The 71,801-nt window shown below is 46.2% G+C and overlaps 2 protein-coding genes across 3 annotated transcripts in view; one reads left to right on the top strand and one right to left on the bottom strand.

Moving 5' to 3' along the window:
* LOC144145352 (uncharacterized) overlaps positions 1 to 18,112 on the top strand; it is a 64,040-nt gene extending 45,928 nt beyond the window's left edge. For both annotated transcript variants that reach the window (XM_077676922.1, XM_077676923.1), the window contains exons 4-8: positions 1,797 to 1,940; positions 5,221 to 5,669; positions 5,751 to 6,470; positions 7,909 to 8,101; positions 16,471 to 18,112. In XM_077676922.1, the coding sequence (XP_077533048.1) occupies positions 1,797 to 1,940; positions 5,221 to 5,669; positions 5,751 to 6,470; positions 7,909 to 8,101; positions 16,471 to 16,610 (1,646 nt within the window). In that variant the 3' untranslated portion in view covers positions 16,611 to 18,112. The remainder of the gene's footprint in view (positions 1 to 1,796; positions 1,941 to 5,220; positions 5,670 to 5,750; positions 6,471 to 7,908; positions 8,102 to 16,470) is intronic.
* A 16,405-nt stretch (positions 18,113 to 34,517) lies between these two features.
* LOC144145353 (Na(+)/dicarboxylate cotransporter 3-like) lies at positions 34,518 to 64,845 on the bottom strand. Its single transcript, XM_077676924.1, has 13 exons — positions 64,448 to 64,845; positions 56,839 to 56,988; positions 55,663 to 55,778; positions 53,877 to 54,043; positions 52,449 to 52,527; positions 52,091 to 52,276; positions 51,533 to 51,655; positions 46,456 to 46,533; positions 45,125 to 45,229; positions 44,655 to 44,835; positions 38,085 to 38,246; positions 37,578 to 37,715; positions 34,518 to 35,448 (listed from the first exon to the last, which is right to left on the bottom strand). The coding sequence occupies exons 1-13, from the start codon at positions 64,556 to 64,558 to the stop codon at positions 35,287 to 35,289; spliced, it is 1,758 nt and encodes a 585-aa protein (XP_077533050.1). The 5' UTR covers positions 64,559 to 64,845; the 3' UTR covers positions 34,518 to 35,286.
* Positions 64,846 to 71,801: the final 6,956 nt, after the last annotated feature.

The raw sequence follows: 71,801 nt of genomic DNA, 5'->3' as shown, positions 1-71,801 counted from the left end.
TTACGGGCCGCATGTTACGTGTATCAGAATGAGCGTTAGGAGATGCCGAGTCTTCATTTTTCGTGGCCATCAGCCCACAGCTAACTCCCACCGTATGATAACTAGACGCCCGCTTGTGCTTAACCCCGCACTTTAAATGAGCCGAACAAAAAGTGCGGCAAAATTTGACAAGGAATAGAAACTGAAGGTAAAATTAAAAAGGTAGCACTGGTAGTGTTAAGAAATTAATAAACATAAATTTGTGTGTTTGTACTTGGGCTTTTCGCTGCCAAAGTTGTTAGGGAAAACCGTAGAATACAGTTCTTTTTATTTGTGTAGACATTATTTTCGTGTGCGGTATTGACGAAGCAAGTTGATAACTGTATCCGGAAATGATATTTAAGTTCTTACACCTACAGTAAATGCACGTAACTCGAAAGCAGAAGGTATGCTTTGAAACACCGAAACCTTATCTTTGCCGTAAAACCCACGCACGTCGAAGCAACAGTACCGTGCTTGTAGATGGCCCACACAACGAGGAATGTTTTCTCTAGCACCAAGCTAGCTAGAAGCCCCCCAAAATAACGGTATGTCTGCTTAACCTTACCTCTGTGCTAAGTCTTTAAAGGGAGACGAAATTCGTAAACAAGTTTACTGTGTCGGCATATTGCAGCACCGAGAATACCAATTACGCCACCCGCGGGAGCAGCAGCAGTTATTTCATGACGCAGGAAATACCAAAACCATGAAAATAGATTTTGCCGCCCCATGCACTTTCCCACATTATGATTCGTGATGTCCCAAACCATGAACACTGAAATAAGAACGGCTAAGCTTGTTTTAGCGTTATTTTAAAAGTAACAACACAGACAAGCCGTCGTTGCAACACAAAATCAACTCGTTCGGAAATACCAAACGAGCCCAACATTTTTAAGAAGACGGAAACTTTAGCTTTTCAACATTGTTAAACGTGCACTCTCAGTGCCATGGGGAAAAAGATCGGTTTGTGTTACGATGTAGGTCGAATCAGCCAAAACGTTATTTTGGTAAACGTGAAAGCGATCATTCATTTCGAGCGATGCCATACAGTCACGAAGAAATGAAATGCGAACACGACAATATGGACCAGAACACACAAAATTGAAAAATACACCTCGTAGAAGTCCAATAATGGCGCGCCATTGGTATATTTGGAAAGGCACATTTCTCAACTGTGTTTTTCGTAACTAAGCCTCGCGTCATTTTGATTTACATGGAAACAAATCGCGCTATTTGTGTGTTCTGATTCATACTTTCGCATTCGTGTTTCATTTGTCCGTGACTGTACATATTCACTACGTCCGGCGGCAAAAGCCGCGAGATAAATGGAGAAACCAATAACGCGTAGGCGGCGGCGGTCAGCGATGCTGATCACCGTGCAGCGCAACATGATGTCTGTTGTTTTCAACACCTCCTCTTCAGTGGCTGCACCTCACAAGGCCTGGTCTGGCTGTTCGAGTCTGTCTGGCGTTGACCCGGCATTAGTCGGCGCACCGGCGCACTTAAGGACTGGTGCTTTTTACAAGTAAAAAAATGAGAGGGAAATGGGAGAGGAATGCTAGCTGTGACAAACAAAAACATCGTTTGTCATCGAACAAAATCCGAATAGAAAGAAAGTTGGGATCTTTCAGCAAAAATAGATAAAAGTATCTTCTTAACCAGTGTTCATTTTTATCCATGGAAGCCAAGGGACAGTGCTACTGAGGGATTTTTAATGTTCCTGCTTATAACCTGCTATTGTGGCGTTAACACTTCGAATGTGTTTCTGCTTTAAACAGGTCCCTTCGTAGCACTCCTGGTAAGAAGATTCGGCATCCGTCCTGTGGCCATCACCGGGACATTTATGAGTTCTGTGGCGATTATGCTGTGCTTCTTCGCGCCCAACATTGTGTACCTGACAATATTCCTGGGAGTGTTTCATGGTAAGATTATAAATGAACTGCGCTTTATCCTCACGAGACAGCAAAACTATCACAAAATAAGAAAAAAATGCTTTGGAGGAAGAAAATTGACTTTTGTAGATACGTTTGGTTCGGTCTCCATGGCATCAAGCATGTACACCATAACTGTTATTGCTTGAAACAAAGTATTTCATCGTGTTTCCGTCTTGTGACCTCTCAACGCAGATGACTTGAGAAAGAATTTACAAGAAATACAGGCTTCCCAATTTTTATTAAAAATAAAATTTCTAGAGATAGTTGTGTCAAACAGCTCCTGCTCCTTTTTCCGCCGTTTGATTCAACCTATATCTGCGGTTTTCGCGGAGCCTTGCAAGCTGTTCCTGCTGCTAATTGTCCCCATGACATTGTAGGCGGCCGATGGGATGGTGCGGTGGAGCCTACATTTATTTACAGTTTCGTTGTGGCGACAACATGGGCCCGAGAATCAGGAAGCGCCCGTGGAGTGTGGCCGAGCAGTGCGGAGGCCATCGTGTTCTGAACTGCATCATCATCTCCAATAATGATGATGATAGGGCGCGGCCGTTGGCGATGATGATGCCGCCGTGGGGTTCCCCCCCCCCCCCCCCATCTAGCGCGCAGTGGGTGATGAAATAGCGGGGTAATTAAATGCGCGCGAAAAATGGCTGTAAAGGCGGCAGGAGGAGCTATGTACATAAACCGAAAAATATCAACTTGGTGGCAAACAGCCATACGAGGTGGATAACTGTGTACATATGTGTGTCCGTGGTCACAAAATGTTTGGTGGGCAGTCCAAGGTCAAACCATGGGAATAGAAAGAGGGACAGTCCAGGTCGGCGTTGAGTGAGCGTCCGGGGGAGCTAGTAGCTTCGGGAGGCCTACACTGGGAGTTTCGTTGCGGTCGCAGGCGGAAACGAGCTGACTGCCGTGCAGGATGGCCAGCGAGGTAGGGCGCCCGCGAAACACGGCACACTCATCCGGGCGCGTAGCTTGCATAGGCGGCGGCGGTGCAGCCGGTCCAAAGTCAGTGATGGCAAAGCTAACGGGGTCATTGAGAGCACATCGTGCCGCACCCTGTGACAAGCGTCGCCAGAGCGCTGGGTGCGGTGGGCTGTCAACAGTCGAGGCGCTTTTCTTGGGTGATCGATCCTTGTACTTAGCAAAGCGCGTAAGACACGTTGATGTACGCATGCTGTGAAGTTGACCTGTCGCCTTTGCCGTGTGATGGGGTGAGCCATGATCAGCCCCCTCAATGCTCGCGACAGCCCAGCAGCGGCTTTGGGGGTTCGCTGATAATGGCGAGCAGAGGTTAGCGGGACTCGTGGCGCTTGTTTTCCAGGCTGAACACTCATCTCCGCTACCGCAGGGTGGGGAATGGTGGGTATCATAATGAGCGTCTCCCCGGCGCCGTTCTTCAATCCCTGTGGTGTGCTACACTTGTCCTCTAACTGAGAAGTGGCGAGACGATGGGATATCGAGGGACGACTTCAGTGAAGTGGTCCCTGCAGCTACCTCGCACGCAGGGGCAATGCGTGGGCCACCAGCGTCTTTGACAGGCACGTCTAGCCGTGTGTCCGAGCATGGTGTGCTGGGTGCCAAGGTCTCGCCCATGTCCAAAGAAGACGTTTGCCTGAAAGGAAGCAAATGCGGTTGCCTCAAAGCCCAGCCTGGTGGTTCAGTAAGGTTGGGAGGCAGCGCAGGTGCGGTGCTGGGTAAACTGCTGTAGGGGTGGGGGTACAGTCTCCTCTACACGCTACCGCATCATTGTGGCCCGTGAGGCTTGATGGGGCCAGCGTTGTCGTGGCATCGTTGCTGCGTTGCAACGCTCTCGCTGTAAACGGGCTGGTGCTAGGCAGGAGGACCGTGACATCCATGGGACAAGGCTCAAGGGCTGGCGCGGGTGGTTTGTGGAACCTACCGGAGCGCGCGAGGAGAAAGGCCATGAGCTCGTCGTAAAGCCGTGCTCCGGGTTCCGGCAAGCTGGAGGCCAGGCTGGAAGGCAGCAGCTCGCGGATCAGGAAGTAACGGTCCTGCTGCAACGTGACACCATAGAGGTCGAAGAAACACTCCATCTGGCAAAGCCACACCTTGGAGTTCATGGGGAAGAATGGCGGGCGAGGTGGCAAAGCCGCCGTACTAAGCGACAGTGTCAGCGTGCCGGTAGGGAAGTGGTTGGGTGCAGCGAGCGTGGAGGGGGTCAAGGTAGACGACCGACATTCACTGAAGCCGGGTGGTGATGTAACATAGCGCCGTGCTCCGGCCATAGGCTCGTCGCAAGGACACTGGGAAGATTGCGAGCCGTTTAACGCACTTCCCGTTCCAAAGCTTGGCGTGGCGTGCGAGGAAGCAGCGGGGTGGAGCGATGCCGAGTCATTAAGGCAAGCAGGGCTCGTGCCGACACGCGCCATGACAAGGAGCTCAAGGTCGTCGTAGGGTTTCTCACTGTAGTCGATGATGTCAATGCGCAGGTCTTTTGGAAGCAACGCTGTGGCAATGCGGTACCGCTCAGCCTCAGCCAAGCTGCGGGATGACGGTGCTCGAAGGCCGGGTAGGGGGGCAGATTGTAGACGAAGGAGGTCCATGCTGCCGACGTCCGGGTCACCAATTATGTAGGCGGCCGATGAGACGCAGCGGCGGGGCCTACATTTATTTACAGTGGCGTTTTGGCGACAACTTGGGCCCGAGAATTAGGGAGCGCCCGTGGAGTGAGGCCGAGCAGCGCGGAGGCCATCATGTTCAGAGCTGCGTCGTCATCTCCAATAATGATGATGATAGGGCGCGGCCGTTGGCGATTATGATGCCGCCACAACATAATTTTCGCTTGCACAAATGCTGTCAGCACGTCGTGATTCGTGCTGTCGTCGTGACTCTTCTTTTTTGGCACTTTTTCGTCCGATGTATATGGTAGCACCCCTGCCCAGGCCTCACTCCGTATCCTAGTATGCGAGGCTGTATACAGGACTGGCTTATCAGCTGATGCCGCTACTAATCTTTGCTCTTTTATTTGGGGAGGGGGGAGGGGGGCTTCTCATCGTTACCTCGCGCATTTTCAAAGGTTTCTCACTTTTTATTACTAAAAGGTTGCTAACATTTCTTAGCATAACGGAGGCATTATCGATATAAGATGAATTTGCCAAAATTTCTTAATCGCGAAATTTCATAAATCATTCTATTATTTTTTAGTTTCTAAAAATATATCAAGACATGTGAAAGTAGAGTATTATATCATCAACACTCAAACTGCTAAAGCTGCCTGCAGAGTGCTTCGTTTGTTTTTCCACAGGGATGGGCTACGGCATGACCCTGACGCCAAAAGTCGTATGCCTCAACGAATGGTTCGACGCGAAGAAAGTCCGTGCCGGTGGCATCATCTACGCTGGTGCCACTGTGGGGTCATTTATATACCCCGTCCTCTTCAAGCACTGCAGTGACGTGTACGGCACCAGGGGCTGCTTCCTCATTTTTGGTGCCTTGATGATGCATGGCATGGTGTCTTCGTTGTTCGTCCGCTCTCCACCGTGGGTGGAGAAGGCCAAGAGGCTCAAGGCTCAAGCAAAGCTGCTTAGCAAGCTGTCAGAAGTCAAGATAGACCAAAACACCGCTCCAATGTCTTTGAATGGAAAAGCAAGCCATCTCGGGAAGGATAACAAAGGGTTCGAGGTGGACACTGGAGGAGAGACAAGAGTGCAACAGGAAGTGACCAACAATGGGCAGAATTCAAATGTAGAAAAGGTGAGATACACTGGTTAGTCGCGCATTGCCGTGCAGTGATAAGCTCACCATGTCTACATGCACTGCTTCCTTTTCTTACAGCCCATTGTTCAGGAGCAACACATGGCTTCTTCACTGGCCGTTACCCAAGTACCTTCAGAGATGAACTCCGAAGTAAATGTAGAGGTGAACACCAGCCATTGTTGCCAATTACCGAAGCCTACACTAAAAAGGGGCACTAGTCATGAGGAAGACGATCCAGTCACTCAAATCGCCTGCGAAAGTAAAAACAGTTTCTCTCCTACGGTTATGGAAATTACGAAAATGCACGCACTTCAGCAAGAAACTTCGAATGCTTCCCACGTCTCCGGCACAGAAGGCTGCCGGGTGCGCCGGAAATCGTCAACAGCATCGTGCATTTCGAACTTTTATTCCATAGCGGAACCAGCGGGTCTCAGCAATGCCATTTCCAGCATTCCAGAGGCAGAAAGCTCGGGGGATCCGGAATCGGAGGCCAACGTGACATCGCAGGAATCGGCTCCAGAGCAAGAAGATAAGCAGCGACTGCTTTCGGTGGCATTTGTTATGATCGCTCTAACGTACATCTTTGTGACCAACTCCAATACACTCTTCATGACTGTCATTATGGACTTCGCTCATGACCGAGGCGTTGAGCTCGACAAGGCTGTGTACCTTCTTTCGGGATTCGCCACCGCCGACATCGCCGGCCGTCTCAGTTGCGGCTGGGTGGCCGATACGGGTCTCCTTGCCAAAAAGACGATTGTTGGACTTTGCTGCACTATTTTCGGGGTGGTCATGCAGGTAAGGGGTTCCTTGGGATACTTGTCGTCTTCCTAATACTGCTTGAAGTTATCGCCCATGGAGTTGGAGACTGAAAGCTGAAACGCATGCACCTAGGTTAACTTATTTTGTATCTTTATTTACCTGTGGATTAACAAGCGGTCATTAGTAAGTTTGTTCAACTACTCAATGGCCCTTATGCAATCCGCTTGTTTTTGTTAAGTGCTTTGTTATGCTTTATTGGCATTTATGACTGCCTTTGCCACGCGCAAATATTTTATAAACGTACTACTGCGGACACAGCTAACGTTGGAGCCAAAACTAATTTTTTCTGGAAGAAGCAACATCCCAGATATTTAAATGTACACATAAGTAAATGCTATAGCTCCATTGTCTGTTTTAGAAGTAGTACCGTCTCCACTTTTGCGTGGGGCATGATTAATTACTTTGACTTCTCGGCACATTCAACCAGACCGGTAATTGTTCTATTACTGCACATAATAAAACGGCTGGCTCACCATAAACCGAAGGAAAAACATCAATCGCAAGGGAGCTAACTGTTTTCATAGAGGCCACAAACAAAAGCGCCCGCGTGTCGAGATTTTGGCTTCTTCAAAGAACCGCATGTAATGTAAATTAATCAGTACCTTTCCACCACTCACCATAAACCGAAGGAAAAACATCAATCGCAAGGGAGCTAACTGTTTTCATAGAGGCCACAAACAAAAGCGCCCGCGTGTCGAGATTTTGGCTTCTTCAAAGAACCGCATGTAATGTAAATTAATCAGTACCTTTCCACCACGGGCCTGTTCAGAGTCCAGGTGCAGCTTCGGTGTGCAAAAACGAGATTGATTGATTGATTGATTGATTGATTGATTGATTGATTGATTGATTGATTGATTGATTGATTGATTGATTGATTGATTGATTGATTGATTGATTGATTGAGTGAGTGAGTGAGTGAGTGAGTGAGTGAGTGAGTGAGTGAGTGAGTGAGTGAGTGAGTGAGTGAGTGAGTGAGTGAGTGAGTGAGTGAGTGAGTGAGTGAGTGAGTGAACTTTATTATGTGAGCTCGTTTCTTGGAGCGGGCCTATACGGAAACGTTTTGTTGTAAGAAAATGAGATGTGTTCCTTCTTAGCACTTGTATTTAGCCTGTATGATCATGTGAGGACTGGTGGAATCTCTGAAAATTGAGGAATATTGGAGGCTGTAAGTGTAAATGATTGCTACTTGCCTAGTTAAAAAAGCATGGATTGTGTACATTTTCTTGTAGGCATGCAACTTCTCCGATATCTTAATATTTGGTTTTTACACGACTTGCAAAATTATCCAATCACACGTCCGTATAACGATTGCTCCTTATCAATATTTGAGAAATTTAATGCTTATTCTGTCTGTTCAGCGTTAGGAGCCCACCCAGCTATGGAAACTTTCGAAAGCGCCTATTTCATTTTTCAGGTCACGCCACTCTGCACTCACTACGTGGGCCTGATGTGTGCCTGTATTTCCATCGGGTACGCCTTCGGAAACAGCGTGGTCCTCTTCAGCGTCCTCGTTGCCGACGGCGTAGGCGTCAAACGCATCCCTGCAGCCATGGGACTGATGACCTTCTTCTGCGGCCTCACAGCCTTCGGCCGACCAGCGCTCATCGGTAAGACTGACGGCCATTTTGATATTCCCTGCAAGCGCACGGGATGGCAGCTCAATATTTGTGGCTCAGCCTTAGCGTTCTGGAAGCTCATACGCAAATGAACTTCTTTACCGTGTTTTTTTTTTCTGCTTCCTTTAAACATCATGAAAACAGTAGGGAAGAATCTACAATTGGGATTGTTTTTACAAAGTGCTACAAAACCCTGACACAAGAAAAAGGAGGCCACCATGAGGGTTACCACCATGGAGGACAGAACATTACATGTAATCTTCTGTCTGCAGTTTTCTGGTGCTTGTCGTGTTTTACTGTGCAGTAAGACATGAACTGCACGCGAAACTTGCAGACAATGCTTGGGGGGATCACGGCTAATTTGCGCCGTTACTGTGGCCTGGCAAATTCAACTGACTTAAAGGGACACTGAAGTGAATTTGTCAAGCTCCCGTTTTTGCTTGCACTGCGTAGACTGGCTCAAATTAGCACACTTTTCATCGTTTATCCGGTTGACAAATCGGTAATTATTTTACAAAGCGCGAAAGAAGAAAAACTACCATGCGCGGTTTGCGGCGGCCGCACCAACTAAGGCTGTGACGTTGAGAGGAGGGGCGCCGTGATTGGACGATGCCCAAGGTTAGCAATCACACAAGTTGCGGTTTCGGTTTCGGTTCTGTAAAACATAACCAATGGCTTTGTTGGATGGGCATTCTCAATATCTCAGTAATCATCGTACCGCGCTTCTGCCATGTTGTCGGCTGTAAAATGCACAATATAAGCCTCCCAGGACGGCTTGTAGTCGTAGCATTCACTAGCCGAGACCTACGCAGTGCATGAACGCCCTCCGCGTACCCGCAGACGCCCAAATGTCATGCGCTTTTCCCCCATATTTGGAGCTTGCCTCCCTCATGCCTGTATCGTAAAAAGCGTGCTCGCACCAGGCCAAGGGTCTGTTCATTCTGGCCTGTGCCCACTGCCTGCAAGCAGTCGGTGCTTATGGCAACAGCACGCCAACGAGAACTCGCTAGCGCGCCAGTGCCAGCCTGCGCGCGTTTTGTGAACTAGTTCGTGTAGCCATGAACGTTGCGGCCCCAAAAAAGGTGAACTCAATATAGAAAACATCGGCGGAAAACAAAAAAGTTAACTTACAAAAAAAAAAAGCACGTACCCGCGGGGATTCGAACTTGTGACTTGCAAAACATTTTCGGTGACACACCCAGCGCCCCAGACTGCTAGGCTACAAAGCGGGACGCGAGAGCCTGGCTAATATATGGTATATATTGTACAACCGGTTTACACTTTTATTTAGTTTTGGCATTTCAAGCCGCTTAGGTGACTATTTGTTGTACTGCGCTCGTGCAGTAAGCGTCGCCCGAGTTTCCACAGTAGCTCACGTCTAGCAATTGCATTTCGTAGACGGAAAAGCGTTCGCAGATGCGTAGTCGTGCTGCTGACCGCTGTGCTTGTTCGCCCAGCGCAAAAAAGTGCTTCCCGCGCCCTAGTTTTACGCTGTACGGTAAAAATATCAGCTGATTTTATTTGCTTAGTACCTATATTGACTTTGCTGACTCTTCTCCCGCCTTCAAGAGGCCTTATATTTTCCTACTGGCGTACCAGTCAGCGAAGCGTCGCATGTGCAGCGCTTGTGTGAAGCGACCTTGACTTGGAGCTAGATACAGTGTACAAACAAACCAAGTAAAGAAAGGCACATTCTTCCATTCACAAACGTGTCCTGGCTTCGTTTCAACTAAGCGAACGAATTGCGACCAAGCAATTTTTTTTAACCTCCTTGATTGCGACCACCCGCCGGCGGCCGGCGGACGAAACGCTGGGCCGACTGACTCTGTCGGCCGGGGAGCCGTGCAGTAGCGCAGCCGTGGCGCAGCCAATTGCCAGCTCATCCCCTCCTGACGTCACACGAAAACGCCACAGAAAATGGGCGAGCGTAAAGAGAGGAGGACAGCGTTTCCGAATTAGTTTTTCTACTAAATAAAATCGCGTAAACGCGCCTAGAGTGGTCGAAACATGGCCTGGGGACTCCGGACTACAATTTGCGCTAGTAATCCCGCAATGTTTACATATCACTTCAGTGTCCCTTGACGAAACGCTGGGCCGACTGACTCTGTCTGAAGGCCGGGGAGCCGTGCAGTAGCGCAGCCAATTGCCAGCTTATCCCCTCCTGACGTCACACGAAAACACCGCAGAAAATGGGCGAGCGTAAAGAGAGGAGGACAGCATTTTCTAATTAATTTTTCTACTAAATAAAATCGCGTAAACGCGCCCAGGGTGGTCGAAACATGGCCTGGGGACTCCGGACTACAATTTGCGCTAGTAATCCCGCAATGTTTCCGCCGACGGGTCGTCGCAATTCGTTCGCTCAGTTGAAACGAAGCCAGGACACGTTTGTGAATGGTAGAATTTGCCTTTCTTTAGTTGGTTAGTTTGTACACTGTATCTAGCTCCAAGTCAAGGTCGCTTCACAAAAGCGCTGCACAAGCGCACATGCGACGCTTCGCTGACTGGTACGCCAGTAGGAAAATATAAGGCCTCTTGAAGTAGGGAGAAGAGTCAGCGAAGTCAATATAGGTACTAAGGAAATAAAATCAACTGATATTTTTACCGTACAGCGTAAAACTAGGGGTCGGGAAGCACTTTTTTGCGCTGGGCGAACAAGCACAGCGGTCAGCAGCACGACTACGCATCTGCGCACGCTTTTCCGTCTACGAAATGCAATTGCTAGACGTGAGCTATTGTGGAAACTCGGGCGACGCTTACTGCACGAGCGCAATACAACAAATAGTCGCCTAAGCTGCTTGAAATGCCAAAACTAAATAAAAGTGTAAACTGATTGTACAATATATACCCTATATTACCAATGCCAGCGGAGCCCGCTCCGTGGCCAAGTGGTCTGGGTTGCTAGGTGTGCAACCGCAAGTATTTTGCAAGTCACGAGTTCGAGTCCCCGTGGGTACGTGCTTTTTTTTTTTTTTTTTGTAAGTTAACTTTTTCGTTTTCCGCCGATGTTTTCTATATTGAGTTAAAGGGAAGGTGAAGCGGTTTTAGAATTAAAAGAAATGTTGACCAGCAGCAAGTACACATTGAATAGTTCATGTGTACGAAATATTTTCGCAATACATGCAATAGAAGCGGCGCAATGAGCAAACAAAAGTGGCCCGATGCCCCGCCCCCATCTCGCCGCGCGATGCCGGAAGACCGAAGAGCGCGGGCGAAAACCGGCTGAAAAACGTCATACCTGGACTTCCGGCCGAATCGGCCGCCTCGGCCATGCTCTTTTAGCCGTGTTTACTTGTGAATGATACTTGTTGTTGTGGTTGATAGCACTCATTTGTACAATTTTCGTGTTCAAAAAGTATGCACGAACGCCAAACGAGGCATACGTTATCATGCCGTATTCCTAAGCAGAATAATGCCACGCCGGGATGCTTGATAACATACGGAAGCGACAGCCGAGGTGGCTGTGCTTGATGACAGAGAATATACTACACTACGTTAAATACTTTGTAAACCGCTCCAATGCGTTTTTTTTTTTTATGCGACGGACGTGAATGTTCACATTAGATTCTAGATTTATGACGAATGGGAAATACTGCTGTACTTTGGCCGGGGATGCTTCATTCCATTCCAGAAACCAAGTCACATTTGTTCAGGAAATACTTGTTTCGTTAAACGTGTCGGTTTTCTTTCCCTATGGGCTCAGGACAGTGTTCAAAAAAACAATTTTTTGGCGAAACTAAAACAAGGAGCCAATCCTGATAGAAGTTCTCTCCCGGCTAAGAGGTAAACAATATTCCTACAAAGTAAAAGAACCAAGACAACCAGATTACTTATTTTGCAAGTATACATGTCAGGATAAGGTGATGTTTGTCTGGAATAAAAAAAAACACCACTCCGAACCATCACCGTGCCATAATTTGTGTTGACTGCGTGGGCCAAATTTTTTGCCCAAAATTCCGTGTGGCTGCATATTATACCCTGGCAAGCACTTGTTGTCACTGAACCTCAAGTGTGCTCCAGTGATAGTCGGTGATATATATATATAATGATGATACTAAAAAAATTAGGAGCGAAGAGTAAATATACGGCCTCTGTCCGACTAGCGCGGTAAATGCTTAAATCTAGAAATGCTGAAACAGGCCAACGATTCATTATCACAAACGTTTGGTGATTGTTACCTAAAGTAACGTAACTACAACGTAACTGCCTTGTCCAACTGGTCTGTTAATTATAACGAGGTGGCCGTAATATTGTAGCAGAATGCGCAACGCACAAGCGAAAATCAAGCCCTACTACAGCCAATAATGCTGAGCAGGCACTAGTATGCTGCAGTGTTTTCAGAATAAATGTACGTGAAGCAGTAAGACGCCACTCATCGAAGTGCAGCTAGCAATCGCGGAGGCGCCGTAGCGCCGCTGCCGAAATTGCGCGCGCGTGTGGGTCTGTGTACGGGGATGAGTAACGGGGCTGGGGTGGGCGACAACGAACAAAGGAAATGCGGAAGCAGAGTCTGCTTGTTGGTTTATGCGTGTACCGGCAAGATGTGTCTCGCATATACGTTTACAGCGCATGAACGCTATTTTTTCGCGCAGTGCACGTACGTACTTTTCGCTGGTAGATTGTTTATAAAACGCCCATTAATCTTCGGCATAAATGGTTTTGTGTATACTAAGAAACAGTTAAGGTAGTACCTAATATTAACATAAGGTATAAAATCCCCCTATGCTGGTTGCCTAATTCAAAAATATTTTGATGAAACCCACTAGTCGACGTCACAGTCACTGCTTTGGAGTTCTCTGTCGTGTAAAGCAAATTTAAGCTCCAAGATAATTGAACCAACAGCACGGGAAATTATAAAACAAACTTCCAGTCATGTGCGAAAATTAAACTGCAAGCTAAATTGCCGCAAAGCAACCGTGCGATCGTTCGCAATGCTTCCGACAACCCGCGCGGCCGAAGGGTGTCCTCCTTTGACGTCATGACGGGCTCAACCAATCAGGGGCGTCAAAAGACGAAAAGCGCGCGTCTTTCAAACGGGGCCGCGCTTTTTGCAAGATAAATGCCACTTGGACTCATGTACGATAAATTTCAATGTGATATTCGGAATCAGCGCGCAAGAAACTATATAACTGTTAATCTAACTCAATTTTTTTGGAAAGCGCTTCAGCTTCCCTTTAACCTTTTTTTGGGCCGGAACGTTCATGGCTCCACGAACTAGTTCACAAAACGCGCGCAGGCTGGCACTGGCGCGCTAGCGAGTTCTCGTTGGCGTGCTGTTGCCATAAACACCGACTGCTTGCAGGCAGTGGGCACAGGCCAGAATGAACCGACCCTTGGCCTGGTGCGAACACGCTTTTACGACACAGGCATGAGGGAGGCAAGCTCCAAATATGGGGGAAAAGCGCATGACATTTGGGCGTCTGCGGGTACGCGGAGGGCGTTCATGCACTGCGTAGGTTTCGGCTAGTGAATGCTACGATTCCAATCCGTCCTAGGAGGCTTATCTTTATGCATTTTTACAGCTGACAACATGGCAGAAGCGCGGTACGATGATTACTGAGTTGTTGAGAATGCCCATCCAACAACGCCAACGGTTGTGTTTTACAGAACCGAAACCGAAACCGAAACTTGTTTGGTTGCTCACCTTGGGCATCGTCCAATCACGGTGCCCGCTCCTCCTAACGTCACAGCTTTAGTTGGTGCTGCCGCCGCAAACCGCGCATGGTAGTTTTTCTTCTTTCGCACTTTGTAAAATAATTACCGATTTGTCAACCGAATAAACGATGAAAAGTGTGCTAATTTGAGCCAGTCTACGCAGTGCAAGCAAAAACGGGAGCTTGACAAATTCACTTCAGTGTCCCTTTAAAACTTGGAACTGGAACACAGCTTTCACTCCTTCCGCACCCCGCATTCCAGACAGTCTCCATCTTGAGGGGTTTTCTTCCCTTTGCCAAAAACCATGCTAAATATTCCCACGTGTGCACAGTGCGGACCTTAATTTTCGGCGGCAGTTTATAAGACAGCTTTTCACAGGCAGGTTCCCCTTATTTTCCTGTGATTCAACAAGCGATAATCAAATGAATGTGTACGAGCTCGCGGACAGACGGACAAACAAGCGAAAAGGCGCTCAAAATGGTGTTTATTGTGGTTTAAGTACGACACATTTCTTCGAATCGTTCTTGCATCCTTAGCATTCAAAGAACAAATCCACCCAATAATCAGAGCTATGCAGCCAGCTTCACATGGTACGTAGTTCATTAATGTAAATATGCGTGCATCGACAGCCCTTGTTTGTGGTAATTGTGAAGGACGCAGTTACAGAAGAAAGGGCATCCAATAATTAAGCAAATTTTTCATTATTCTGTGAGAAGCCTCTCCCAGTAAAGCGTTTACGCAATGAATTGTTTCCATGTTCACATCTTCAATGCAGCCACCTTCGCAATACGATCGCCATGAATAATTTTTTTTTTGGACTGAGTTCGAGAACGAGTATATTCGCTGAAAAACGTGGCCTTCCACTTTTCAGGGGGATAGGTTGTATCACACACTGATCTTTAGTTGACGAAGTCAGGGAAAGACATCAGCAAGGTGAAAGAACACATGTTGCTTTGTTCCTAACAGATATGTACTCACCTAGAGAAGGTCGCGAAAAGATAGGCCATCCAGATAGTGTTTTCGCCGCAAAACAAACTCCGCCACCCTTGGTTAGTGAACAATAGGTTTCGTAATGCGAAATTCACGTCCTTCGCGTCTAACCTACGTGAAAAGTGTCAGTTCAGGGAAGGCAATAAACGAAAGGTTTCCGCTAGAGGGACGTAAAGCTAAAGTGTACTCTGTCCCATAAGCATTTGTTCACCCAAAAATTAGCTCTGGTCTCGCCTACAGCAATAAATCGGGCATGTATAGTATCCATAGCACAGCCGCAATTCAGCAATCTCCCCGTGCATCCCTGCTCTGTTCAGACAAATAAAAGGAAGCATCGGCACTCATTACAATGCAGGTTTCCCAATCGTTAAAGAATGCCGCTCTTGAAATGCCATCGCAGCCACTTTTAACCAAGAGAGCCTAATTCGTTTTTTTTTTTGCCCGCCTTCTCTTTTCAGCACCTCTTTTCGTAACCTACGAACGGAACATTTTCTTGCTCTTTCCGACTTTTTTTTTTATTTATGTTCAGTGTGTGCACTCTACAACTCATCATTCTGCCCCCTTATGCAATCTCTACGAGCTTTTAAGGAGACGATAAATGATATGAAATGAAATGAAATGAAATAGTCGATTTTGTACTTAGGAATTTCGGCCTCGTCAATACAAATTCTGGCACCCTTCTGCTGTTCGTCATCACTGAGTCTTGATTCTTCGGCGGCCCGGCAGGGAACAACTGAAGCGCGACATTCTTGAGTAAGCAACTGAAACTGTTTCTGCGTCTCTAGAGAGTCTGTGCTCGAGCATCTCTGGGCGAGACGGATCGTTTAGTAGCTGTGTTTTTATCACCAGTTGCATGAACTGAGGAGTGTGGGCTCGATTCTTCTAGCAAAAAAGCAATCGCAAGTCTGTTCTCAACGTAAGAGTTGCTGGAGAACAAGAGACAAGCGTTGCTTGGAAGTCTCAAAAGAGTACAGAGAACAGAAGCTACTGACAGCCCCACAAGGCCACTGTTTGAAATGATCAAGCAGCTGAATTTTCAAAGTCCCACGAAAAAGATAACGCAGTGACAACAAAGGACGAGGCACGGACGGGACATGCACTAACTTTCAAGAAATTGTTTATTGCACGACATGCGCATATAAACACATCTGGCACGCGAGAGAAAAGGGGGAAAGAAAAACACCAAAACAAACGGCGAAAGCCTTCACATACCGCCTTACCCAATAAATCAAGCTTCAGCTTTAATAACGCCACACACGGTCCACTGGCGTATTGATCACTGCAGCGTGCTATCTCAGCTGCCTCCACAATTTTTCTTCGCAGACCAGAGCAGTGGTATTGCAAAACGATGGTCTGATCGTGCAGACGTAACACGTCTCCCAATTCAAATATTTTACAATAGGCGGCCAGCTGGCCGTCAGTGCCAACGCTGCTGAATTTATTTATTATTGACATTGAATTGTTGGCATTCATTGCTGAAATTTGTTTGTTGTTGCGGCGCTGTGTTTTCTAGATGACTATAAAATAATACGCGTAAACATATTCCCTTTGTAATTTTCCAGCTAAATATGTCTTCGGAATAAGCAACGCCAAAAAATACAGGTAAAAAAACCAACGCCAAAAAAAGATGACAAAGAAAGCCGAGCAGGTTCGGCAGTTATCTTGTGCGAAACTGTACGTTTTCACCAGTGAACGTTTTCCATTTCTTGCCGTTCCAGGTTACTTCAGGGACAACATTGGGAGCTATGATAACATGCTGCGGGCAGTCGGCCTGGTACTTCTCGTCATCGGACTCACTTGGCTTCTGCTTCGCTTCCTCGAGAGGTCTCGAAACCGATCCTTCAACCTCAGGGCGTAGCTCCGCCCTACGTGTTCACCACCTCGACAAGGCGGGCCAAGACCCACTGATACAAAAATGACTTCAAGTCAAGTCAAGTTGAAGTTTATTCATCAAAAGTAAACGGCTACAAAGAAAGTTTACAGACGAGGGTCCCGAAGTCAGCTACTGCACTGGGACCCTCGATAACGAAGTACACAAAAATGGTTACAGAAGCAGCACTGGAGGCGAAAACAAGTACTATAAAACGTTATTGAAGGAAACAAATAAGCAAAAACATGTAGTGCATGGTTTCCATATAGAGTTTACTGAAATATCAAGCTATGCACATAAAAAAGGGCATTCAAGAAGCAAATTATCATTATACACAATTAAATACCAACGGTTTACAAAAGTACACATAAAACTACTGCGCAAGCAAATGACGACAGTCAAACCAGCAAAACCAAGAAATTAGGAAACATATCAGGTTAGAAGAAGATCTTTTTAGAGATTTTTTAAAAGTTGTGACAGAATGCGAAGACTTAATATTAAGTGGTAGACGGTACCACAGATTAATGGTGACAAAATGAAATGTTTGCTGGCCCTAATTAGTTTTTATCTTAGGTAACAACAAGTTGTTATTCAAGGTAAATCTAGTATTTTTATGATTCACTAAAGTACCCACGTCAAGAAATGCAAAACATAATTGGTTGTTGAGTAGTTCGAAAAAATATATACCTAAGTTATAATCGAACAATGCTGTGACAGATAAAACTGAATTTTCGCGAAGCAGAGGTGATGCACTTGAATGGCGAGGGCTACTAGTAATGATACGGATAGCTGGATTTTGAATGTGCTGAAGGGATGATAGGTGGGTGTGATATGTTACCCCAAGCAGTGATTCCATAGTTGAGATGACTGTGCATGAAAGCGAAGTAAAGTGATAACAAAGCCTTGGTTGAGAAGAACGGTCGTGCCTTGAGCAATGCCCGGATGCCAAATGCCATTTTTTTCTGATGTGATCGACGTGAGAAGTGAACTTAAGGTTAGTGTCAAGAATTATACCAAGAAATTGGACGCAGTCTCATGATACGATAAGATTAGAGCCAAGTTTTAATTCTGACAACATACCTAACACGTTCTGGCTGCTTCTAAAGATCATAAATTTAGTCTTACTAGGATTAATAATTAAATTTCTGCAGCACCACTCAGTCACATCGGTTACAGCAGCGTTTAATTTATCAGTTAGGTATACTATAGATGTGTATGATAATGTTATTGTGGTATCGTCAGCATATAAATAACAGTTGTAGGGGTGTAAAAAGTTGGGTGTCATTGATATAAATATTAAACAATAAGGGAGCGAGAATAGAACCCTGCGGGACACCTTGGTTAATAGTTTTACAGTCGGAGAACGAGCCAGCTGTAGCAACCACGTATTGCCTATCAACTAAGTAATTTTTAATAGAGTAAGTGCTGGACCGGTTATACCGTATGCTTCGAGTTTCATGAATAAAATTTTGTGATTGATGGTATCGAAAGCTTTTGTGAAATCTAGGAATAGTGAGCCAACATATTTACCACAGTCAATAGTTTCTTTAATGGTGGTGGTGGCAAAACATTTATTCAAGGGATTTGCGCTTGAAAGCGGGAAGAAGCCCTCAGTCCAGGGCCCTTGCGGCGGCTGCGGTCCGGCGTGCCCGGTCCACCAACTGTCGCTGGTCCTCAGGGTCCGAACTGCACAGCGCGGCCTCCCACTGCTCGAGGGTGGGGGTACGAATAATGAGGGCTGCTGGTCTGTTCTGGCAAGCCCACGTGGTGTGGTACAGTGTTGCATGTTCGCTGCAGTGTGGGCATGTTGGTGGATATATTGTGGGGTGTATGATGTGCAGGAAGCTAAGCTGGGGGTATGTGTTGGTCTGCAGTTGCCGCCAGGCTACAGCATCTTCTCGGGTAAGTTTCTGGTGCGGTGGTGGGTAGGCACATCTGACAACGCGGTGGGGTTGCACAAGTGCACGGTAGTGCTGCTGGTCAGGCTCTGGGTCCCGGAGCGACTGGTGCGGTGCCCGGAGGGTGCATGCTCGGGCTGTAGCGTGTGCTCGCTCGTTTCCGTCGAGCCCTGCATGACCTGGCGTCCATATCAGTATGGTAGGGTTCAGGGTATTCTTGTGCTTTTTTAGTAATCGGAGTGCGGATGTTTAGATGCGACCGTTTCCGTAGTTTCTGCATGCCTGTTGGCAGTCCGTAATTACGTGAAGTGGTTTATTCGAAGTTGTAGACGTCATTGCCAGTGCGATGGCCGTTTCTTCGCCTTCAACGATGTTTTTGGTTTCTACGGTCGCAGTGCAAACGACATCGCCTGAGCCGTCGATGACGCTTACTGCTGTGGCTGGATGGGATGCATAGTGGGCCGCGTCCGTGAATCGCACATGGGGGTGGTCAGAGCACTTCCTTTGTAGAAAGTGTAGTCGTGCTTGTCTGCGCTGTACGTAGTGCTCAGGGTGCATGTTTCGCCGCGGCGAAGCTGCCCTGATCAGCGTACGGATGTCCTGTGGCACAGTTTCCGGTCGAGGGTGGCTGGCGTCCGCTATCTGGTAGCCTAGTTTCCTCAGCACCGCGCGGCCGGTCGACGTTTGCCTTAGCCGCTCTAGTGGGCTGACAAGGTGGGCATCAATTATCTCCCACACCTTGTTGTGCACCCCGAGCGCTTCCAGCTTACTAGTGGCGGTGTGAGGAGGGAGGCCTAGCGCTTGCTTGTACGCCTTCCGCAGTAGTATGTCAAGTTGGTCCATTTCCCTCGGTTTCAGCGGAAGGTAAGGCGTAGAGTACACCACGCGGCTGACAACTAGTGCTTGCACCAACTTGATGACATCATCCTTCTTCATACCCTGGTGCCGGTTTGTTACTCGACTCACCATACGCATGAATTGCGAGGTAGTGTGATTGAGGCGCTGGATGGTTAGCGTTCTTCCTTCGTCTTGCTGGATGTAAAGTTCCAGTATGCGGATGGTTGGGACTATGGGGATGTCGCTACCTTGGAGCTTTATTTGTATTGTGGGGGGCTCCAGTGGCTTGCCACGTGGCTTGCGCCTCAGAATGATGAGCTCGGACTTCTCCGGGGAGCACTGAAGGCCGCGCACACTGGCGTACTGTCGGACTGCGTCAGCGGCTTTCTGGGGCGCATCCTGCATGTCGCCTTCTGACCCACCAGTAGTCAAAATCGTGATGTCATCTGCATAGAGCGCATGTTTAATACCCGGGATGGTGTTAAGATGTTGTGGGAGCTTCATCATAGCTATGCTAAATAATGTTGGAGAAAGCACCGCTCCTGGTGGCGTTCCTTTGTTGGGCATGGTTTGAAGGTCCGTTGGTAGTGGTCCGATGCTCACAGTCACCGTGCGATCGGTGAGGAATGCCTGGATATACTGGAACATTAATTTTCCACAGTTCGTGTCATTTAGGTTTTCGAGGATGGCGTCGTGGCTCACATTGTCGAATGCTCCTTTCAAATCAAGAGCGAAGATAGCCCTGCGGGAGTGAGAAGAAATGTGCGCCAAGACGTCTTCCTTTTGTTGAAGGAGGATGTCCTGAGTTGACAGGTGGGGCCGGAAGCCGAACATTGTGTGCGGATAAATGTCTTGGGCTTCTATGTATGATTGAAGGCGGGTGAGGATCACACGCTCGAAAAGCTCTACACACGACGTTAGCGATATGGGGCGCAATGTGTCCAACTTCGTAGGTTTGCCTGGCTTCGGAATAAGCCCCATTTCAGCGTGTTTCCATTCAGCCGGTATTGTGCGCCGTTCCCAGTGCTCATTGAAGTACCCCATTAAGGCTTGGATGCTTCTGTGGTCGAGGTTCCTGAGTAGCTTGTTAGTGATCTTGTCTTTACCCGGAGTGTTGTTGCGGGTCAGGGCTTGAAGTGCCTGCCAGACCTCCTGTGTCGTTATTGGTTTGTCGAGCTTCGGGTTGGGACGGCCAGCATACGTGCGAGGAGTCACGGGAGGTAAAGTTGTGCCAATGTACTGGTCTTTAAGCTTATCCAGTACCTCGTCGTCGCTTCCAGGATGAGAGTGTAGCAAGCGCTGGATTGCTTTCTGACTCTCCAGCTTACTCTGTGTGGGGTCCAGCAAATGGCGGAGCAGCTTCCATGTCTTTGCCGTTCCCAGCGTTCCCTGTAAGCCGTCGCAGAGCTGACGCCAGTTTTGTCGCGTGAGCTGGGCTGCGTACTCAGCTGCTTGCCTATGTATCTCTGATATCCTCCATTTTAGCTTTCTGTTATGTTTCTGCCTCTTCCATCTTCGTTGGAGGCCTTTGCGTGCTTCCCAGAGATGGAGGAGGAGGGAATCCACTGCAGGCGCTTCTGTGGTGAGGGCGATCACTTTCGACGGCTTGTTTACATCGAGGTGCAGGTCCACGATCCACTGCTGAAGTGAGTTTATGACGATTGTGTCGCTTTGGACTCTGTGCTTGCGAAAGGTGGTCCAGTCAGTTATTTTCGTTGACTTGAGTGTCCGAAGTAAAGGAGCGGTCGGGATGATAGTCTAGTGATCACTGCCCAGCGACTCTTCCAGATTTTGCCACTCTGCTTGTGGAACGTTTTTGATCAGTGTAAGGTCAGGGCTGGTATCCCTTGTGAGGCTGTTCCCGATACGAGTTGGATACGTAGGGTCAGTGAGGACTGTCAGACGGTGTTGCTGGATGGTAGTGTGGAGCTTGTTGCCCTTTGGCCTGACGTACTTGTAGCCCCACACCAGATGTGCTGCAATAAAGTCTCTTACTATTACCAGGCCCTTTCTGCCCGCCACGCTCTCTGCTTTCATTATTAAGTATTCGAAAGTATCGCGGCGATGGTTAGGCGGGCTGTAGATGTTTAGCAGTTATACACTCGGTTGGCCCCTGGTACGAGGTACTACTTCTATGAGTACATGCTCAATGCTGCAGCCATCAATTTGATGATGTACGACAGTGATGGTTCGTGACCACTTTGTAATCCTGCCGCGGAAGTGGAGGTGGTCTTCTTCGCTTTGAATGCAGTTTAGAGTAAATCAGTTAAGGTTATTAAAGCCAAGGTAGTGGAACTTCCCCCACGAAAACCGAACTGTGAATTATCTATTACGTTAAATTTTCTTAGATAGTTGGCTAAGCGTTTAGCAAGTAACTGTTCGACGATCTTGCTCAAACTGGAAAGGATTGAAATTGGTCTACAGTTGTTAATTAAATCCTTGTTAGCTTTCTTAAATACTGTAACAACCTTATCCCTGTTTACGTTGTTAGGAAAAATTCCAGAATTAAAAATAGTATTAGTTATTATACTTATTGTTTCCGAAACGATATGAGCAACAAGTTTCAACTGACGCATCGAAATGGTATCCAAACCGAGACTCGTATTTTTGAGGTTACAAATCGTTAAGTACACTTCATTGGCAGCAACGGGGAACAGATAAAACGACTGTGGTGAGCGTGGTATGGATTGCTCATCAGTAGTGTTAATGCTTGTGGTTGATATCGAGAAAAAGTTACTTATGGGCGTCTATGGAAAAATTGATGGTGAGCTATGGCCGCCTATGGGTCCCTATGGTCACCTATGAAAGGGCATAAATTGGGCTATAGCCAGCTATTCAAGTTTTTATACATTCGTCACTAAAGACTGCAAATCATACAATTCTCTTTAGACGATTATAGAACATCCTAGTATGTTTAGTCTGAGTCACAGCTACTTAGGTTACTTTAACCAGCTAAAGAAATATGTATGGCTTTAGTTCCGTAGACCAGCCGCGACAAAGCTCTTTTGGCTGGCTGTAGGCCATTGTTTAGCTTTAAGTCTACAGACTTGAAACCATTCAGTGGTCTTTTGCCAGCTATTGGAAAAAATTTGTCCCAAAGCTGAAGAGAGACAGCCACAAAAGCTCTTTTGGCTGTCTATGGGCCATTTTTTAGCTCTAACTCTGCAGACTCGAAACATTCCGCTGTCTTTTGCCAGCTATTGAAAAGAATTCGTCCTAAATCTACAAAGAGAAAGCCATAAAAGCTCCTTTGGCTGGCTATAGGCCGTTATTTAGCTCTACGTCTACAGAGTAAAAACCATTCATCTAACTTTTGCCGGCTATTGCAAAGAATTTGTCCTAAAGCCAAAGAAAGACAGCCATAAAAGCTCCTTTGGCTGGCTATCGGCCGTTGTCTAGCTCTAAGTCTACAGACTTGGAACCATTTAGCGGACTTTTAAATGCAGAGCATTTCAGTAACTCACGATGTCACCCGCGTTGACGTCCGTAGTCCGCACCGCACCCCTCCCTACTATATAAAAAAATACTATCCGGCGCCCGGTTTCGATCCCTCGACCCTGCGGGCGGAACGCAATGTATATGGTGCTCTACCCACTGCGCCACAAAGCCGACACAGAACGGGACGTTACGAACGCGCCTTATATCGTTGACTCATTGAAATTACTGCTGACGAGCGCTCTCTCGTCAGCAGTTGCCACAAGTGCAACAACATTAAAGTAACGCAACTACTTAACGTCGTGCGCCCCCGGAAATGCTCTGCATTTGATCGTGCCCCTCGCGAGGGGGATGTTTCACTGCGTCTTCTCTCGGTCGCGGCACCCGTAGCGCCATCTGGCGGAGGCGCGGCACAACTCGTAGCACGTTCTTTGAAAAAGCGCCTCGAAAGCGCGGCAAATATGAAATAGGGATGACGCGCTTTCGAGGCAATCCGCCGACGCGGCTGCTTTGTGTACAGACTCGGCGGCGAGCGTCCCAGGATTCTGGTGCCGACCGAACCCCATTGTCTGTCTGTCTGAGACTCGGCTCAGCCACCCGGCCAAAGTGAAACGAAGTCTGCGCAATAGTCTTATATACTCACAGCCAAATCTAAACGTCTGAGTCCGCTGTCAGTGTTTTTTGTTCAATTTTTCAATCACGTAATGTTGGTAATAACAACGGTAATTTTGTCAGCTATTGGAGCGAATTTGCCCTAAAGCTAAAGAGAGGCAGCCATAAAAGCTTCTGCAGCTGGCAACAGAGCAAAATATAACTGTAAACCTTTAGACGTGTGACAATTAGGCATTATTTAGCCGTCTTTGGGAAAGTGTTTGGCGCAGAGTCTACAGGCCTGCATCCATAAAAGCTTCCTTAGCTAACTACATAGTGACATAAGGCTCCAAGCCTCCATCCACTGATGTAAAAATGTTAGCCCATAAAGCTATAATTTTAGCAACCAGTAAATCCTATTCCGCTGGTTCAATATGACTTATGACGCGAAATTCATTTAGGGTGTATTTACAGGGCATTGGACCGCGCGGCGGCGCTACCTGCGCGGCGGCGGCGACGCCATATTTTAGGTTGCACCCCGCCGCGCGGGTAGCCCGTTTCCCGACGCGAAACGTTGTTTGCGGCGTGGTGCTGGCAAGAACGTTCGTGTGGACTGTGTTTTTCTCTGCGCGATTCGTGTGTTTGAGAATGCCTGGTCGTAACGAGTAGCCAGCATTGTTTTCGCTGCGAAATTCCGGATGCGCTGTTCACGTCTACAACCGCTGACCCGAAGCAGGCCCAACGACGAAAGCAAGCGCACCGTTTTTGTTGTTGTTGTTGTTGTTGTTGTTGTTGTTGTTGTTGTTGTTGTTGTTGTTGTTTTTTCGAAGCGAAGGCCAGGGCAGTGCTTGAAGACGGTATGATTTCGCGCGATGAATGCAACTGTCCGATGGTTTGACAGGCGCGGCCAGCGGCGTGCATAACCCGGTCCGTTTTGGCGATTTCGCGCTATCTCGGTGTCATCCCCGTGTACCGATTTCCTTATTTCCTCCGTTGCTTGAAGCGACCATGGCGCGAGTTGAGAAACTTTCTTCACCCAAGGCTGCGAGGATATTTGATGTGGTGGTGGCGTGTGAGGTAAGAGCTGGTTTTACCGTGCACCACCCAGGCATGTTGCGCGCTTCTTGAGGAGTATGAGAGACGGTGAGGTGCTTTGGCGACAGTGTTCTGTGCGTTGAACGCACGAAGGTCGTCCATTTGAGCTCCTAATGAAGCAGAACAATTAAGCACAGGGTCTGGGTGGAAACCACGCGAGGTAAGTACGTGATAAAATTAGGTATGGTGGCGACGACAAAGATCCAACCGATGATTTTCAAGTCTTTTCTTTTCGGTAAAGACGAAGCGGAAATTATAAGCAGAACAAGATTATGGAACACGTACGCTTTGGCTACTTCGAAAGCAGCGCAGAGACAAGTGACAAAGGCTGATCTAGTTTGTCCCTGCATACGTTAACGTTTTAGTCTCTGCGCTGTTTTTGAAGTAGTCAAACTGTGTACCCAGCGTCAAGCTTTAGTGTCTGAACACGTAACACGCTTGGTCATAGAGAACAGTCGAAGGCGACGAAGAAGAATCGGATCAATTTAGATGCCTACAATTACCTGGGAAGCGATATTGCATGTACGCGTGCGTTCACCTCAACACTCGAAGTAGCCCATGTTGAGGCTGGGAGCCCAGTATGGTTCGTCTCATCCATAAAGTACGCCGGCTACCTTAATTTGGGAACATTTTAAGCATGCGAATGTTTAAATCATGTGACGAGGTGTGAGGTGAAAGCTCCGACGCCCATCGTCCCGGGGCCCACCTGGATGAAACGGGTTCTAACAGATTCGATACTGATTAGCCATATTATCGATAACTTCTTTGGGAATTCATCAAATGAAGACAGCCTTCAAGCACTGCCCTAGCCGTCGCTTCGAAACAGCGAAAGGAAAAAAATACACGGCGCGCTTTTTTTATTTTGTCGTGCGGCCTGCTTCGGGTCTGCGGTTGTAGACGTGAACAGCGCATCCGGAATTTCGAAGCGAGAACAATGCTATACTTGGAAACAGGTTAAGAACGGCAATAGCTCATGCCCGGTATCACTCCGCTTAAGCGACGGACCCGGATGTCAACGGGCGCGCGCGTTTTGAAAGGACATTGCTATGAATGTGTGATATCGTCTGCCTTTTCTCACGTAGTTTGTTTGTCGTCACTGAAGTAGATTATAAGCATATTAAGTCCATAAAATCAGGGAAACAGCTCGTGCCATGTTCAAATTATTCCCAATAACGCACTACTTGCACCGCGCGGAGTAACATCCGGCGGCGGTGATGAGGCACAGCGGCAACTTTTGGCAGAAGATTAGAATGCTGGTGGACGAAAAGCAGAGAGTGGAATATTGCTTAGGACAGTTACCACCTGTAACAGGGAAAAAAAGTATTTCGGGTGCCTGCCCTAAGCAGCGCTAGTATTAAACCAAGAGTGTAAAACGTGATTATATTAGTCCTTTTTGGTAAGATGACATGTCATCACCCCGCTTCAAAGGGGAGACCAATAGCAATCATCATCATCATCATCATCATGGTGCCGTTCTTAAGTTGTAACCGAGTATAGCTACTCAGTAGGACGAGGCATTCGCAAACCCACGGATCACGCAGAAAAAACACCGTCCACACGAACGTTCTTGCCAGCAGGACGCTGCAAACCACGTTTCGCGTCTGGAAACGCGCTGCACGCGCGGTGGAGTGCAACCTCAAATATGGCGTCGTCACCACCGCGCGGCCCAAAGCACTGTGAATACACCCATGATTCACCCAGCTACATCTACAACACAAAATGGATAACAATGATGAGGTTTATCGGCCGGTTATATGAAAGTATTTCTTTAATAACGTTTGTTATACCAACAACACGGGAAGCGTAGAATTAGAGGCAGCTACTGATTAACGCTCAAATTCAAGTCGCAACTTTGGATGATACTGCGCGTCGGCAAAGCTTCCAAATGAACGTTGAGCGAAGGAAGTATAAGCTCGGAGAATTCCTTTGCGGCCCTTCGCTGTCGTGGTCAGGTGAAAAAGCGGGCTTCTCTGAAAACTGCCCTCTCAGCGTCACAGCAGATTGGAAATAACTTTCCGGCCCAAGGTACGTGCGGACACGGTCAGAAAGGTGTTGGCAGCTGCGAACAACCGCGTTGCTTCTCCCGCGGAGCCCATTTTGAGATTAGTCATTGAGAAAGGGGGAGAACCAGGGGAAGAGCGACCCACGCAGGACCGACGAAGGCACAGAAATAAAATCCCGGCAAGCGATAAAAAGGCAGAGAGAGACACCCCTGCTTGCTGTTTTAGTTTTGGTTGTTTGTTTGGCAGACTGGTTTTGGCGATTGGTACCGAAGGAAAGCTTTGGTTGAAGGGAAGGGTCAGGCGTTCCGCGCTCTGTTAGTATTCGTGTGCGCGGCGATGATAGTGACAGACAATTTTCCCGGAATACTGAGAGCAGATATAGTTGTTCTGGTGAAGAAAAAACGTTAAGCGATCTTGTATTTACCCAATAGAAGTAATTACCAGTGAACAAGTTAGAAAATGGTCGAAAGATGGGCCCGTATCTCCGCACTATTTGCTAGCGCGATAGACCTGTTTTTTCGCCGCGAGATCGACGTGTAGGTGGCGACGGCGTCGCGCTGCTAGTGTGGATGTCATCGGCCCGGGAGAATGCGCACTGTGGGCGCTCTTCGTGCATTTTTCGCGCCGTATGTGAGCACGAAAGAAGCAAAGAGTGGTATGCTGTAGTTCGGTTCCTCAACGTTCACTATATAGCATGGAAGCGGCAATAAGTAGTTATTACTACACAAAAAAAAAAAACGGTGACCCATCGGGAATCTCAGAACGGCCGAAATAATAACAATGAATTCGTACGCCACGGCTCCTAGCAAGCTCGATCTTTCCAGACTATGACTTTGGGTCTTCAATAAAAGCATAAATAAAAACAAGCCAGGAAGCCTCGATCTCTGGAATTCAGTTGACAACAACAGTTTCAATTGCTTTCATTGGTAGCATGACGCATTGTTGCATTTGTGGGGGGCCGGAAATGGTGACACCACTTAACTGCCGCTAAATTTTTTTTTACAGCTTGCGATACTTTATGTGTGTTCGAAAGGAAACATAAAATTACGGAACTATAACCAGCGCAGAGATGTAAATACAACTGTTCTAACGGGTCTTTTGCGCGCAGCCCTGTCTACATGAAATTTTAGTGACTCTGTAGGCAGGGTTGATGAATAACGGTCTCAGTCACTTATTCAAGGCTTTCGTCGCAAGTGAATTTGCGAATTGAATTGCTAACACGCTCAGCACAATCCACATCTCACATTTAGCTAGACTTGCGAAATGGCAAGCAGCTTTACAGTGTGTAAACCAAGCTTCCCGGACCTACAGTGTGCACAAATTTTGTTACGGCTGCACTCTTGAGAATTTGCGTCCATTTTAAAATCTAGCAGTTGCCTAGAACATGGAGATGTGTTTGCATTCTTGCATGATGTCGCTTACGAACAATAAAGAAGGCAAATGAAGTTTCCCTGTTGCGGATGCAGTAAAACTTTGCTTTTTATTTCTCCTTACGAAACAGCGCAACGGGTTTCCGGTAACTACTTGGTGTTGTAAGCTGAACCTCGATCGCTTCTGTCTTAGCATTTAATTCTTGAGGAATGGTTAAAAAGGCACGGATAAAAATTTTCTGTGCATTTTGTTTTCTTTTTGTTTGGGAGGGGGGGGGGGGGGGGTTCTGCCAAACGTTCAAAACGCAAACGCATGTAACGTGAAAAGCCAAACGTTGGCTATCAGCATTACTTGCAACTGCAAGTACGCTAGGCGTCGAGTTCTGTAGCGGCGAAAAAGCAGTACTTCAACAATTAGACGCCAGTATTTTCAAAACTGATTAAACCCCTTTTGGCCCGAGATTGTCCAGGAATTGTGGCTCGCCTTTTCAAAATGGTATTTAAAGCGAGCATTGTGGGCGAAAAAATCCGGCGAGTCGTGGCAGACGCCCTCCACACATGTGCCACACGTGTGGAGGCTGTGTGCCACGACACGTCGGGCAACAACGTGCATTTTATATTATATTACGTGATTTTTCCTCCTCCTTTAAACTTAGGTCCACATTAATGGGACTATATTAGGCATTCGGTTATGCTGAGTGAAACACATTTCTGGACAAAGTGATTCATGTCGGGACTAGAAAATGTGATATACTATTAAAGTGACGCACGAAATGCCACAGGACAGACGCAAACTCACGACTGCTTAATTTTACCGAGAAATCTTCCTGAAATACTTTTGCGCATCCAGAGAAACGTATTTTAAATAACACGTAAAATTAACAACACAGTACAAGCAATGACTGTCCAAAAATGGTATTTATTTTCGAAAAAGTATTCGATCACACAGGCGCTTGCGGGTGTAAAATACGTTCACTGTAATGTAAGGGCGATAGCGCACGAATCATGTGCAGTGTAATTGTTTTTGTTTCTTTCTTCTTTCTAAAAGTACGCAGCGCAATTTTACAAGGGTGTGGCAAATGCAGGGGTATGCACAGGACTTGTCGCTTCTGACCCGTTTATTTTTTATTAAAACTTTTTAATCAAACTTTTATCCTTTAAATAACCACCACGCCACCTTCAAAAAGCACCGTTTGACGTTTCCGAAAAGGCAGACGACTGCATTAAAAAGTTTAATGTCTCGAAGAATCATAAAGGGTTAACAGCGCACAAATACGACGACACACAAGGAAGAGAAGACAAAAAAAGCGCTGATTGCAACTGAATTTTTATTTCGCCATGACAGACATATGAACCAAGACACATCCAATAACAAGGCCCAAAAAATATGACATAAACAGTTATCTCGCGCCCCACCTTCTACGCTCGTTGCTCCAGATACTGTTTTTATTTTTCTGAGAGTGTAACAGATGGCCTGCTGACGCAGTTTTCATCAAGCCGTTCAATCTCGAGTGCCTCGATTACTTCTTGCGTATGTCTGTCCTTCCCTCTAGCAATGACTGAGCACTCCCCGAGCAGCGGCACGGAGGCGCAATCTTTGCAGTGACCAGCTTGGTGGCCCGAAACAGCCGTCTTTCCTACAAGGTTTTTATGTTCCCTCCGCCTATCGTTAAGGCATCTACCCGTCTGGCCGACATAGGTTTTTCCACAATCCAATGGAGAGAATAAATAACGCCTTCATTACATTCAACAAATTGTTCCCGGTGTTTCTTCGAGCACCCCCCTTTTTCTCTGCCACCGCCATTCACCATCAGACACAGCTTCGAAAACTTGTTAGGAGCAGAGAAAATTACATCAACACTTGCGCTTGTCCGGTCCTGTCAGCGCTTGTCCTGTCTTCTCTTCCTTGTGTGTCGTTGTATTTGTGCGCTGTTAACCCTTTATGATGCTACACCAACTAGCCCACCAAGCCATCCTCGTGAACTTCGTGTCGAATAAATGTTTATAACACGTTTCACACCCAAGCGGTGACAACGGCGACGATGTTTCGTGGAACTAAACTAGCGGATTGTCCCGCAACGGCCGCTGATTATAGCGTTTCTAGAAAAAAATCCGCAAGCAGAGGTAACTATGTTACTGCTTAGTGCCAAACAAGTGCACATATTCGTATTTATCGTGTGCAGCACGCGTCTTGCGACGCGCGAAACATGAACGAGCAGACTACGCGAGAGCGCCATCCACACTAGGAGTGGTTCGTCCCGCCGCTGCTTGTGTACGTCCCGCCGCCGCAGCCTGTACTCAGTAAGCCACATTTCGTCTTCTTTCTCGTGTACGCATGCATGGCGCGTGTTGCCTGGTGCTGGGATATATCAATTCAACCACAATGTGTTCGTGTAGTTGGTGTGACGCCAAGCAAATGTGCCGCTTTTCGCTGTCGTAAATGTAGGTGTTTAATTTCACTTCAAGTCGTGCGAAAAATGGATACCTGCGATACCGCGGCAGGAATTTCATCGTACGAAAAACTCCAGGGTGAGTGATCTTACGAACTCGAGAGGCTGTATAGTGCCAGAAATGCAGGACTTTTTTTGGTGATCAAGAATACGTTTCCAAACTACCCAGCACCACATATGGGCATTGCAACGTACACAGAAGTGAAGATTTGGCCGAGGTGATGTGACAAAGATAATTATTTTTTGCGAACTGAGAAAACTTACAAAGAACTAGCTTAACGGATTTAGAAAACCTTTTTGTTATTGCATTGTGTGCGATCGTCTTCATTGTTTTATTAAGAGTGCGTTACCATTTTAGCCGCCGTACTTGCTGCTTTGTGCGTTAAGTATTGAGTGTAATGAACGACTTCTGAGTACTTTCTTTTCTGTGAACTACCCAGCACCTGTTGGTATTTGTGTCTCGGCGGGCGTCCCCGGAGAATTTGTCGCGTAGTGTGGCTGTCGAGCGAGTAACGCAAGCGCGAGGCAGAGTGTTGCAATGCGTGTGCTGAGTGTTTTGATCGGCGTATGTGAACAACCGCTTACTGACGGCGAGGTGGCGTAGATAGTAATCCTTTATGTAATGGATCAGATGAATAAACCCCTTGCTTTTACTTTTCTTTAATGCCTGTGTTTAAGCCTGTGTGAATGAAAACTGGCGAAGTGTTTGCAATCGCCACCTTGTTCTCTCCCTTCATCGCTGAAGTGTTCATGGAGCACCTAGCACAGAATGCAGTTAGGCACACAACCTACGAAGTACCACGGAAGAAGTTGGACAGATACGCAAGACTATATGCCGGCATGACAGCGTGCTGTCAATTTCTCAGCGGCTGCTTCTGTCGCTGTGTTTCAAGTAGCAGTTGCTGTGATTCTCTTCTGGCTGCAGCCCATGCAAAAGTATTGTATGGTCGGCTATTGAAAATCCTTTTTGTCGTTGTCTTTAGCTATTTGGCCCAATTATCTATAGACGTCTCTACGGCTGTCTTTAGCGACTAGTATCGACGTTTTTATTGGTGCCTTTAGCTTCTTCTCTAGCCATAGAAATGCCGATAAGAAGAGCTAAAGACAGCCGTACAACCTCCACAGAAGACGCTAAGGCAACCAATAGGAATGTCGATACGAATAGCTAAATACAACCATAGAACCGGCTATACAAGAAGCTAAAGACACTCATAGGAATGTCGATACGAATAGTTAAAGACAGCCATAAAACCAGCTATAGAAGGAGCTAAAGAAACCCATAGGAATGCCAATACGAATAGGCAAAGACCGGCTATAAAAGAAGCTAAAGACACTCATAGGAATGTCGATACAAATAGCTAAAAACAACCATAGAACCGGCTGTATAATACGCTAAAGACACACATAGGAATGCCGATACGAATAGCTAAAGACAACCATAAAACCGGCTATCAAAGAAACTAAGGATGCCCATAAGAATGTCGATACGAATAGCTAAAGGCAGCCCTAGAACCGGCTATAGAAGAAGATAAATACATCCATGTGAATGTCGATACAAATAGGTACAGACAGCCATAGGAACGTCTATAGCTAATTGGGCCAAATAGCTAGAGGCAACCATAAAAAATTGGGCCCATCTCCCCGCGAGGGGGACTCGAGTAAATGCGTCGCATAGGGGGTGGGTGTATTGCGTTAACGTTTAGTGTTTGGGGAGTTGGTGGTAGTGAATGCATTGTATCAGCAGCTTTTTGACGTAGTTTGAATGAGTCAAGGATATAAGGCGCGTTCGTAGCCTCCCATTCTGTGTCGGCTTTGTGGCGCAGTGGGTAGAGCACCATGTACATTGCGTTCCGCCCGCAGGGTCGAGGGATGGAAACCAGGCGCCGGATAGTATTTTTTTATATAGTGTAGGGGGAGGGGTGCGGACTACGACTACGGACGTCAACGCGGGTGACATCGTGAGTTACTGAAATGCTCTGCATTTAAAAAAGATTTTCTTTAGCCGACCATACGATATTTTTGTATGAGTCATATATCGACCATCACGGGGCGCTTGCCTCAGCTTGCTCACCTCGAGCGCAAGGCAGTCCGAATGAAAGGAGACGCCGTGATAGTGGGCAGAAACCCTCGAAATCTGTAGGATTCCGATGTGCCCTATCGACGAGGCCCACGGCCCACGCCTTCGTGCAGTGTGTCGTCCGTAAGGCTTATCAGTTTACATAGCCTTAGCATAGGACCGTGATTATCAACAGTTGGTGTGCCGGGGATACATTTCAGCCTTGAAAGAGGGACGAAGAACCGCACGACGAAATGTTTTCGGTTGACCAGTTCAGGGGAAACACCAAGAAAAACCTCAAGTTAAGGCAAACACCATTCAGTGCCAACGTCCGATTTTTTTCTGATGGTGATATGCTGTCAAACAGTTTGTTGCTGCTTCTAAAGTCACCCAAACGCCTATTATACGCCTGCCTTTAGGGCGTCTGGCTTTTCTGCAAAGGTGAAGTTCTGCGAAAAGGCCGACTTAAAATGGCGGCTAGCCGCAGAGGAGAAACGTACGTTCTTTGCAGGGAAGCTACTTTTTCTGTATTGCCGGAACGGTTTAGCAAAGAGAAAACAATGGGAGTGGGGTTCACAGACACCCTGAAACTTCCTCGCGGACCTTTTGTGCCCCGCAGACTGCCATTTGGGAAGTACTGACGTAGACCATTCTTACAGTCATTTTAATATTGTACTGGGACCAGCCGCGATGGCCTAGTGGCTGAGCCTTATTGCGTTACTGACCCTGAGGACGCTAGTCCGGCTCTCGGCATTGGCGGCTGTTTTTCTAGCGGAATCGAAAAGCTTAAACACCTTTGGGTCACGATATCGGCGGGTGTTAGGTACCCCATATGATCTTAATTATTTCCGGGCCCACGGGTGCTGCGCGCCGCATACCAAATGTGATGTAGCTTCGGCGCACAAAACTCAAATTTTGAATTGGAAATTTCAGCAGGCATAAAAAGCTTCTTATTTGTTAGAGCCTGCCGCGAGCCCCGTGGCATCAGGCCAATGGGACTCGGCCTGTAGTAACTAGAACTTAACAGAAACATCGTTAAAAGGGCTGATTAGCCGACATGAAAGCTTGGTTCCTGCGAACAATCTATTTACCACAGGCAACGCAGTCCGGCCACTACTCTGTCTAATGCAGGAAAAATGTCTCTAACTCCGTTTGAAATGCATGACTAAGTTTGAATTGGAATATTTCTGGCCCCGTCGCAAAGGCCTGCCCATGTAACTACTCTCCTTTACAGTTTGATCCTACTGAAAAAAAAAACCTTTACACTAGACAAAGTTCAAATTATTGGAAGCGTGAAAAGTCAACTCAGAGCCCCGGCTTGTGTGTTATTAGAATTTCAAGAAATAATTGCCTCTTATTGCTTTTTTGTACTCCACAGCATTTTGTGCAAGGGGAAACCGTCGTCTTAATGAGTGCGCAGTGCATGCTTTTTGAGGTCACCGGCGTTATGTTTATATTTTTCTTTTTCCTGGTGCACTGGTACACCGATACAAACTGCTCGACACGGCGAATAAAAGCTGTAGATTAATTAATCACTGAGTACGAGCTCATCCGGAGGTCCATGCACTGGAGCATCGCTCTGTAAATAAATGCATTTTCTGAACCATATTTTTTGTGTTCACACACACACACACAAACACACACACATGCCTGCTCACTTACTCCCGCACGCACAAATGCGCGGGATGCGGCCGGTATTCGAAGGGAGAGAAATAGCATTTAAAAAAATAAATTATAACCCTTAGAAACTAACCTATTTGTACTGAATCCGGTACACAGGTCTCGAAACCGATATTCTTGAAAATAACCTTTTACATCCCGCATTTACGCCATACATTCCCCCCACCCCCTCTTAGTTTAGTTTACAACATAGTCGGTACGTTATTACTTGAACATGGCTAGAAAGTCACACAACCACAACCAAAACGAGGCTGCAACGTACCTGTTGGAAAACTCCTTCCACTGTGTAACAAAACAAGTAGAACAAAGATTGTCCTGTTGTCAGGCTCCGTGCATACAGCTTCTAAGAATTGTGAGGTGAAGTCCCGCCGCTAGACGGATCACGCTGAGCTTGCCTCTAGGACTAATTACGCAAGCCGGTTTAAAAGCCCAAACTGCGAGGCAAAAACTCGCTTCGTCTGCTCTGTTTTTTTTTTTTTTTTCGCAAATTTTCTCGCCCTTTTGTCAGTTCTTTCAGAAAGCTACAGCTTTCTGTAAGGACACCGCCATGCGACAACCTTTGTTTCGCAGAGACGGCAATGACGCTGATGGGGCACCTTCAGTCACGCATTCTAGCTCAGCTGCTGACGCATTTCGTTTCTCTGTATCATGCAACGACAAATCCCTCTATAAGTGCGTCTTTGTTATGACCGGGGGAACACATCATGGGCTCGTTGCCGTGCCTGCAGTGGGCAATGCCCTGCTGCTACGACGGTACAGGTTGCTTTCTTTATTCTTTGTTTTCTGTAGAGTTTGTTGTGCTGCTCAGGACATAAATAAATAAATAAGCTCTCGAATAATAAACAGAGGGGAGCACGACGCGTGGATGTTCATGTTAAAAAACAATGTTTATAAAATTGCAGAAAATTCATTATCCAAGTCTGGTCCAGTGTTACTGGTAGCATCCAGTGTTACTGGTAGCATCGTCGCCTGCACACATCGTCTTGCGCTGCCTATTACGTTTACCTAATTCAACTACTCAACTGTGTCTTTAACCATAAATTGATTTTTAAACCAACGAATTCATGTTGTTCGTTTAATGTTATATAAAAAACCTATGGTAGAAAGTCACATTCAATACTGGGATGGGATGACAGTTCAGAAAAAGCCTTGAAATCACATAAACGCGCCTTTGACGCCCCCTCCACGCACACACACACGCACCCAGGTGTCTTACACAGCTTGCTCCCCGCGGGCTGTAGTACAATGACTAGCTTATATCGGGAGTAATTGTGCTACTGATGTTTCCCACGACGATGGGTGATATCCAGTCGGCTTCCTTGAACATGCCGAAGATTGGGTCACCGAGCACGTAAGTAACGAGCACCATAGTTAGCATACTGATGGCCTTTACCAAGAATCCAGGAACAACCTGCGAACGCACAAAATGGAACAATTTTTGTGAGCTTACCGCGGAGGGAAGCATATTTTCATTACTTTGCGTACAAGAGTTGAAAACTTCATGATGGAAGTCATCGCCACAATGCTGTGCTGTTTTACTCCTCATAAAAGAGGGCGTAGCCTCGTGTTTACTGGTCAGTATTATACAGAGCCCCTTCCCGATTCAGCAAGCACACGAAACTTGAAGCAATTTTATTTTTCACAGTTTTAAATTTCTTCTAGATCTGATCAATCTACATATATCGCTTGATTGATAGCTTGCAGGGTTTATCGCGCCGACGTAACGCAGGCTATAAGGCGCGCCGTAGTGGAAGGCTCCAGTTTAATTTTGACCACCTGGGGATCTTTAACGTGCGCCGAAATCTCGTACACACGGACGTTTTTGCTTTCCGCCTCCATCAGAAAAGCGGCCGCCGCGGCCGGGAATCGCACCCGCGACCTCGTGCTCAGCAGCGCAACGTACATATAGCGCACTGAATTAAATTGACGTCAGGTTTACGCGACATGACACTACCATCTACCGCCAGAAATTTGTTTTTTTTTTCTCTAAAACAAAATACATCCAGGTTCTCCTCAAACATGACAGCTGGATTCTGTATTAGTTACATTACCACTGAACCTCTGTGGGAATTTTAATGCGGTCCAACTTTGTTACTTCACTCAGCTAGATGCTGAGTTTTTTCTGCGCTGATACTATTACTTTATTTCAAGGCCATTCTGTGTTGCGTTTCATCTTTTCGCCACCTTGCCTATAATCAAGAATGAGGAGGCATTCACGAAATGTGTGATACGACGCTCGGCGTGATATCTGACACTCTTTCGAAGGCCTCTTTTTTGCGAAACCACAGCAGTTTGGCTTAATGGACTCTTACATCATTCAAGTGGCGAAGAAACCTGCTCAGTTCTTTTATAACGCTTCATTGCATGTTAATGAGTACGCTGCCTGTCCCGAGTACGCTTTAGTTGTTGCTACTGTGTGTTTCGAGAGTTCGCGCATTGCACGGAAGAGTCATAGCAGCAAATCTGTCAGCAACCGACATAACCTTGGCACCCGTAGCTACACGACATTCCGAGCGCGATACAAAACGTTATTGAGAGGTCATAGGGTGCGTCCCGTAACTAAAGCAAATGTAAAGGTACTCACCCTTATTGAAGAAAACAACACAAAGAACTGATGCTAGAAAGCATTTTTACAATAAAAATTATAAACTTTCTTAGCGTCGGTGGGACGTAAACCAAGGGCATCAGCCTCATATCACAGACTATTCCTCGAGGCCATAGACGACGGACGGCAGGCTCCTTTCAGCAGCTTATCAAGAGAATTACGTAAGTGTTCAAAGTGAAGCAGTAGATGGTGCCAGGTTACACAGTAGTACCCGTCCTAAATACCAAATACCGCCCTGGATACCCCTTTTTATTTTTAAATTGCTGCGGTTTTAAACAGTTACGATAACGACATGATATCTCCCTTCACAGCTGGCTTTACTGCATGGCTCATGCCAAGTTGGTGCAGACATGCTTCATTATGTTTCCGGTCGGTCACGCGACGCGCAACCCATGGTGCTTACGCATAGCGGGCATATAGTTCACGAGGGTGCACCTTTGGGCCTGTTGGTATGACATGACGGAACCTTGAAGCGCTGAGACACAGGGACAAGTGAGTGGGACACACAGGGCGCTTGTGTGCCACACAAGCACCTCACAAGTGGAACACAGCAGCGCCTTGTGTGTCCCACTCGCTTGTCCCCGTGTCTTAGTACTTCAAGGTTCCGTCATGGCATAGCGGACATTGCTAAGCTCGAAAATTTGTTGTTCACAGCACACGCTGTAAAATAATTGTGCCATTAAATTCGTGCTATCGTGATCGCAGTGTAACGGGTTCGATTTCCGGCCGCGGCGACTGCTTATCTGATGGAGGCGAAAAACGAAAACGGCTGTGTGTTCGAGATTTCGGGCACGTTATAAAAATCCCCAGGGGATCAAAATTAATCCGGAGCCCTACAGTACGGTGCGCCTCATCGCCTGTGTAGCGCCGGCGCGTTATGCCCCACAATCAATCAATAAATTTCCGGCGACAGGGTCCCAATGAAATCCTCTCACCATTTCGAGCAGGGTCAGCCGTCCCTGTTCGTAGACCATCGCGTTGGCCGGTGTGCCCACGGGCAGCAGGAAGGCGTAGTTGCTGGCGATGGTCGTCGGGATGAGGAACAGCAGGGGGTTGACGCGCAGGTCCTCGGCCTTGAAATAAGAGAACACGAACGATGCTTGCGAGCGATTTCAGCCTCATTTGCTGCATTGCTTTTTTGCTGACATTTTAATGGTGAACAAGTCGTTTCTGAGGTTTGGATAGTGTCCGCTTTCATATTACATTTAGTTGACACTTGGGCTTTAGAATTTATATCTGCCGAAAGGAAAATTTCCTGCGGAGTCTTGTCACTGCCTTTTGATAGCAAATTCACAAAAAAAAACATGCTCAGCACAACAAAGGCAACATGTTCTTTGATATTGGTGTCCTAGTTCAATTATTGAGAGTATTTGTCAGCGTGTTACACTGAAATTTCCCAGTAGCTCAGTAAAAAGCATGACAGCTCAGAGGTGTTCTCTCACCAGCATAGCGAACACCGGTAGCAGTACTGTGCAGGTCCCAGAATTGCTGATGAGTTCCGACATGAATGAGGAGATGATGCTGAGGCAGATCATGAGTGGCACAGGGGGCATGTGGCCCAATTCGGCCAGTTTTTGTCCCAGGAGCTCCGACAAACCCGATACCTAGGTGCAGAGAACATTGAATGGGATACAGTTTCTGCCGACTTGTACCACACGAACAAAATTTACGATGGCTCAAAGTTGTAGCGCGCCTGTGCGGTTTCGCCGCCGGGGAAAAGCGTCGGCAGAACCCGCGCGTTTGTCCATAAAGGTGACACCGCTGCGGCCAGGTATCCAATTGTGCAATTAGTCTATGACTTTGGCCGTAGCTGTTCTAAATATATGCACTGGTAGTAAATAGATAAGGTAGGCTCTCTTGCTCAGCCGCATACACCATTGTACCTCAAGGGGAAGCAGTTCAATGAAACTGAAACATCAACCAAGCCTAACTGGCTTTCAGATGCCCCTCATCGTAACGTTCAACCACAACAGCCTATTTAGGTCCAGTGCAGGACGAACGCTTCTCCCATTGACCTCCACTCAGATGCCCCTCATCGTAACGTTCAACAACTACAGCCTATTTAGGTACAGTGTAGGACGAACGCTTCTCCCATTGACCTCCACTCAGATGCCCCTCATCGTAACGTTCAACAACAACAGCCTATTTAGGTCCAGTGCAGGACGAACGCTTCTCCCATTGACCTCCACTCAGATGCCCCTCATCGTAACGTTCAACAACAACAGCCTATTTAGGTGCAGTGCAGGACGAACGCTTCTCGCATTGACTTCACTCAGATGCCCCTCATCGTAACATTCAACAACAACAGCCTATTTAGGTCCAGTGCAGGACGAACGCTTCTCCCATTGACCTCCACTGAGCCACTCAGATGCCCCTCATCATAACGTTCAACAACAACAGCCTATTTAGGTCCGGTGCAGGACGAACGCTTCTCCCATTGACCTCCACTCAGATGCCCCTCATCGTAACGTTCAACAACAACAGCCTATTTAGGTCCAGTGCAGGACGAACGCTTCTCCCATTGACCTCCACTCAGCCACTCAGATGCCCCTCATCGTAACGTTCAACAACAACAGCCTATTTAGGTCCGGTGCAGGACGAACGCTTCTCCCATTGACCTCCACTCAGATGTCCCTCATCGTAACGTTCAACAACAACAGCCTATTTAGGTTCAGTGCAGGACGAACGCTTCTCCCATTGACCTCCACTCAGCCACTCAGATGCCCCTCATCGTAACGTTCAACAACAACAGCCTATTTAGGTACAGTGCAGGACGAACGCTTCTCCCATTGACCTCCACTCAGATGCCCCTCATCGTAACGTTCAACAACAACAGCTTATTTAGGTACAGTGCAGGACGAACGCTTCTCCCATTGACCTCCACTCGCTCCTGTCCTGCGCTTTCCGAGTCCATTCTAGTTCTCCGAATTTTCTTATTTCTTCTCTCCATCGAGTTAATGGCCTTCCCCTCCTACTAGTCCCGTGTCTCGGTATCCGTTCTGTTACCCTCGTGGTTCACCTGTTCGTCTCACTACGTGGCCCGCCCAAGTCAATTTTTTTTCTTTATTTTTGCTATGATATCTTCTCCTCGAGTTTGGTCCCTGATTCACGATGCGCGTTTCCCGTCGCTAGGTGTTACTCCTATCATCATTCGTTCCAATGTCCGCGGGGTCGACCATAGTTTGATTTCCAGTTGTTGTTTCGTGAGGCGCCACGTTTCTGCTCGATACGTCATCACCGCCAGCAGGCATTGGTTCTATACTATCCTTTTTAGGGATAAAAAGAGCTTACTCTTTATTATTTGGGAGTGCTTTTCAAATTCATACCAGCCCATTCCTATTCTGCGCCTGATTATTTCTTGTGGTTGAGATCACCAATGACAGTATGGCCAAGATAGTCATATTATTCTACTTGATCAAGCGTTCCCTTACCTATATGTGAAAGACGGCGCATTCAGCATGTTTATTTATCATCACTTTAGATCTATTCTTATTTATGTTTAACCCCACGGCGAAGCTTGCTGATTGTAGTTGTTTTTTTCAGTTCTGCAGATTCACTGAGCAAAACTATGTCATGTACAAATCTCAAATGGTTCAAATATTCCCCGTTTATCCGCAACCCTTTGTTTTTCCAGTCAAGCTCCCTGAATACACTCCACAGACATGCTGTGAATAATTTTGGTAAGATGGTATCTCCCTGTCACACTCCATTTCGGATCGAACACTTTTTCACCTTGCTCGTGAAGGATTGTCCTGCCCGTACATCCCTCATTAATGTCGTCTAGGAGTCGCATGTAGGTCTTTTCAATTCTTTGGTCTTTTAACTCTTACAGCATTGCAGCGGTGTCTATTGAATCAAACGCTTTTTCATAGTCTGTAAATTCCATGTAAAGGGGATTTATCTTGACAAATAGGTTTACAGGGTTTAGTGTAGTCTGCGGATTTTTCTATTGCGTGATTGGCGGCATGATTGTGATCCATTGTTGAATATCATTTCCTAAACCCAGACTTCTCACTGGGTTGTTGGGAATCTAGATTGTCACTTATGCGGTTAACTATTACTTTGGTAAGCCACTCGTTTACAACTGAGAGTAGCCTGATGGGACCGTAATTATGATGATTTTTGGTATCTCCCTTCTTTTAAATATCAGTTATGTTGGCGTTATTCCATGCTATGGACCCTTTCAGAGTCCTTATACATTCTGAAAATGCGGCAGCAAGATTCCAGTACAATATCTCCACCCTCCTTCAAAATACTCACAGTTATGCTGTCGTCATTGCAACTTTCCCTCTTTTCATGCCCTCGATAGACTTTTCTATTTCCTTGATAGTTACTACTAGGACATTGTAAGCTCAGGAGTTTCTTCTAGTTTAACGTCACTGGCATACAGTCTGGTGTAGAATCGTTCAGCTACTTTGATTATCTCGTCCATGTTGTGCGTAATGTTACCCTGCTGGTCTCTGAGTGCGTAGATTCTGTGTTTCCCGATAGATAGCTTCCTCATAGTTGCTTTTAAGCTTCCGCCTATTTCAAGCGTTTCATCGACACCTCCCATGTTGTACGCACGAATGTCGTTCGTTTTGTTTCTGTTAATTAATTTAGACAGCTCGGCCAACTTAATCAGATCCGCCATACTCGGCATTCATGTTCCTATGTTTCGCAATAAGTTCCTTCGTCTCCTGACTTCGTTTTCCTGTTTGTTTTCTAGCATGCTGCTTCTCCCATAGCTTCTGCTAATTCAGTAATAGCCCTTGTTAAGTTGTCATTTAGCCTGCCTACACTGTCCTCGCTCTCCTCGTTTAAACGCGCGAATTTGTTTTGAGGGGTTATTTCAAATCCCTGCGTGCTGGCTGTGACTGAATCCATGCTAGGTTTTTGTTTTGACGAATTTCCCTATTTCTCTTTTCATATCCAGCCTTACTTTTTTGCTCCTAACCATGCTAGGATAACTGCTCCGATTCTTGCCTAACACCTCCAAGTTCTGCACAATACCTGGATTGTCACTTAAAATTCAGCCAATTTCATTTTTTCTTGTGCCGTCGGTACTTTTATTTGGCCACTTCCTGTTCTTTTGTTTGTACAAGAACGTGTTCGTTAACCTCAGGTTATTTCTCTCCGCAAATCCAGCCAGTGTATCTCCTCGACTGTTGCGAGTTATTATTCCGAAGTTTCCCACTGACCTTTCCCCGTACTCTTTTTTGTGCGCAGCACTTAACCGCCTGCTCCTGTGGTTCTGCGGCACCGTCATCCCTCGTTATAACCGAGCGAACGAAGGAGACACAGAAGCAGGAAAGCGAGGGAGCGCAGTAAGGCGAAAGTGTGAGGGGGAGGGCGGTACGCCGAGACAGCGCGAGGCATTCACTCCGGCGTCGATGCGCTATGAGACAATTGGGAAAACGAAGAGTCCACCGAAAATAGAGCGAGCAGAAATGAAAGAATGGCGAACGGGTGAGACTTGGTCGCCCGCGGTGATGCGCTGCGATACAACGCCAGAGTATATCGCGCGCCTTTATGAGTTCGGTGATGTAACGATCACTTCGTCAGATGCAGCAGGTATGCGCCGTGACTCACAAGACTGCAGTTTGCTCCGCGAACAAATTTCGAGTTTGGGAATATCGTAATCATCAGCCGATTTTTTTACCTTATTTTTTGTTAAGGTCTCCCACAAATATCGCGAATTGTGTTGCTCCCTTGTTCATTGCTGACTCGACGTCTTCGTAGAAACTATTCACGCCATCATCACCGTTGCTAGCTGTTGGTGCGTAGGCTTGCACTATCTTTAACAGGTATCGCTTGTCTAGCTTGATCACAACAACTCCGACCCTTTCACTAGTATTATATAATTCCTCCACGTTCCCAACTAGTATCTCCCTGTGGATCAAAAATCTCACCCTGTGCCCTTTCTTTTCTTGAGGCTTTTTAAAGCACAGAATATGCCCGCTACTCAGCTCCACGAAGTTTTCCAGTTCTTCTAACCTCATTCAGCCCTATTATATCCCACGTAATGTCTGAGAGCTCCTCTAATAGTGCAGCTAGGCTTCCCTCGCTAGACAGAGTTCGCGCGTTTAACGCTGTCCAATTCAAGTTCCAAAGGCAGCCTGTACGGTTCCAGAGATTCTTAGCACCCTTTTGCTGTGTCACTGGCCTGACCATTGCCGTGGTCAGCTGCTGGGGAATGCGGGCCGAAGGTTGGGTTGGTGAACCATGGGAGGTGGGAGCCAACTACAACACCAGGTGGACCAGATCCTTCTCTGGTGAGGGAGCGCTGTTAGTGACCCAAAGAGCTTTCCTAGCATGGTTGCACCTATCTAGTTTAGCGTCTCAGTTATCTGGGATGATGGTTACTTCCCGAAAAAGCTGCATTCCATAGATAGGCTAGTCTGACAGTGAGACGTTGAAATCTCCAATGTTGCTTGTCGCTTCTTGTACATGGGCAGTTTCGCGTTCTGTTAAGACAGAAAAAGCGGGTGTTGTCCCCGTGTCGTTTTTTATGGTCCGTCCTGCACGTGATCTTAGAGATAGGGTATGCTGAGCGAGCGCGCAAATAAAGAGCGACCGAGGTTGTTGTCCGCGAACAAAACAAGCGTTCATATGTCGCTTTGATAAGGTAAGCAGTAGGCACAGCTGTCGTATCATGTACGCGGGGGCGTCGAGATCTATGAGGGGGAAAAAACGTGTGAATTGGCGCCAACTTTTTAATTTTTTACACTGTCTGGGAGTAAAAATGAGCTTCGCGAGGGGGATAAAAAAATCGCAAGATAAAAAAACGAAAAAAACGACTAAGAAGCCCCACTCGGCGACAGTCGTAATTCAATTCAATTCAATCTTGGTCACTCCACTTTTACTGTGCACTACTTGTGTTGTACGAATTGTAGTTCCGAAAACTGTATGTGGCGACGATACTCAAAATTATTTAGAATTTTCCGTGTTAATAAATTGCTGCTTCTGCTGCCTACGGCTGGTATATTTTCATTACGACACTGTAATTTACTGATACAGGGAAGCTTGCTTTACGCGCTAGTGTAACTTTAACCCAATGCGTGGTTATTATGTTGAATTTTACCATCTGCAGTGCCAGAAGTGCCGATTTTCATTCTAAAGGCGTCTCAAGGCAATCGCAACGCGTCAGCCTACGAGCTGCGCTCTCAGATAATCAAATATAAAACACTCCCCTTTCCTGTGAATGTCGTCCATGAAGTACATGGTAATAAACGGCCAGTGAAGCTATGTATTTTTTGTCATATCGTTGTATTAAATTTATATTTTATCCTTATTATGTTTTTATCCTAGTTCGCTAGACACGTGCGCAGTTTTATTGTTTTTGTAACAAACGTACAGTCATCCACAGGCTCAGCTGGAACAACAGATTTTACTTTCGAATGGACTATCTCAAAAATTAAACGGAAAAACTGTTCAAACAATTTTGGAGGACTTAAGTTTCCCCTTAAACTTGAAGGAAATGCGGCAGTTGTGACTAAATTTTCTTACACCGAAGCAGGGGGAGACGATGAGCGGGTAAAGCGTTGCTCCAGCTAAGACTTTGGACAACTGTACGTGTAAAGGTTGCTGTGAGCGAATTTGTGGCCTTAACCTAGCCAGTCACAACCCATAAACCCGACAATCATGTAGTTCGGCTTTCCCGCCGTGCACTCAACGGGACAATTCATCGAGCCAACAAAAACTTTCGGAGGAATGAAGATGTCAAGCATATGATAGGGCTCAAAAAGTTCAGTTCTGAATTGCGGAGTGCCACAGCGCAGATCACATTTTTGAGCCAAATGTCATGCACGTACGTCGCTGTCATTTGCCCAGTATCCTTTGTTAGCGGCATAAATTTGCCACTTGAGGACATTGTGGTGAACCAGAACCACGGGATTTCCTTAGAGGGCACTATGCAGTAGCCACAGAAATGCTTACGATTCGGTGAGATGGTTTGTGGTATAACAATATTTGCACGAGGACATTTGCAATTTGCACACTGTATGCTCACCGCTCCATTCTCTACTGCTTACCCTCATTCCCTCAGCCACGGCGAAGCCACTGCCGATGAGCAAAATGACGCTCCACTGCAACTTCGCCTGCACCATTTTCCACGTCAGAAGGGCAGGACTTTTTGCACCCTCCCATGGCTTTGCTGGGATCATAAACAGCAGTACCACTGGTATCATTACCGCTGTTGCATCCTTGGGCTTTCTGCAGTGCGGAAGCAGTAATAAGCACATTGAGCCACGCACATTGCGGAATTCCCCATCTCACTTTGCAGATACTTTCCCCAAACTAGCCTACCTTTCTTTATAATAACACAGGGCGTTGTTTTAAACGTAAATTTAACAAATAATGTGCGCTTTCTAGTTCTATACAGGCATGAAGTTGCTCGAAGTTTCTGAAAACAGTGATAATGTGCGGTTAGTACCCAGCATGTTGGTTCCATCCGTAAGTACAGCTCTGAAAAAATGATAAAACAGCAGCGGCGGTGACTCACATGGCTCCGAAGTAAGTCGCCCATCCTCTGGCGAACATGGGGTCCCGGAAGAGCCACAGGAACACGAGTAGAGTGAACAAGAGAAGGACAGCGACCTCGTGAAACCTGTGACACAGGAACACCAGTCATTTGCCTGAAAACGTGATTAGGGCAGTTGGATGTAAATTTCTTTTTAGTGTGAATGAAGAGATAGGGGTAGGCTATTGTGGCGAATAGTTTACAGCCACAGTATCGTACGAGTTCCAAGGTAAAACCTCCCACAGAAACGATTAGAAGAACATTTCATTACGTGAAGCACGACACAAATTAGTGAGGCCTTTACAACAGTAGAGCTAAACAGTCTATTAATAAATACGATGTTGAAGGTACGTAGCAGGAAGAGAGCGTTTGAACTATTGTGTACCGATCTTCTTAAAGAAGTCGTACGATTTTTCATTTTTTTGTTCCAAAGACGGACATCATAAGCGCTTCCTTTTGAAGGACTGTGATTGCCTACTATTTGCTTAATTAGTGATCAAAACTCTATTAACCAACATCTAACCCGGTTTAGGCATCATAGTGAGACAGAAAAAATGGGCACTGCAGAAGTTAGCCGCGCCAGGAAAAAGAAGTGTTAACAACGAATACGCTGTAAAGTATGCCCATCTAGGAACAAATCCACTCAAAGGCATGATTAGAGGGCTAAGCACATGGAATACTCATGTTCCGTTCTATCTCCCTTTTGGCGATGTTGGTGAGCGAAAACAGCATACCCACTTTCGTCCCCTTCAGGAACAAAAAGCCTGACCAAAGAATCTCAGAGTGGGTTAACAAAAGTCGTCCTCAATTCCTTGGTCACACTTTCCCGCATTCTTCTCGTCAAAGCAGTGCCATAAATGTTATAGTTTGTACCTGGTACTAATTAAACACATCAAAATAGCAGGAACCTTTACCGCTTCTGCTAATGCATTCAAAAATTAACCATTTTTTCAAATACAATCAAATTATGTTTCTATCGAAAAATTGTGTGTCGTGTGTTTGCCTTTTTGAAAAAAAAATATTTTCATTTGGCGAATTTTATAACGGAAATTGTCACAAAGCGTCACATAAGAGGAACAGGCTCAGCGGCGACGGAAGTTCCCGTTGGAACTACACACGCTTCCTCATGATAAAAAAAACACCAACCGGCACCGAGTATCGTAATTTCGTCGTAGCAATCTAAAATCATCATAACCACGTCATGACGCAAGGCGTGCTAGACATTTATTTTTGCAGAGCTGATCCCTAAAGCGACAGCGAAACCTCTACATGTATTTTTGCAGAGCACAGTTCCAAGACCCTCGTCTGCTTACTTGATTGGTCCCAGCGCCGCGTAGTTTCGACGTATAGCAGCCATGGTGGAGTCACCGCTCTCTTTTCCGAAGTCGGGGCTGAAATATCAGTTAGAGCAAATATTTCTGCTATTCATTGTTAATGGAAATACATGTTTCTAAATAGTTAAAATACAAACAGTTAGGTTGTTTGAAAGCGACAGAAAAGGGATTGTGTCAGACAAAAAAATTAAAGCAGTTTTACTCAACGCGAAAGCTGTCGGAAGTGCAGAGCAGTGGTTCGCCAGAGGGGCTGTGGTGCCGTTGTCCGTTTACTCCTACCACCCCTCCAAACTCTTCCCCTCCCTGTCTCACTCCTCTTTTTATGGTGTCAACAGAGGTTTTGTCCAATGCAATTCAAATTTCCCGCTTTCGCAGTGCTCGCGTGCCCTCTGCCTGGAACAGCATGAGCGGGATTTCTGTTCCTCCTGTGCTTGCTACCATCTCGCACGCGCCGGAGTCCTACTGCGCAGCTTCGGAAGCGTCGTTTTTTGTCTTAGGTGGCCCGTTTTCCCGCTTACTATTGTAAATACCGACGCAACGAGCGCTCCTAACTAAATGGACGCGGGGGTTGCCGGTTAATTACGTATATTTTGCCTCAAATGGACCTGCAGTTTTCTTTGCGCTAAATAATGGGGACGTGTATGACAAGTGCGAGCGGTTCAGGAGTTTCGATTGGTTATGACTATATAAACTGCTTGTTCAAGTATGATGTGAACTTTTGGCCGGTAGACTGAATCGAAGGACAAGCGGGTCCGTCCAAGTTTGGTGCATGGTGTCAATTGAAGGAACATTGCCCTGGAAATCGCCTAGGCAGACTATTCGCAGTAATTGGCGATTACGCACTGTGGTGCAATCCCCGCGGGGCAGCTCCACAAAATGCAGTGGCCTTTGAATGCGCTTTTCAGACAGCATCTCGTGACCTTTATGGAAGGTGACTTGCCCCTGTTGGGTGAGGAAGAGTTTCTGCGACATTGGTTCACCCAGTCTCTGGAGGTGCCAAACAAAAGCGTTATTATTTATGCCGGTTTTCAGACCTGTGTCCTTAGGGATATATGTTAGTACAACTGGTTTTCACAATTGTTTGTATTTTAATCTTTGGTTGTTACAATTGTTCGTATGTTAATATTTTGTTTTGTAACCAACTTGAGATCGTTTGTGTGTTTCTGTAAGTGTCTGTAACTGTTAGCCTTCCGGCTCTGTTTTGTAGTAACAACAGGCGCTGCAAATGTTTAATTGCTGCTTATTTTTACGTTGTATCGTTGATACCGGGATTGTTCAATAATAAACTTATATTTTCAAGCGAGTATCTTTTCGGAGCCTCTGCTTGGTTGCGTGACCCCGTGGGACCCTGTTTGCGTGCGTGATGCCACGTGATACCATGCCAGCGGACGAGCTACGACGACAAGGCTGGCCCCTAAACTGCTATGCCCTTAAAAGCCCCGTTTAGGTCGTGTTTAGGCAGCCCCCACATGGTAAAATTCTATGAGGAAACCTTTTAGCCACTTGTAATTGAGACATTTTCACACGCGCTGTGGGTAATTTAACGGAGTAGAGATCATTTATCTTCAGTCGTTCTAAAAATGTTAATCAGCACATTTTGAAGAAACATTTATCGGAACGTTCATCTATCAAGCCGAAAATCCACCCGTCGCACCTCTTCTAAATCCAGCGAGGGAAGATTTTCATGTTTGTAAACTTTACCGAGTCAACTTTATAAAAACAGCTAGTAACCTTAAAATACTAATACGCGATAAATCCCTTTACAAACGTAGCAAGTACTCTTGAAACTCGCATACCTAAGTGTAAACCGAGGGTTGTGCCTCCAACCACCCCTCCCAGAGGATAAAGAAAGGCAATCAGTCTTCCTATAATTAAATAATGACTACCGATAATCATTTTTGTGGTACATGCTCCGCATCAATGATGCGCGGCTTGGATGTATTCCCTTACGATGACAACCAGATATTTTGCAATTTCACTGGGGCAAAATGAACAAAACAATAGGAAAGTTATGTAGACCACGGTATATCACACGATCCTTAAATTTTTAATTTGAATAACTTTTCCTCCTTGGCTTTTGTTTTTATTGTTCTGTCGTCCTTTTTACCCCCTGTTTCTTCTTGCCACCACCCCACTCCCTTTATTGATATCTTGCTTGTGCCACCGAAATTAGAAATTCACCATACTCTCTTGACGAACGAGACAAGTTTTCAATCATGTTTGGAGGCTTTTCTCCCCAGTGGTGCTTCCTTCGGCAGTTGCAAGCTTTCCGCTATTTCATCCTTGATTAATACTATATACATAATCATGGCTTCTCACTCTTCTTTTTATCATTATATTTTTCCAGAAACTACACTTTCTTTTTTGCTAAAATGCTGATTACCTAATACCAGAATTTGGGCAAACGACTGCTTAGTTCCTTGTTCTCCTTTCCCTCTACTTTGTGTTATGAGCATAAGTTGGAGGTTGAGAACGACTTGTATGGTGTTTTACAGTGCCTATAAATGCCTATTCGGACGTTTGTGCCTAAATACTTATAAAAGCCTGTAAAGGCTATTTTCAAAATCGGCGCCTATGTGAACACAGTTTAGCCCAAGCTTGTTTCGTTTTCGAGTGCAGTTTGATGTGGTTATTCGTGTTGCCCTGTAGCATTGACTGTTCGGAGCTCTATGTGGTTCAACCTAGTCCTCAAGTTCAACCAACTGCCGAAAACAGCCGCTAGCAGCGATGGAATGGGGACCTCATGTTAGCGACAATACGCACAATTTTGAATCCAGAAATCTAGAGAAGGCGATAGTTTGCGATTGTTTCCACAATATTCAGAGTGATTCTTGGACTAAGTTTTTGGCGCTCTCCAAACATATTTCCCCAGACGTGTGCAGTGCCATCATCGTTTCTAGAAGCATACTCAAATCCGCCTCTATTTTCAACGCAACGTTTGCGCATCGAACGCGCCTTTGTAAATAGATCATTCCTATATTGAAGACCCAACTGCAAAAACATAACTACGCAGCAGCATTTTCTACGCCTTAAAATTCACACTGCCAACGGGGTCTAAAACATGCTTTTCCAACGAAAATCTGTTGGGCTGCAAGACACCTTTTAAAAAAGGCTCTTCAAAAGTGTGGAATTGTGTTCGGTTGTGTTGGGACGTATTGCCATTACAATTAATATCATTTTTGTACATGAAAATGTTGGTGGAGTTGTACCTATAAGTGTCATTATGCAAGAGCATGTTACTTCTTGATAAATCGTCATCTCTTTTTATTTTATTATTGGTGTCGGTTTTTGCCGTGTCGTAAAGAAATTGCGTCAGGGAGACATAAAGTACCGCTTTTTTATTCAGTATTCCCAGCTCTCAAGTGTTCTTTTTTTTCGTGTTTCGCTATATGCGACGCTCGAGCAAGCGGTATACTGACCATTGGACCTGGATGTGAACATTGCACTTGTTTAATAATGACAATGGATATTCATTTGTCCAGAAGTTTCGTGTGACAACTGAACGGTTATATTAAGCTGTTGTTTTCTTTGTGCCATCATAAAAAATAACTTTTTTCGACATTCCTGTTGTAGATACAGGTCCCGCAAGTCACCATTCGAAGTTATTTGCATTTGTGTAATATTTATTGGGGCTTATATTTACGACGTTGGAGGCCTAAAACAGTATTTTGTCTGCCTATGTTTGGTACCCAAAACGCGCTTTTTTGAGGCCTAAAAGTCCTCCTTCTACTAATGAAGTAAGTCCCATTCGGTGCAGAAAAGCGGCTCTCCGGTTAAAATGGGATTACTACCTACTTGAATAACCGCTTACAGCGCGTAACAGTTGGTGTACAACAATCGGGCTGTCTCCCAGTGACTTCAGGAGTACCCCAAGGAAGTGCACCAGGACCTTTGCTTTTTTATTATATATAAATAATATTGTGTTCGTCGGGTTGCTTGGTGGTACCATCAGATTGTTCACGGGTGACTGTGTTTTGTTCACGAGTATTTTCAGTTCCAATGATCAGGGCGACCTTCAAGCAAGCCTAAATAATATAAAGGGGTGGTGCAGGGAGTGGAGAATGTTGAGTAATAATGAAAAATTCGTTCTTCTTCGCATAACTCGTAAAAAAACGTCTACTACTTTTTCATAAACGCTAAGGTCCTCTCTTTTAACACAAGACACCAACAACAAGTATCTAGGTGTAAAATTTGCCGACGATCTGTCCTGTAATTCCCATATTGAGAATATCTGCTATTCTGCTTTGCGCAAGCTGTGCTGTAAACCTTTTTACAAACTGTGAAACATTTCCAAAGCCTAAATTACTGGGTTATCTCTCACTTATTCACCGTAAACTTGAATATGCATGCATTGCACGGGATCCGTTCACTGATGCCAACATTAAAAAGCTCGACAGGATTCGAAGGAGAGCCGTTAGATTCGTTTTTTTTCTCAATTTCCCACGTTGGATTCCCCCTCTGACCTTATACAAGCTAAAGATATCCTCTCTCGTCAACTCCGAAGGAAAAAAATCCGCCTGGATTTTCTCGCGCAAATTGTCAACAAACAATTTGCCATTGACGTCACACCGTATATATCCCCTTTAATGACGCGACAAACGCGTCATCACCACCCTCATTTACTAACAGCGCATTTCGCTTGAACTGACACATTTAAATTCTCTGTCTTTCCTCGTGCAATACCTCATTAGAATTCTCTTACAGAGCTTATATTTCGTTCGAAATGATGTGAGTTGCTAAACTTGTTTCACTGTATTCATGTTCGCATTGTAGTCCTTGCTTTGAGTACTATGTAAATACTCACCCTGCATGGACCTTCAATGGCCCACAGTATGTAATAAATAAATAAATAAATAAAATTGGGTTAAGGTGGGGTTACAATAGTACCCTTAGTTTACACACAATCATTTATGCTTTGAGAGAGCAGATACAGCTAAGAGTTTACCGGGTTCCAAAGACTAACGCATGCATTCCAAGTTCCAAGAATCGGTATGTATTAAATGTGTGACGTCGAATGTAAGGTGTATCGCCGGAACCGGCTCAGTGCAAAACCCACCTCTTGCAGCGGAAGAAGAAGGGCACGACAGTGAAGAACACAAGGGCCGTCCCGATCAGAGCTGTCGGTAAGGCGAAGAACAACCACAGAGCATAATCTACCGGGGCTCGCTCTTCGTACAAGCTGGAAGGAGAACGCAAGAGAGAAGCACACATAAACACACGTTAGGCTTGCAAACTACGAAGGTGTAAAGAATTGCGAATTTCGTTGGTAAAACTGGCATCTATGTAGCCATTCGCCCTGTCTGCTGTTCCCAATAATCTTTTACGAGCTACCTATATGCTCAAGGGCGCCATTTTTCCAGTGATTAGTCCTTTATTTAATTTGTACAGCATGCGTTGCGAGCGTCCTTTAATGGATATCCGTTATAATTATACTCGTTCGAGAAAAACTCACAGCTCATCTTCCACATTGGCTCATCGGATAATACTTACATTCCTATTCACGGTACTACATTTAGGCCACCACAACACGCACTCCCATCAGCTGAAGCAATCCTAAATCGTATACGTGAGCTTAGCCTACTGATGTGTTCTACTTCAAACATGCACGACTCACTCTTCAATGACAAACTTGAAGACCACATTAGAGGCCCCACTTGTAATGGTCGTGATGGTCCCCGTGTTAGCCCCGTACAAAACGCTCAGGTAGAGGAGTGACCGAATACGGCGTTCAGTCGTCTTGTCGATGGCTGGTCTCCTGTTGTGCACCTTCATAGGAACCACCACTTCGGGCTGTTCATCCCTGCAGAAAACAGGCACGTGGTTGCAATCCATTGCCACCGTAACGAACATAGCAAGCAAACTGCACCAAGATATTGTGAGGTCGCGTGACGCAAATTGAGAACGAGATATCGATCACCCTGTTTATGTTAGATCCCACTGATAAAGAAAAGGAAATGGTTATATGTCCCTACCCATCGTTCTGCAGTAGTAGCTTCGTATTTTTGTTGACGGCAGCCTCTTTTTCGGCTTTTTCGACGCGTTCCCTCAGAGCTGCAAGAAAAAAAGATAACAAAAAGGATGAACTGAACTTGATTTTAGTCTGGATACGGTTTAAAAAGTGGCTTAAATAAAACCTAACACTGTAATTTCCTCGTTTTATTAGTGTGCACAATATATATTTCGTATTCCAAGGCATGAAGAAATCAATCAATCAATCAAGCAATCAATCAATTGATTAAGTGACTAATTAATAATGAATTATTTAGTACTAATCAATTTATTATGGTTGATTGATTGCTTGCTTGATTGTTTGCTTGCTTGCTTGATTGATTGATTGATTGATTGATTGATTGATTGATTGATTGATTGATTGATTGATTGATTGATTGATTGATTGATTGATTGATTGATTGATTGATTGATTGATTGATTGATTGATTGAGGGTTTAATGCGCCGACGCTACGAAGGCGATGAAGAGCCCCTTAGTGAAGGACTCCGGATTAATTTTGACCAGCTGTGTATCTTTAACGTGCGCCGAAATACCGAACACGCGGGCGTTTTGCCGTTTCGTCTCCGTCAGAAAAGCGGCCACCGAACCGGGAATCAAACTCACATCTATGGCCTTAGCAGCACAAGGCCATATCCACTGAGCCACCGCGGAGGTACCAAGAAATCCCAGACTTCAAAATCTCAATTTTTACCACTGCAGACAAAATAAAATGCTGCATCTAACATTTCCCAGTTAAAATTAAAGCGGCTGTGCAAAGAGCAAATTTTTTAGACCGTTTGTCTGCAGTCATAAGTACCCGACTATAAAATTGATATTATACACATACCCGCCGCGGTGGCTCAGTGGCTAAGGCGCTGCGCTGCTGAGCACGAGGTCGCGGGTTCGATTTCCGGCCGCGGCGGCCGCTTTTCTGGTGGAGGCGAAAAGCAAAAACGCCCGTGTGTCCGAGATTTCGGCGCACGTTAAAGATCCCCAGGTGGTCAAAATTAATCCGGAGCCCTCCACTACGGCGCGCCTCATCGCCTGCGTTGCGTCGGCGCGTTAAACAATACAATCAATCAATTATACACATCACTAACGAGTCAGCACTATTAGTGATTTTCTAGGAATACGTGTTTGTGCGTCGTTGTCGTCATAGTTGTATTAGCAATAGTGGTATTAAATGTGATAGTACTACGCGAAGTGGTAGTGTTAGCCGTAATAGTAACAGTATACTAGTAAGTGTTGCAGGATTAATGCTTATAGTGGTAACAGGAGTAGCTAAAAGTAGTAGCAGTTGTTGTAATAGTATACTAGTAGAAGCATAACGACATAGCATTGGTAATTGTGCCGGTAACACTTGCTCTGGGACTAAAAGAATTGCCCGAGAAAGTGATCGTCCAGTCGTACCGACTATTCCTTCGACGTCTATGTTGCCCCGAGATAGACTTCGCCGCCTCTCCTGCAGTAGCTCGTGCGACAAAGAATTCACCACGGGCATCATCATGGCCGTGATGGCCACGTTGTTGATCCAGATGGAGAGGAACATGGAGATGAACATCAGCCCGAATACCAGCCTGGGAAAGGCAAGATAGGGAGGAACGAGCCTAAATCAAACAGAACCCCTCCGACGTGTCACGCGAAGGCTAAATACACACTGCCGATAATGCTGGGAATTGTCGTGTCTGCAACTTCTTAAGTTGTATATGGCCAGCCAGCCTTCTGCCTTATTTCGCGAATGATACAACAAGGTCTCAACAAAAGAAACCTTAGTCGATGGTGTTTCCGAAGTCTTATCCAGTCTATTTTTGTTTTCGAACAAAACATAGCTTCGGCGTCCACGCTTGTCTGATATGGGCCAGCCTCAAGCGTGTCTTTGTGTTGCTTTTGTCGGCAGGTGGTGTGTAAGCAGATATACAATTCTCGGCTTCGGAAAGGTTTTATTTAGTTCACTACCCCATGAATCCTTTATTACGTGCGAAAAACTTTGCAATTGACAGCATCGCAATTTTTGTTCATAATATCCCGCCTTCGTGGGCAATGTCAGCATATTGCCCTAGAAAATATATTTTAACAGCACTTCATGGCGCTTGCAAAGTTTTGTTGTTACACAATAATTTCTCATAAAAAGGAATTTATTTACTACATACACAGGCTCATAAAATGTGCAGCAAAATGGCGAAACACGGGTGTTGATCTCAACTGCATTGAGTTTGGGTAAGATCTGAAATTAAGCTAGTCGTTTCCGGTACCCATTTTCAAAGAACAAGTGCGCAGAAAAACTGGTACGGATACCTATGTAATTAGCAATACTCCGCTCACAACAGCTAACACGTACAAATACCTTGGCATTCACATGAGTAGCAGCCCTTCTTGGCAAACGCACGTAGATTTTGTAACTAACAATGTTAATCGCATGCTTGCCTACTTACGTCGTAACTTTCCCTTAGCTCCTGTTTCCTTGAAATAGCAGCTTTATGAAACACTTGTTAGGATTAAACTCGAATACGCTTGCGGTATCTGGTGTCCACAATTATTGTCGCTCTCCTCATCGCTTGAACCAATCCAGAACCGTGCCTCTCATTTCATCGTTTCCAACTACCCTCGGGCAGCTAGCGTTTCATAAATGAAAGCAAACCTTAACTTTCCCACTTTAACAACCCGCAGGAAAATTGCACGTTTAAACCTTTTTTCACAAAATATTCTACGCTAACCCGGACATTAAAAATGACATTGTTTCACCTCCATCTTACATTTTTCCCCACACTTTGACCACAGATTAAAATTTCCCGTCCCCAATTGCCGGACGAATTTACGTTTCAATTCGTTCTTGCCGAAGACAGCATCGGACTGGAACAGCCTCCCCGCCTCCATTGCCAGCAACCCTGATCCTGTTTAATTTAAGACGGCTATAACATGCACTGTATAACCTTCCCACTCCTCTTTGTAACGCCTTTCAGGGCACTGAGAGTATTGAAATAAATAAATAAATAAATATAAATAAATAAATAAATAAATAAATGCCCATTGCATGTGAGGCTTTCTTTTCCTTGAAAATTCTTGCTACTTTTTTTACCTCTGTGTTCTTCGTTTTCGCATTGCGACGTCATCAGTATGGGAGAACTTTAACGCTGTAGGCCCCATTCCGACATAAGATCCTCCAAAATTCAGCAAGCGTGATAGAAGACTCACTTACATCTTAATGCCCGTGCCGAGAAGACAGAGGGTCTTGAGAGCGATCCGTTGGTGCAAGTGCGAGTGCTCAATGGCGATAGCCATGATCAAGGTACCCACGAACATTATGTTCGTGTCCTAAAGGAACGGGTGAAAGGGCAAAAAAATATTTTGAAAAATGAAGGAAGTTCACACTAACGCGTAAAACTTGAAGGGAGCGATGCTGTACGCAATCTTCACAACCATCAAGACGATTGCAGTTCACGATTGCAGCCGATTTGCTTCTTCTTCGCTGCCGCGACTACCTTTACTCCATCTTTGTTGGTATAACGGCGAAGAAGTACATCGAAGAATCAGGATGAATGAACGAAACGCGCACACTCAAACTACGGGCCCGCAAGTGCAACATGTACCCTATCACGTGTTCTGTGTCGAGCACGAGCGTGATTACTCTTCCCACAGTCACGGCCGAGTGAGTAAGCCGTTTGACTCTCTGGTACTAACTCACGGTCGTAGCCGAGTTGCAATAAAGAAAAATAAAACTGTCGTAGCCGAGTGGGTAAGACGACTGACTCTGACTCGGTGTCTGGGCTATCAGACACAGGTTCGAATGCTGCCGGTGTTGGTGGTTTCTTTTGTTTATACTGTTATACTGAGTTTTTTTGGAACGCCAGAATCAACGAATTGATATACAGCTTCGCTGTTAACATAGAATTTAGCGGACCGCTATTCTAGGCAATGATTCCAGATCGCAGCTGTGTCGATGCTGAGACAGCATCGAGATATCGCAACATTGTGTAATGAAGGTTATAAATCGTCAAACTTTCATGAAAAGTCATCCCAGGTCGCTCGTGGATCATTTTTCATGTCTTCTGCCCTCCACCGGATCGTCATTGTGCGTGGGTAGCTGACGCTCATATCCATAGTGGTACTGCAGTAGTGGTACAGTATACTGCTTAGAAGAACGTGCAAGCACCCGGTGAGGTCAATTTTCTTCATAGAACCGGCCACCTAGGCGGGCTCCTATTTCTTATCCATTTTCCCAATGAATCACGCATAAGTGCTGCGATTATGGTTAATATTATGAGTTAGGGACGCCGCCGTCGCTCACAAAATCACAAATATAAAAAGAGATATGGCTAAGAAAAGTATGGAGGCTCATGGGACAACGCCTTGCTGCGTGTCAGCGTATACGTACGTTCATGTATAACTGACACGTCCTCTCTGTGGTAAGGACGCCGAGCATAGGGTACAAGACGATTGGCAGCAGGGATGTGGCTCCTAAGGGTATGGGCTCCACGATCCAGTAGAGCCCGACAATGCTGACGACATAGGCGCAGCGAGATTTCTGGAAGGAAATCATACACGTTAGAGCAGTGCGTTTATTGCAAATGTTTAGCCTAAATATTTTGGAGGAATATATCTATCGATGCGTCGAATAAGCGTTTGCGATTATATATTGTTTAACATTTCTTTAAAAGAACGAAAGCGTTAGTTTCTTGTTTGGTGGTCGTTTCTACTGTCAAGTCTTTGACAGCCTGAGGTTGAAGCAATTTCGGACTTTCGTGGGTCTCCTGCTTCGCTTGCGGATTAAAAAAAACAAGAATCTGCACACTTTGAGCCCCAATTCGCATCTTTACTGGTTTCCAGTCTCACTGTCGATGAAGCGCTCTGAGGCAAGTGCTAACGATTTTATAACTAGTTCTGTTTTTGAAGGTAGATAGCCGGACACTAGCCGTCAATTTAACGGATCCAACACTCAAAATTGTCGGTGACTTCTGAAGAAACTAGCGTATCAAAGCCGCAAACGCAATGACTTTAAATGCGAGTTTGTCATTTATTTAGTAGCAGTGTGTAAGCCGACACGACTTACAAGAAAAACAATGTATACAAACTTGCCAAGCAATTGTGTTCCGTACGCGAAGGGCCAGTGTTCACGGCGGTGCATATCAGTTGAGAAAGAGAGAGAAAGCTCTTTAATGCAGACTGAAAAGGTCAGCTCTGGTAGCGCACGAGGTGGAGAAATGCGAACGGAAAGGCCCAAAGGGAGCCCGGATTGCTACTCGACACTGCGGAGGGGTGTGCAGGGAATGAAAGAGAGGGCAGGCGAAAAATACGGGATAGGAGTGGGGCCGCTCACACACTTTAGTCCATGTGTGGGCACTATGGTCTTTCAGCTGAGCCTGTGTCCTTCCTGAAACGCAAACGGGCTTTTGTTGCCTTCTGCGAAATCGATTGTAGGGGTCGGTGTCCTAGAAGTCTCTACTGTGAATGGTTGATTGTCCAATCGGCTAAGCTTGACAACCAAAACACGTATTTCTGATGAATACTGCGGGGAACGACCAAGCACATGTTCGATTGTCTCTTAAACCTCGCAGGCGTCGTAGTGGGCACTACTGGCCATCCCGATGAGGAAGGAGTAGGCTTTTGTAAAGGCCACTCCCAACCACAGTCTACAAAGTAAAGTAGACTTAATCGAGACAGCCAACACGGAAGATGGTGCTGGAGTAGAGGGTCCTGGTTGTGGAGGCGCGGATGCACAAAGTCCGGTGTATTCCATTGACTAATAGAGGTCCTGTACGCGAACTCAGAAAGCACCCTAGCGGCACCGGTCCTTGAAAGCGGAAGCAAGATGGTGCTTTCACTGTCATCGCCTGTCCGGGTAGCTGCATCAGCCAAAGCACTGCCAGTTATTCCACAGAACGTCGTGACAGGAATCCGAGAATTATTTCACCAGGCCATCAAAAAGGGCCATAATATTTTATTTCAGTGCCTGCCAGCGGCAGTGCTTGCTATGCCAGATGGGGAGGATTACAATGCAGTACGTTGGATGTGGGAGATCGGGAATACAACAAACCGAACAGTTCCTGCGCTGGTTCGGCGAGGCGCCTGCGCACGCTGTCTGTTAGCCAATCAGCGCCGAGTTTTCTTCCTCCCCACCTGCTAATCTCGTCACCAGGCATTACTACGTTGGGCATTACTTCGTGGCACTAAAATATTGGGTAGTTAGCCTAAGAACGTTGAGCATCAAAAGTCAGCCACCTTCCACTTCAAGCTTATGGTTATCATTACGTTCACTAGTCAACTTTCCACTTGATTTTCTTACTACTTAAATCTGATTACCTTAGCCCAGAAAGCATATAAAGCAATTATGCGTCTTATACATCTCCCAACTCTGCAGTACATTTGGCATCTTCGAGAAAAAAAACGCAATTAATGAAGTAAAGGCACTTCAGCGCTGTAATGGTATAAATTTATATCATTGGCGAAATGAAACAAAAGAAAACCCTTAGAGAGAATAAAAATATCCAACGTATTTCGCTACTCATGGCCATATCTTGCTGTAAAGAACTCACACTCCAGACAAGAGGCACAAGTATTCTACGCATCAGTCGACAATTCTCTCAATTTCTGCAGATTTTTACTTGCTCAGTGCTGCCAATTGTGATTTGTGACGGGTTTGGTTGCCGACCGCGGACCTACATGCTCCCCTCCTTCTTCCAGTGCTTTACCGCATCTTGTTTTGTGCGTAAATACATCCCATTGTTTACGTGTGTGGTATGATTGGCGTGCCTTTGTGGATACCCACTGTGTAAAGGTGACTTTCCTGAAGTGCGCTTTGGCGTAACATCACCGACAGTAAGGCATAGCAAGCTTCGCTTTAATGCCGAGTATGAATGGCGCAATCTGGTAGATGTCGGTTTCATAACACGAGGTACCCGGGATCCATTTCGACCACGGGAAGTATTTTTTTCCTGAGGCGCTCGTATTTTATTTGGAACACCATCACGGACTTGGTGTGCCTTTGTGGAAACCCATTATGTAAACGCAGCTTTCCTGCAGTGCGTTTCGGTATAACTACGTAGCCCTCAGTGCAGCATGGAAAGCTTCGCTTTAAAAATATGAGAGATGCACGAAGTGCGATGACTGCACTTTATTATCCAAAATTATGGTGCAGGTCTCTGATGATGGTGATGTAAACTGGTTCTAGCCAAATTGTTTTGTAGTCCACTAGTTTTAGGTAAAAGCGGGTAAGTTTTATTGTACTGGCAATGTCGTTCTTGATGTGGAAGGTTCAGGGCCAACCATTCGTAATGTGAACGTCTAAGTATTCGAACGAATACGGTTGTAAAGGTGAGCCTGCAACGGTGTAATTATTATTAAAGGACCTGCGAAAACGAAATAATTGATTTTGAACCATTTTTAATGTTTCCCATTGGCTGTGCCACTTTTGATAGAAAGATCAGGGGTTAGGTTCAGTTCGCCTTGATTAGCACACTCCCTACATGATTAAGCTGCACCCAGCACTTATTTTCATTCGCGTAATCGTATTATTTAAGAGCTACCTCTGATCTCCCATTCAGACTCCCAATGTGAGCGCCTCGAGATGTTGCACAGGAAAGGGCTGAGCGCAGCAATTGGAGTTCCACATTGAGCAGAAAACGAGGTCATACGGGAGAGGCAATCTGCTACACTCTGTTTGATGGCGTCGCAGAGGTTACTGACGCAGATAATGCGCCTAGAGGAAACCAGTGCTAGATGGGGCAATAATAAGACGGCTTCGCGCAAGGACGGCCTCACATGCGTCCACTGCTCTTAAAACTATCAGTGGCAGGGGAAATTTCAGACTTCAATGCCGCCATGGTCTCATGAGAACCTCCAGTGTCAGCTACATGTTCCTTACACGAGAGTCAAGAGAAACACACCAGTGGAAGCCGCCAGATTTTTGGTACTTGAACCCCTGGAGAACTCTTGCGCCAATCACCTCCAAATTTTTACGGATGGCTCACTCAATCCCCACAGAGAGGCTAGTGTGACGGCGTATGTCATTCCTGATTCGCAGGTCTCCTGGGCTGCACTTCTGGATCATGTAGTGTATTCCACCGAAACCGAGTGCACGGCCATCGCGGCTGCTTTGATGAAACTTAATTAAACAAACCGCAGAAAGTTGTAATTCCGACTAATTCGAAAGCAGCACTACAGCGTTTGCAGCGCGGGATCCCCACAAAAAGGGTCTGTCAGCGCTCCTTATGGCTTGTGCAAGAACTCAGCAGCAAGTATTTTAATGAGCAGTTTCAAAGGATTCCATCCCATGTTTGCGTCAAGGGCAATGAAGCCGCTGAGCAGATGGCACGGAATGCGCTGTTATTTGAACCAACTATTCAACTTTCTGCACATCTCTGGAACGACTTGAGGCGAGCAGTAGTCAACCACTTCAAGTCTTTGAGTGATCCCTATCACCAGCCTTGCGTCACAAAGGGACTTACAAGATCGGAGGCAGCATTGCTGTACCGCATCCGAACGGGCTCAGTGAAAACCACAGCATAGCTTTTCAAGACGGGCCTCGTGCGAGCGCTTCTGTGTTAGTCATGTGCAGTGAAAGGGGATGTGCACCACTATGTAATGCGTTGCCCAGAGCATACTGTAGGACGGACCGTAATGCTCTGAGCGACCCGGAAGTTGGCAGCCCCGGACAACACTCTGGACCCCATCGTTTCCTCAAAGGCACATTGGATAGCGCGCAGGAAAATGTCGCGGCTTCTACTAAACTTCTTTCTGGAGACGGGACTGGCAGACTGGGGGTGAAAGGACCCTGCTATTGACTGGTTAGGTTGAGCCCGGGCAGAGCAATTGCCGACATGTCTATCCAGGCTAACACCGCCTGATCCCACACAACAACCACCACCACCACATCACATGGGCTTGCTTATACGTAATTTTGTCAAACAGTTCAAACAAATCAGCAGGGAGGCGTATGTAATTAGTAATGTGTGGCGAAAGGTTGTTACTATGAAAAAAAGTAAGGCCCGGTACTGAAAGGCCGAATTGATAATGAAGCGCGATGACTGTACCTCATCCTCAAAATTATTCATGCCATTGACGGGCGCTTATAAAAGGAAACGTCCTAAATCATGCCCTCAGAGTTTCATTTTTGGCTTCGCGTTTTATTTCATGTTGGCTGCACGTAACGGCGTCTGAATCAAGTTTGCGAAATTGACCTGCATTTCTAGCCAACTCCCAGCACGAAGACAAAATTTCCAAAAGGATCACGAAGTCAACTTCCCCTTAGTCAGTGTAGCCTGTCAGAATCGAACGTGCACATGTATAGAGCGAAACGTTTCATCCTCTCATCCTCTGAAAAAAAAAAGCCAGACATTTATGACTGCTTTTTTTCCGACTCTGCATTGCAGCCCCCATGCTCAGAGTAACGAGAACCGTTAGACTGACGTTAGCGTTTACCTGAAGTTGCTGATGATACCCTTCAAGGGGTTGTCCCACTCCAAACGAGTTTCGTGGTGCGGAAGCCTTGGTGACGCTGTCTTCTGAGTAGGCACTTACGGCAACCGCGACCTTCTTGATTGGTTAAGGTATTATCCAACGCTTTATAAGCATAAAATGTTTAGACGTACCCTGAACTTGGGAAAAATCTGTGTGAATCCATGTAGTCACAAGCGCTCAGCCTTTTTTTTTTTTTTTTGCTTGTGCGCTGCCCTAGGAGGGTACTTTATGGCCCTCACGTTGGCTTTCTTTCAAGTATGAGAGCGGCTATCTTGCAGACCATATCAGCGCAGAAATTTACGAGGCGCGTAATAAAAGTATTATCAAGTGTTCATAAACTGAGATTCGAGGCGACCTCTTCAATTAGCTGTAAGGGTTGTCCCATACCTTCCTCGATACTAAACCTTGATTAGCTCAAAATAGCCCCGCTTCTAGGCCTGTCAACATTACTGATTTATCAGCGCACGTCGCAACAATATGGGAGTGAGGATATTCGTGGAATTGATCAAAACACTCCCAACTCGCTGTGCCGTATCAGCTAACAGAGGCAGCAGCGTTCATCCTTGGCACGCAATCTACGCGGATGGGTCACCTCATATCTTGAACGGGATGCTGATGGGAAGAAGGAGCCAAGTCTAAGAGCAGGTTCTTTTAATTTTGGGTCACGATCCATGGTTTTGAGCCCGTCGTAGAGAATTTCGAAAAGGGGGGGGGGGGGGGGGGAGCTGGCGCTGTAGGGATAGTGCACGTATCGCTAAATGTCCAGGTATTTCCAGGAAAGGAAAATAAATTATGCCACGAAACTGCCCTCGACAGAAATGAATAAGATAAAGGAGGGAACAGGTTCAGCACGCAGCTGTTATGGATATATCAACATGCTTACAGATACGCCCAGATTATTAAGCACCTAGTACAGTACTAAGCCTCTTATCCCCCCTACTTCCAAGATTCCTTTACGCAATCCAATAAAACACGTATGATCCAAATGGGAGCGAATAGCAGCGTGGCGCCACCAAGTCTTCTAGAAAACAAAAGTTCGAACTGTAGGTTTCTAAACGAGCGTTCGGCAGCAGCTATATATATACTCCGGTACAAGTTCAGAACGGCAACGGAAGTTGCCGCTGTGCTTCATCACCGCAGCCAGATGTCACTCCGCGCGGAGCAAGAAGTTCGTTACTGGGAATATTTTGAACATAGCACGAGCCGTTTTCGTATTTTCTTGGACTTGATATGGTTATAAACTACTGCAGCGACGGCAAAAAAAAAAACTACGTGAGAAAACGCAGAAGATATCACGCATTCATGGCAATCTCCTTTCAAAACGAGCGCGCCGTTGACATCCGGGTCCTTCGCTTGGGCGCAGTGATACCGTACATGAACTATTGCCGTTCTTAACCTGAAACGGTGCTCGCAGATGTCTCGGTTGAGTGAAAACTGCTGTGTTAGCGTACTGGTGAACGTACACAATTCCGATGTGCACGATGTCAACTCCGAGACGATAACCACAATTTGCCGTCAGCGAAACCCCAGACCTCCGGCCGACTGGTATCTTGCAGAGACAATGGCTTGTCAGGCCACAAGGGCCTCGTTTGAAAAGTGCACCCGTCGCATCATTCCAAGCCGCATGTTTGGTGAATGGCTGAAAGCATTAAAAGTACGCTTCGAAGAAAATTTACGTGGTCTTGGTATGAGCATTCGTTAGTTATTCATGCGAAATTCCGTAGATGACACCGCGCCAAGCGAAGACGTGGATCACACGCCATTATTAATCAGACCAAAATGCATCCAACTTTATTAGTGAAGAACCACTGGGAAGACTAGCGTTAACTTCATCCGGAAAGACAGCTTTATAGTACTATAATAAAGGCTTATAGTATAGAAAGTGGTATACCTGTAATGCTCACTAACCAGAGGCTAAAATATATACACTCGGAAGAACAACATAAACATCTAAAGTTTGTGGCCTGGACATGAACTGCTATACGGGGTATAAATTTGTATAAAGACGCAATATGTCTATGGCAAGGATACATACTGTTACAAGACCGGTACACAGTACAATATCAGGGCAGGACTTGTGTAGAGATTCATCAACAGGGACGTACATGCATTCATTATATACACCTATATGATAGTGGTCGGATATTTCTGTGGGCATAAAGAACTCTCTTGTTGCAAGGAGGGCTTTATTCTAAACATTATCTCCAGAACCCACCTTCATGTCTTCCCATTTTCATCTCTTCATCCCTCCGTGAGGCAGTGACCCTCTTTCTGCTTTCTTTTTGACACGTTGTTTCTATCACGCCTTCATGATGTGCGGGCTCTTCCTGCCGTTGATTCTGTTTCATTTTGTTTAGAAAATACCTAAAATAAGAGGTGGATCACTGGGCTTGTCTATTTGAGGAAGGGGTGCTCGGACCTGGTGATTGCCGGTAAACCTCGCTAGGGGTACTTCCAAAAATTTCGCACGAATGCCTATTAGTCGCATTCTATTCGCACGGTGAGAACGACAAACATTGATTACATACCCGGACATCTTCCAGGAAGAGCAGAGGCAGGAGCATGAGTGGAATGGTGACCATAAGGATTTGCCTCCAGGAAGCGAGCGCCTGAAACAAGATCTTCTTTCCGGTCCCCATCGTTCGCTTGGAGACCAGAGGCTTCAGTGCTCTCCGTCGTGCAGTCACCGAACGACCCGCACACGTGCCTCACTCCGCAGAGGAGCAATAACGTACACCGCACGAAGGTAGAGGAGCGGACATAAAGGGTAGCGACGCAATACCGCTCCGCGCCTGTGGCTCCGTTCAGCGGCCGCGGCTTCAGTCACCTCTGAGAACGAAGTCGAGTAGGGACTGCTGGGCTCCGTGCCAGATGCCTCAATTTCCGTCTTGTCAACGTAAGGGTTCTGAGCAACCCCGCAGCGGACTCATGGGCGCAACTGACCCGCTCTTCGAAGCGATAGCTATCACGCGGTTCGCGCCGTGCCATTGTGCGAGCCCTATTGTCAAGGGGACCATGCAAATGTGCAACGAAGTAGTTAGCGAAAGTTCGTGTTGAACACACATTAAGTTATATCGATACGCTGGGTCTTTTCATAAACACACTACATTATATTATGGCTAGCTATTTCTCAATTTTGTTCCTTTAATAACCGCGCATCAGAAATATCCCATATGCTACTCACGATTTAAATACTCCGGAGGTACGATATGATATCTTATGCATGATATCTCATCAGGAAGGTCGTGTCCAACAGGAGTGCTGCGCATAAGCTCCTTTGAGAAGTTCCACGCCTATCAGGGCGGCGAGATTCTGCGGATGTGAAGACAGCCAGCCAAGCAGGAAAAGATATCTCGGGTGGAGAAGTAAAATAGCTGCACCGCGGCCGTGAAGAGACTACACTGGTCAGGTAGATGCTTGAACGAGACACGAACTTCCAAGATATCAGGATTGTTCGTTTGCCTGAACCTCACGGTATTATCTCTAAGTGTGGCACTTTCACTGTCGAGAGGTCTCACGTAGGGTATACATGCGGTTCTGTTATCACCTATCTCGGCAATTACAGAGTTACGCTAAGTGCAACCACCTATACTTAATCTTTTTGAAAGGTAGCTAAAAGCATGAAAGCAATATTTCTCAACTCGTAAGAACGAACACCTTTCTCCGATGATACTGTAAATCCTATTTCGGTGTCATTCGCTAAGCTACCCTCGGGATAGCGGAGGGCTCAGAATTCCCTAGCGGAGGGCTCAGAATAATTCAGACAACATGGGGATTTTTGACGTGCGCCGAAGTCGGGTACTCTACTATACATATCAAAGTACACGGCGATGCTTTGTTTAAATATATTGTCAGGTTACTTTCAGCCTTCCACGTTACGTTGAAAACTCTGAAAACACTTTTTTGATTTTTTGAATTGTTACTGAGACTAAGCAACAGTTCCACTGGATGTTAACCCTACGGTTTTTTTAGACGGGGACTAGAAAATGGGCGCTGATATTGACTAACGCATTAGAACTGACAAAGCGGTTCAACAGTGTTTTTCGTCATTATTTGTTGTACAGCGTACTTTCCTGTCTTTCGAAGAATAATATGTTGCAACTCATTGTTTCTTCGCGCCGGCTCCTTCGTCACCGGCTTCTAGAGTCCTGGCTCTGTCTTCACTCCTAATTACAGTGCGCGCCTTCCAGCGAGTGACAGATGACCTTGCAAACAGGTGACTCCAGCACGTGCCGCTGTAGCCGGGCGTACTGTGCGTCCGTCCTTGCGCTCCGTGAGCGACGTTTTGTTGCTATGATGACGCTAGCTGTCATTTCGTGAACATGTCATTTCATTCATAAATTTCCTCGACGCAAGCGGAACTAGCATCTATTTTTTTAACTACTGGCAGGATTACGAGGAACATGGCAATTTCAAACGGCTGGTTGAGAACAAAATGGGAAAACATTTGCTCCACATTTTTTTTTTTTTGTCATCAGTACCTGGAGGAAATATGCGGGATACCACCGGTCTTTTTTTGTGTGTGTGTGTACCGTACTAACTGCACGGCGACTATGGTAAACTGCAAGTGAAAGCATTGGTTTTCACAGTGCATTAGAAGTCAGTTAGAAAATATTAACCGCTGTTAACATTTTAAAGTTTATTCTTTAACCTCAACTGATCCGCGTGAATGCGATTAGGTGTGATTACCATAGTTTTAAAAAGTGTGTTTTGCTTCAAGAATGCAGACTTCACCTAAATATAGCTTGAACAGCGTTCATCCAGAAAACCCGATAAAACTTGTAGTGAAAACTGTGCAAGTGAGTGAGGGTGTCAGTGAGTGAGAATGAGAGTGTGTGTGAGCGCGCGTGCGCGGCTTCGGGAGTAAATCCCAAGAACAGAAAAAATAAAACGACATCGACGGTGGCCGCAGAATACTTCGTGTGGGCAAGAAAATCCTCATAAAATAACAAATTTTACTGCATACCAGGAAGGCTTTCCATACGATACTGAGAAATACTTGTAGGACGAAATCTATTTATTAAGTTTAAGAATTTATGAAATCGATTTCAGTGGTCGGGATTGAGCTGCTTACGCTTCGGAGTAAACGTCGGCGAGGAAAAACTGTCCCTAGACCTTCGGAGACGATGCACATGATGCAAAAAAAAGACTTCAGTGAGTATACCGGCCAAAAAAATATACTCCACGACGAGCGAATACTGTCGCTTTCGAGATCTTGGAAAGCGCATCGAAAAATAACAATAAAACGGAACAGCGCAGCCTGCAGTACTAAATGAGAGAGGGCATCTGAACACAGCGAACAAGACTGTTGTCGACTCCGAGATATGTCTTCTGCGCTCTTTTCACGTCAATGAAACTCTTCAAAGGACCTGCATCGTGTAGAACGTTTGGTTTCGTGACCCTAAATTGATGTTGATCTCTTGAACGCGTAATACTAAAGTGCAGCTTTCGAAATGGTTGTTTTCTTGAACATAGCTTCAGGCAGAAATCCCCTTTCATGCCAACCCAGTTTTTTTTAATAGTAGGATGATACCATGTGCTTGATGCTCGCGTTACTCGCATGATCTCATGAATTACTTAAGTGATTCAATGAGAGTGCCCGGCAACTCGAAGTTCTGAGCACTTGGACGTTTTTCAAAAGTTAGTGTTGCTAGCTTATACTGCCTAATTGTTCAGATCACTGTAACTATGATCCAATTTGACAACAAAGCACTACTTCACAATAATCGCACTAGGTTCGCCTTTAAATATTTTTATTAACAAAGGTAAATACAAATTATGGCATGCAGACTGCTTGTTTTCGGGCAGTTCAAATTTAAAACAATCGTCCTAATAACATTGAATGCGAGCAATCTATAACTTAAATCAAAACTGCGTTTTTATTTGTTGTTTGTTATGGTCAGCACTGTATAAATTGTGACTTTTTTCTTTTGCCCGTCTCGTTTTTCGTCCTCTTGGATATTGTGTCTCCTTGCTCTCATCTCACTGATTTGTTAAACTACCTACGTCGAACTTTTTTTCGAATTGTGTATACGAATAGGACCCTGTTGAAAATTCCATCAACCAACCATCAAGATTCATTGCTGGAAAGGTTGATTGCGTTTGATGGTCGCCTTGGAAAGCTTGATGTACGTAAGAAACTGTAATGGAAGCTGCTGGAAGGGGACGCTGGAAGGTGCTGGCAGGCATGGTGGCATGCCTGCCAGCACCTTCCATCGTCTTCCACCACCTTCCTCCATGCTTGCGGTGCAATGGCGGCAGATTTTTGCGTGACGGCAAGCTTGACTGCTGAATTGATGATGGAAAGGCATTTTCTGAATGAATGCCGGCAGAAAGCCAAAATTTATACGAGAGCGAAGCGCTTGCAATAACAGAAACATAGCGGTGGCATTGACCGTTGCGAGAAAATTACAAAAGCTGCCTTTTTGAAGGTCTTCTACAGCCTTGTGCTCTGGGATATCCGCCTGTACTTATCTATGTTTTCCAGATTTAATGAAGTACCCCTCATTTTTACAGCGAAGCTGTTTATGTCTAATCCCTACAGTTTTTGCTGCAAGTTTCGTTCCTGTGTGGAACCGGAAGTTGACGTGTGGAAACGAAAACTCGGAGATGCTGTATGAAAATATTCGCAAAGAATATAAAAATTACGCCCATCTTCCCGCGAGGGAACCCTGATATGATGCGGCGCATCAGGGGGGAGCGTTTGGACTGACGCTGGTATTGAATTGCGTCAGTCCACTCGCTGAAGGGACTGTCGCTTCCATTACGTCTTCATCGGAAGATCTTGCACGGAGGTATCGTCAAGCAAAGTCAAGTCAAGTGCGAGAGCGAACGCTGAACTGATCCGGCGCCGTGCGCTCCCCCGCTTATATTCCCGCTTTTGAAAGGAGAGGAGCCGGGGGGGAGAGTCGCGCGCATGCGCACACATGCGCACACCCAGAGCAGCGAAGCGCACACGCGCAGCTGTTATTATGATAATGAGACGGAGTGAGAGTGTTTCGCGCAGCTGTCGGAGAGAAGAACGGAGGAGAGTTGCGCATGTGCAGTGAGCGTGCGGACAACGCCGCGACAGCGACAACGGAGGGACATACCCGAGAGCAAGAGATGCGTCGCATCTAAAAAAATCACATAACGATTACTATATTCCCTAACGCGAAATTTGTGCGCCACGCAACTGCAGTTTTTTCGGTCACGGCGCATTGCTGCTGCGTCTCAGGAAGTGATCGCGTGATCAGCGAACGCGCGGCAGCACGCGCAACTCAGCCGTTACCTCGCAGCGCATCGCCTCCGCAGGCCATGTTGTTGTAACTCGGGTTTTGCCATCCCGCGGAGAAAATGTCACGTGGTTCAGATGAAATACAAACGGAGGAGGAGCGTCTGGCGAAAGTGCGAGGGGGAGGCAGCGAAGCATACTGAACTGTGGCGACGCGCCGGGAGATGCGCCTTAGCAGCGCGTGCCACCCTCCCCTCACAGCTTTGCCAGCCGCTGCTCCCCGCTTTCTTTCTGCCTGGGGTGGCTGGTTTACACAACTAAATGAGAAACCCGGGTTAAAAACGGCGCCAAGGACAGGCGATATGAAAGCACAAAAAAAAACAGAAGCTAAAATTCGGGATGTAGCGGTGCCAAACACAACTAAAACAAAACACCGAAAACGACGCTGTCCGGCGCTGTCGGCTCGAGCGGGACCAACCAATAAGTTATTGAAGCGGAAACTTTCTTAGTGGGATCGATTGCGTCCTGTCAGGAAACCAATGCATTTCCCCGTAGACCGGTTGGTCTACCGAAAATCTCTGATAAGATCTCTGGACACACGGCGCGTGCGTGAAACCGGCTTCCATTGTGTCAAAAGGGTTACTTAAAAATCACAATTAAAGGTTTTTCTCTCTCTCTTAAAAATCACGAAAAAGGAACCGTTGTAGATAAGACAATACATGCATCGATCAGGTAGAAGGAGTACAATAGTATGTCTTTATCTCATAAATTACGTATCGGTATGCGTTTATATTGTTCGTAAAGGCGCGAAAAATCTTGGCATGGGCTTGTTCTTCTTTTGCGATTTGGGTATTTGAGGGTTTGACGATCGACTGGATGCACTTTCAACGAAGGTTAGACGCACTTTTAGCCTTTGCGCTTCTCTTGACTTTCATAAGAAGGAGGTCATGAAGTTTTTAACCCAGGCAACAAATAAACAAACAGTTTAACTTTACCATATCTATGTTTCACTGAGCGAAAAAAAAAGTGTGAAATTTGAGTAGAGTAGTAGTAGTAGTAGTAGTAACTTTATTTGAGCTCGAGGCGTTTTCAGACGCCAGACGGAGCGGTTCCCAGGTCGCGGGAACCGTATTGGGCCAGCAGCTCCTGGCCCCTGGCCGTCAGCGCGAGCTGGGTCGGCAGGGCGGGGCTGGACCGCAAGGTCTCCCATCGCTCGTGGAGTGGGGTAGGGGGGGTAGAGGTGAAGCATGCAGTGTGCGCCAGTGTTTCCCACAGCAAAAGCGCTGCTAATGGGCAATGAGAGACAGAAGACGATTTGGTTTCAACTATATACATATGTACATTTATTACATACAATCAGCAATCGCGTAGACAATCCCAGTCAATATGCATAATGCATTTCTTGGGGTCTTCAGTGCCAACGTACTCCGAACTTGCCCCCAATTCCCAACCCCACCTACGAGCCGCGGAGGGCTTTCCTGGCCAGCCAAGACCCGGATAGCCAGCTCAGCCTGGTGACCCGAGCAAGAACAGCCAGCCGATGTCAAGGCATCCCGGACTAGGATGCCTCTCACGGGCGAGGCCCATTCATCAGCCTCTGCTCGACAAATAAAATCTCTCTCTCTCTCTCTCTCTCTCTCTCTCTCTCTCTCTCTCTCTCTCTCTCTCTCTCTCTCTCTCTCTCTCTCTCTCTCTCTCTCTCTCTCTCTCTCTCTCTCTCTCTCTCTCTCTCTCTCTCTCTCTCTCTCTCTCTCTCTCTCTCTCTCTCTCTCTCTCGTCCTACTGCGCCTGGTTTTGATGAGGCTCCTGCGCTTCCCAGTCGTAGATCGTGCCGAGTTCAATCAGCAGTATGCAGCTTCTCTGTAAAATTCTCGTGTCTTTGAAGCGCGAAGCGTTCTAGCGCGAGACTTTGGAAAACGAGTGCCCCGGTGTCTTCTTTTAGGACGCGTTTTCGCCCACGGAGATGAAACGTTCTAGCGCGAGGCGTTGGGAAACGACTGCCCCAGTGTGTTATTTTATTACTCGTTACGTTCTAACGCGATGCGTTGTGAAGCGAGTGCACCGGTGTTTTAGTACCGTGACTACACGACACGACGACAGGGGACGCCGACAGCCAAGGTGCTTCGCCCCTAAAAAGAACAGTCAAACCACCCCACATGATGGAGGCGAAAAGCAAAAACGCCCGTGTGTACGAGATTTCGGCGCACGATAAAGATCCACAGGTGGTCAAAATTAATCCGGAGCCCTCCACTACGGCGCGCCTCATCGCCTGCGTTGGGTCGGCGCGATAAACCCCACAATCAATCAATCAATCAATCAATCAATCAATCAAATGAAACCACCCCACACGGTAGCTTCCCGCATGAACCATTTTGGTGACATGGCCGAGACAACGTCGCCCGTATACCGCTGCGGCTATAGTGGGTACGTCTCACTGTTTGGGCATTTTGGGCAGCTACGGTTGTTGGCCAGTTTGGCTCTTTTCTACTTGTCCGTGTGTTCTATTCGCTTGCACCAAGGGTGCGTCGACGTCAGTTGAAGCGCGTGAAAAATAACTCGCAGTAGTCATACCGAACGGTCCTGGTTTATAAAACGAGACTAACGATCACTCATGGTAGGCGTATTTCGGCGAATAATTAATTACATGATTGACATCATCTCCGGAGATA

The sequence above is a fragment of the Haemaphysalis longicornis genome, unplaced genomic scaffold, assembly GCF_048455015.1.
Source record: "Haemaphysalis longicornis isolate Haplotype H1 unplaced genomic scaffold, Haemaphysalis longicornis Haplotype H1 scaffold_7, whole genome shotgun sequence".
NCBI classification, from domain to species: Eukaryota; Metazoa; Arthropoda; class Arachnida; order Ixodida; family Ixodidae; genus Haemaphysalis; species Haemaphysalis longicornis.
Note: the sequence above shows the minus strand (reverse complement) of the source record. Positions and strands in the feature narration are given on the sequence as shown.

Coding starts and splice junctions, on each gene's coding strand:
- LOC144145353 (XM_077676924.1), bottom strand. CDS start 64,558: ATGGGGACCGGAAAGAAGATCTTGTTTCAGGCGCTCGCTTCCTGGAGG. Junction 44,836..45,124: donor GCGACTTACTTCGGAGCCAT/GTGAGTCACCGC, acceptor TCCGCACTGCAG/AAAGCCCAAGGATGCAACAG. Junction 37,716..38,084: donor TACCGGTGTTCGCTATGCTG/GTGAGAGAACAC, acceptor TCTTATTTCAAG/GCCGAGGACCTGCGCGTCAA.